This window comes from Gordionus sp. m RMFG-2023, chromosome 2 (assembly GCF_954871325.1).
Source record: "Gordionus sp. m RMFG-2023 chromosome 2, tfGorSpeb1-WG-v2, whole genome shotgun sequence".
In the NCBI taxonomy this organism is placed as follows: Eukaryota; Metazoa; Nematomorpha; class Gordioida; order Chordodea; family Parachordodidae; genus Gordionus; species Gordionus sp. m RMFG-2023.
In genome coordinates this window covers 59,574,505-59,646,593 of record NC_088776.1, presented here as the reverse complement: position 1 = coordinate 59,646,593, position 72,089 = coordinate 59,574,505, and the positions used below count along the sequence as shown (strand labels likewise).

General features: G+C 29.2%; 2 protein-coding genes across 5 annotated transcripts; one reads left to right on the top strand and one right to left on the bottom strand.

Annotated features, from left to right (window-relative positions):
- Positions 1-24,142: 24,142 nt before the first annotated feature.
- LOC135923247 (uncharacterized) lies at positions 24,143-71,308 on the top strand. 4 transcript variants are annotated; one of them, XM_065457897.1, is made up of 9 exons: positions 24,143-24,521; positions 47,583-47,756; positions 48,776-49,285; positions 49,920-50,021; positions 52,315-53,043; positions 54,281-54,745; positions 66,504-66,771; positions 68,950-69,070; positions 69,700-71,308. In XM_065457897.1, exons 1-8 carry the CDS (start codon positions 24,339-24,341, stop codon positions 68,988-68,990), a joined length of 2,472 nt encoding a protein of 823 aa, XP_065313969.1. In that variant the 5' UTR covers positions 24,143-24,338; the 3' UTR covers positions 68,991-69,070; positions 69,700-71,308. The 4 variants fall into 4 exon arrangements, with proteins under 4 accessions (XP_065313969.1, XP_065313970.1, XP_065313968.1 ...); XM_065457896.1 differs by having other exon boundaries at positions 24,147-24,521; positions 49,920-50,027; positions 69,700-71,306; XM_065457898.1 differs by lacking the exon at positions 49,920-50,021.
- Positions 28,768-45,748, bottom strand: LOC135925425 (cilia- and flagella-associated protein 251-like). Its single transcript, XM_065460731.1, has 2 exons — positions 45,690-45,748; positions 28,768-29,470 (listed from the first exon to the last, which is right to left on the bottom strand). The coding sequence occupies exons 1-2, from the start codon at positions 45,746-45,748 to the stop codon at positions 28,768-28,770; spliced, it is 762 nt and encodes a 253-aa protein (XP_065316803.1).
- Positions 71,309-72,089: the final 781 nt, after the last annotated feature.

Genomic DNA, 72,089 nt, shown 5'->3' with positions numbered 1-72,089 from the left:
ACAATAGAAGATCACGTGATTCATTGCCTCGTCATTTACGTTCGAATAAGATCATACGGCATATATTATGTTAGTTTTTTATATAAACAATGGCTCTCATAACAAAGAGGGGAAGAAGCGAGGAAGGGGGGGGGGGGGTTGGTGGAATTTTTTTTTCCCAAAAATTTTTATATTTTGAAGATCTTTATTCTAAAGAAATTATCAAAATACATTGATAGGATTGACGAAAATATATGTTAAATCGGAACTCATTTCTCTTGTAGGGTTAGGGTTATAGGAGTTAAGGGTTAGGGTTACCTAACAATCTCATCTTCCATTGATGTCTAAAGAGTTCCAAAAAGGTTATAACTTATTAGAACTCCAAATTCGTTCCAATTTAATAGCACATTTGATTCAGATAGGCGGACCTTGTTTTCGGAATACGAATCCCGTATTTTGAAAGTCGCTTTTAAAAAGCTCCTTGAAACCCAAGAACTTTCCACTCTTTTTCCTAAAGGATCTCGGAATCAAAACTGGTGTATTCCAATTTTTCTCCTTCGTGGCATTTAATTTATAAAGTATTTCTTTTGATAAAATTTTTAATTTATACAAAAAAATATTTTTGTATTAAAATTATATGATTTTTTGGGAAAATTTTTAAAAATGCTAACCTTCGACTATAGTTCACCATAATGAGCATCTATCCCATTTTTTGAAAAAATAAGCTTTTATTTGATACCCATATCGATATTATAATACCCCCCCCCCCTCCCCAAGACCTAGATTCACACTCTTAAAGTGATTATTATTATTACAATCAAAAGATATTTTAATTACCATTTGATTCCCATACCAATATCTTTTATTTTTTTACCTCCCACCCCCACCCCTAGACCAAGTCCTACCCATCATGACCAAGAATGAAGACTGTCAGTCAATAGATATTAAAATTAGTTATTATTTGATGCCCATATCAATATTTTGTGTTGATTAAAATATTACAGACCCCCCTGGGCCTAGATTTGTCCATTAAGGTGGAGAGGCTAACACCCCTTTTAGATAGATTTTTTAATTAGATTATTGATTGGACATATCTACTTTTATAAGACCAAAAAAAAAGACAACTTTTTAAAAAAAATAAAGAAATACGATTAAAATTTGAGAACCCGTGAAGGCGTAAGCTAAACTGCCGCGACAAATGTTCAGTTATCGTATTTAGTCACGGGTTTCGATTCCCAAATATGGATATTGTTACATCTTATCACAAAAAAAAATGTCACAAAATGTGACAAACTTTTTATTATATAAGAGATTTTGTTATACTTTGCCGCGAATTTGCGCGAACCTGTGAATGCTTTATGACAAAAATTTTTAAAAAAAAAAATTAAAATTTATTTTGACATTTTAAATTTTATAAAACTAAATATATGTTCATTATTAATATTTTATTTTGTTAATATTGATATTATTGGTATAATTTTTTTTAAAAAAAATATGATAAAACACTAAGATATTAAAACAACTATATAAAAATATGTAAAAATAAACAAAATTACTAAATAAAAAAAAATATATATTTGCTTTTTTAGGTACATTTTCATTATTAAATTAAACTCTTTTTTAGAAGCCTTCGATACTATTAATATATATTTTAATTTAGTAATTTTATATATTTTTACATATTTTTATAATAGTTGTTCATTATTTATCTTTGAACATTTTGTATTTGTATCAAACAAATTTATTTATTTTTTTCCTAGATGTTTGATAAATCAATGATTCTATTCATAAGTTAATAAGGAATGATGAATGGACTCTAATCACGTTTAAGAAATAATACTCATCAATTAACTTAACTTTGACGATGTTAGAAAAAATATATATAATGCCGTAGGAATTTAGAGATAAGAAAGTTACAAAATATTATGAAATAATACCAAGAAAATTTTAAAATTAATTCTTATCTTAATGGATTATAAAAAAAATTTTTAATTTATATTTGATTTTGTAAAATATTATTACTAATAGGTATATGATTATAAAAAAAAAATATCTTCCGATTCTGATGATAATACTTAATATTGATGAAGAAGAGAAGGATAATGTGAAGTGAATCCAAGCTGATTAAATTTGATCTTCAAGGTGAAAAGTCCTTTACTAAAATAATTTAACAATTTATTTTATGGAAAAATAACCTCATTTACAAACATAGATATTTATATTGAATAATGTTATAAATCCCTACACTTTCTGAGCGATGGAAGCAGAATAATCCCATGGAAAAAAAAATACTCAATTCCTTCAATTATTATTTTTATTGATTCCGAACCTTCAAATTATAAATTTGTAAAAATAATTTATATCGCTTCAGACTTTATTTAATTTTTTTTTTTTGAAAATTAATAATTTAGACAAATTTAGGGGAAAGGGAAAATGCCACAGAATTTAATGATTTTATCCGTATTTAATTGTTTAAAAAAAAAAATTTTTTTTTCTTCCATCGATAAAATGGTTAAAATTATTAAAGAAGAGTATCATGTTTTAATTTAGTTTAATTTTACTCATGGCCCCTTTTCGGCAAGATATGAGTCTTAGTTAGTGAAGGGTTAATAAAATATTAATATATAAAATTGATAAATTAAGGTAAAAATCAGAAAAATTTGAAAGTAAACGATAAGGTTAAAATTAAACGAATAGGTTTTCCAGTCAGAATCGTAAGTCTCAGAATCACAAGAAGAAGAAGCTCACTTTCAGAATCTGTCCCAAGTCTTTAGAAATTCTTTAACCCAAAGGCCGTTGTGTAATAATTGCATCCTTCTCCTATTTAGCCATCTCGAAAAACATGGAATATTTCTTCAAAAAAACTTGACTCGAATTCGAATTGTGAAATTGACAGATATCCTCGACATTATTTTTGCTTGATTTAAAAATTACGTCAATTCATCATTTATATTTTTCATTTTAAACTGCATTATTATTTTTACCGAATCAAGTGCAGCGTAAAAAACACAATGATTTTAAAAGTCTAAATATAAAATATTATATTTAGTTTACTTTCAGAAAATCGCAATGTTTACAAAGGCCACAATGGATAAGATTTTAGTTACCCAACACCTTGGTCATCTTAATTGGGGGGGGGGGGTAAAAATTGAAACAACGCGAAGGCTAGAGGGTCAGGGGGTTAAAAATGTAAGATGGTGGGTGGGCTTAACTACAACAAATAAAAATGCTTCTCATTCCTCTTGTAATACACAAGCAAAATATTTTTTTCCCCCTTAGAAATTGAAATTTTATGTTCTTTGCGCATTTGTATCATTGTATCATTTTACGTATTGTTTATCTTCTCTTACACTTGAGGTGTTTTAGCATAGACTCTTAATTAACAAACTTTAATATCAATCTAAATTTTTATGAGTTACAAATGATTTTAGAAGTAAAAAAAAAAGGATTTAGTATTTTTTTTAAAAAAAAACTACTTTTTCACCCTCTTGGAATAATAAAAATTTGCGCAAATTTAAAAACTATTCCCAAAAGGATTTGGAGTATACATATTCACTACTCAAAAACTTTTTATCTGGTTCAAAATAAATTTGTTTTACAAATTTTTCACTTTCCATAATAATAATATTTATAAATTTTAAACTTCTCCCAACAGTTTTATAATACTGCTGTACTTACTACCTAAGACCATCTTTACCAGTTCCAAAACTTAGTTCTTTAAAAAGTTTCACCCTTTTTCGCTGTGGAGTAAAATGAAGAATTAGGAATAACAATTTTTTTGTCCTATTTCTAAAAGGTTTTTTTTAAATGCTGCTCTACTGCCCCATAACTTTTTATCAGATCAGAAAAAACCAAATTCTTTTATAGATGTCCTACGTTTTTAAAAGCTCACTTTAGCGCCATCTTACGTTAAAATATTTATTACAAAATTAAAAATTTTTTTTAAAAAAGGGACAATTTATCATATTTTGGTTGTTTGAAATTATGATGATTCTATATAATAAAAAGTATAATTTTATATAAGGAAAATAATAAGTCAAATTTGAATGTCGTAAAAATTAAATAAGTAAGAAGTAGGAAAATAAATTAGAAAATTTGAATAAGTTATAAATGAATGAATTGTTAATTATTAAATTACCATATGGTATAAAATTATTTTTAAAATTGACTAAAATTTTTTTTAGTTTTAACCTTTTCTGGTGGTAAACTCCATCAATATCTCTCTTCACTTTATGTTATTTCATGCTATCTCTTTTATCTAATTTATACTTCTTCGTATTGGCTCTAAGTTTATGGCCCCATTGAAGTTTTGGCCTTCCTCTTCTACGTTTGCCCATCACTTGCAAACTCTCAACCTTATTTCCTATATAGTTCATAGGCCTTCTCAGTGCCCATACCCTAAGTCTGTTCACCATTCTCTTAGTCTTAATAGGTACTACCTTTAAACTCCCTAATATTCTTGTACTTCGCACCTTATCCTTTCTTGATACCCCAGCAATCATCCTCAGCATTCTCATCTCCATGGTTTGTAGACTTCTCTCGTCTGATTCTTTGGTATTTTATTTTTTTAGTTTTTATATATTGACTTTTGTTTTGTTTTTTTATTTATTTTAAAATAGGATATATACACTAAATAAATTTATATAATACGAATGACCAAAATTATGAAATAATTGTAAAATATCACCATAATAATAATTTTATTCACAATAAAATCCTTTTTGGCATCGCGTTTGATGAATAACGCCATGATATCTTCTTTTATCTCTCCTAAAGATAACCTTTTAAACTAAGCCTTGACAGCCCTGGGTATCTTTAGCTCCACCTGAAGCTGTTTTACCCACAATCTTAACACACCAATCTATTTTTGAACCTTTAATTAAAAATTTTTTTAAAATTATCTCATCAAACCCCCCTTTGGAGTATATTCAACTATTACAGAATGCAGACTGTACTAGTGGTTATGAATGGTTGGAAGCATTACCAAGTCGTAACCTAGGTAACCACTTATCAGATGAACAATTAAGAGTTCCCATAGGCCATCGACTTGGATGTAACCTTGTTCAACCACATACATGCATCAAATGTAAAATATTAGTTGACTCCAAAGGGAGAAATGGTCTAAATTGTATATATAGTCAAGGCAGGCATGCAGCAATTAATTTAGCTATTAGCCGTTCTCTTACCAGGGCCCGAATACCAAACATCCTGGAGCCTACAAATTTATCATAAGATGATGGCTTAAGACCAGATGGCTTAACTTCCGTGCCTTGGTCTTTAGTGAAATTCTTAATTTGGGACTTCACATGAGTATCTTCTTTCCCAAAAAATTTATCCTAATCCGGTTGATATAGCCGAGAAAAAACAACAACAATGAAATATTCCAAATTCAAAAATTATATTTTTACACCGATCGTTATCTCTTCCCTTGGACATATGCCAAGCGGAACTTTAAAGTTCTTAAAAAATATAGGCGATAAGACAAGAGCCCCTACATCATAACCAAAAGAATTCTGTTTTTTAAAACAAAACCTACAAATCTTTAAAATATAATTACTCGTGTTTTTTGGGAACTTGTAGTCCCACCTCCGTTTTTATATAATATTGTTTTATTTTATTTTATATTTGAATAGGTTAATTTTAATATTAATTTTATTTCTATATATATTTACAATTCTAATTTTTTTAAAAAAAGGAAAAAAAAACACAATAAAATTATTCGTTTTTTTAATATTTAATATATATATTTTTTTTAAATTATTTAGTGTATATATCCTATTTTAAAATAAATAAAATGATCCTCAATAGCTATTCTCTAGGCAAATTATGTCTGTTTTATTAATTCAATTGCTTCTGATGATTATACTATTCTATTACATCAAAAAGAAAAACAAATCTTTCCATAACATAAATAACTCATTTATTTTATTTAAATAAGATTTATTTGGTTTATCCTAATATAAGATCAAATTAAAATACTATAAAAATTTTAAAAAAACTATTATTTAAAAATATAATTTTATAATTGAGTTCCCAAAAAGGAACCATAATTATGGCTAAAAAAAATTTATATTTGGAATTTTTTGGCGCGCATAATAAAAAAAATTATATTAACAAACAATATTATTTTTATTTTTTTATAGAAATTTGGATTTAAATTTTGTAATTTTTTTTTACTAATACCTTAATACATTATATATCGCAAAAATAGGTTCAATAACATATAATAACACATAGACTGATGATGCATTCATTAAAAGTGTACATCAATGAAAAACAGCTGGGGACACCATTTTGATTACCCATATCATTATTAAACATTTTAAACGAGAGGCCAATTTATTCCTATGTCTGACGCAAACTTTATCAAAGAATTGCCTGATCATCGAAATGATAAGGAACCAAGTTATCAATTTAATAGTAGTTTTTTTTAACATGAGAATAATTACTATATAGGTTACCAAAATGGCGAGTCCAGCTGATTTGGCATTCAACGACCATCGTCAGTCTAGTCTAGGTATTATTATATGTCATCGAATAGGTTATAATAACAAATCCATAGTTTTTTTATGATATTTTATTAAAATGTATTTAATTTAAAGTGAATTTAAATCATTTAAAAAGCCGAAAGAATATGAATCCCATTAGATTCCATCAATCAACCAATTACATTATTTTACATAAACGACACCTTAATGGCTAATTTTATTTTCTTATTCCTTTCACCAAATTATAAAAAAAAAATCTCTGTTTTTTTTTTGAATTTTATAAATAGTTTTATATTTATTTTTTTTAAATTTAAAAATGGCGTGTAAAAAAAAATATTTTAAGAACACGTTTTAGACAAATGAGGGGGCGTGTATCATTGTCATGCGCAGATGAGAAGAAATTTTTTTTTTATAAAGTAGTGGGAGAGTTTGTGGGCACCTCAGAAATGTCTATTGTTAACCTCCTATCTTCTTTCAATTTCAATGGCGATTTGTGTCGTGCCCTGCCTAGTAAAAAATCACTGTCATAGGAATAGTCTTGTTAAAGGGCTCATTTTGAGCCGATTTTTAAAATAACGGTAACTCAATATTTTATTAGGAAAAGTATTATGCCAAGCCTATGGAGTTAGCCGTTACAGCACTATTTAAGAACAGTTACTTATAAGCTAAAAAAAAATTGGAAAAATTATCTCAATTTATTGTTCAGAAATGATTTTAATATTTTGATATTATTTTTTTTTATAATGATATTGGGGGGATATTTTTTTGGGGGAAATTTTTTTTTAACTCTTTTTTTTGTATTTTATACAATACATCGCATAATATATATTTTGTTTGAATTATATTTTATAAATTAACTATATCGAATATCAATATTTCATATGCGTTATCACGTAAAATAATAACGAAATGCTTATAATATTATACGACAATTATAAACATAATTTAATTGCTAAATAAAGTGATAATATTAATTGTTCTTCTCATATAAAAGATAAAACCATAAAAAAAAACACAAAAAAAAGGCCTTAAAAATATCATGATTTGGGGTAAAGTAAGAAAGAGTTAATTTAGAAAAAAACTTTTTTTTCTAACAAGCCTAAACTATATTGGAATGGTTTATATTATACAATAGTAATATCCGATATTTCTTGTTTAAAACGGCTAACTCAATATTTTTATTAGGAAAATTATTATCGCAAGCCCTTAAGATTTTGCTTACAGGTGGCACAACGGTTTTATTGAACGAAATCTCAAGGCTTTGGACGATATTTTTCTGGCTAAAATATCCGAGTTAGCGGTTTTTTGATAAATCGGCTCAAATCGAGCCGTTTAACAACACTAATTATTAAGTATTCGACGAAATATTTTATATATTATATATTCAAAAATCTATTGCCGCGTTACCCAAAATAATTATTATCAATTAAAATAAATTTTTAAAAAAATACATATTTATTTATTTTTTTCATGGTAATTAAGCACGTTTTTATCAAATTTTTATCTTTAAAAAAATTATCTTTTTATATAAATAATATAAAATTAGATATATTATATAATTATATAATTATATGATTATAATGATTCTATGATTATTAAAATTAAATAATTTACACAATATTATCTTTTAAAAATTAAAGTCCGAATTTCGATCTAGATTTTTAATTTATGGGACATAATATCCTCGTTTTTGAGAACACACATATTATATGATTCATACTTTTTTCTTCTTTACATTTAAAATAACGATAATAATTTAGGAGGTTATGTTGCTTTAGTAAAAACTTTTTCAAATAATTTTTCCTTAAATCGTCGGTTAGGCCTAGATTTGGAGTTGCTCCACTTGCGCAAATGTTTAAATTGAGAAAATCAACATTAAATGTCTAAAATCAAAATAATCAAGTATAGGAAGAATCTTATTGATCAATTTTGAACAGAGCCATAAACTTTGGCAAAAATTAATTATATTTTTATATATTGAGAATCAATAAGTTATTTATCCACTTCTAACTCAAAAATATTGAAAATGTCTAGTGGGTGGGAACACTCCAATTCTAGATCAACGAATCTCTTCTCTTCTCTTCTCTTCTCTTCTCTTCTCTTCTCTTCTCTTCTCTTCTCTTCTCTTCTCTTCTCTTCTCTTCTCTTCTCTTCTCTTCTCTTCTCTTCTCTTCTCTTCTCTTCTCTTCTCTTCTCTTCTCTTCTCTTCTCTTCTCTTGGCATAAGAGTTTAACATGTGAATACTAATAAAATAACATAAACTCGAGAATTTTAAGAAATTTGGTATTCTAGGTCAAAATTATTTTATTCTATTTTTTAAAATGTAAATTATATATTTTTTTAATACTTTGTCTTTTTTTGGATCGTTTAAAATTCCTCGAAATATTAAAATATTTATAATAACATTTTAAAAAAAATAATAATATCTATAAGATATAGAATGATTTATTTTCTAAAACTATAGAAATGAATTATAAGAAAAACTATACAATTGTTTAAAATATGTTCCCGAAAAGGAACCATAGTTAGAAAACAAATTCCCTGGCCTAGTTTTTAGGATTCAATTTTGTGGCTCTAGGTTTTTTTTGTTTCGGCCAAAATTAGATGATAAAGATTTCCCTGACTCCTCAGGGGATTGTAATAAGGTCATTCTTTGGAGAGAGATTGGATGGTTCTAAGTGATTGGGAATGCCCGCTGTTAGTAAAGCTAGATCAATTAAGTAGGTAACAACTAAATGTTTTAGTGTATTCGAGTTCACCTAAAAGCTACAATGACACAAGTATGTGGATAAACAATGTCACAATCTAACCACCATATAACAATCTAAATTGCTCGTCTGATCAGGAATACTAGGTAGTCCCTCTAGCAATTCATTACCTTCGATTTGTCATATGTCTTATATTGTATATATCCCATTGGTAGAGTTGATCAAAATTTGTATCTGTACAAGATAAAAAGATCCCTATATATATATCTTGTACTTTGATTATTTTTTGGAACTTTTGATATAAGTGATTTGTATATGTATTGAAGATACTTTATTTTTTTTAAAAAAGGATTTTGTATCTTTTTATTTTCTTTACAATAGGTGCAGATCATTTTTTTTTCACTTTAAAAAATTTTTTCTCGTTTAATTTTATTGTTTCTTTCTTTCACTCTTTCTTTCTTTCTCTTCTTTCATTCTTTCTTTCACTCTTTCTTTCTTTCTTTCTTTCTTTCTTTCTTTCTTACTCTTTCTTTCTTTCTTTCTTTCTTTCTTTCTTTCTTTCTTTCTTTCTTTCTTTCTTTCTTTCTTTCTTTCTTTCTTTCTTTCTTTCTTTCTTTCTTTCTTTCTTTCTTTCTTTCTTTCTTTCTTTCTTTCTTTCTTTCTTTCTTTCTTTCTTTCTTTCTTTCTTTCTTTCTTTCTTTCTTTCTTTCTTTCTTTCTTTCTTTCTTTCTTTCTTTCTTTCTTTCTTTCTTTCTTTCTTTCTTTCTTTCTTTCTTTCTTTCTTTCTTTCTTTCTTTCATTCTTTCTTTCTTTCTTTCTTTCTTTCTTTCTTCTTTCTTTCTTTCTTTCTTTCTTTCTTTCTTTCTTTCTTTCTTTCTTTCTTTCTTTCTTTCTTTCTTTCTTTCTTTCTTTCTTTCTTTCTTTCTTTCTTTCTTTCTTTCTTTCTTTCTTTCTTTCTTTCTTTCTTTCTTTCTTTCTTTCTTTCTTTCTTTCTTTCTTTCTTTCTTTCTTTCTTTCTTTCTTTCTTTCTTTCTTTCTTTCTTTCTTTCTTTCTTTCTTTCTTTCTTTCTTTCTTTCTTTCTTTCTTTCTTTCTTTCTTTCTTTTCTTTCTTGGATTGTCTCGGACACAGTATACAAAATCTAGTATTATTTAAATGATTTCGGTTTGTCGATTGCTTAAAAAAAAATCCCCCCCCCCCTTTTATAATTATGTTTTGGTTTATTATATATAGATAGATAGTTATTATAATTTGATATTAAAATATTTATTAGAATATTTTATTATACTCGTCGAAATGTCACGTGTTTGCTAGTGTTGTTTTAATGGCTCGATTTGAGTCGTTTTTTTAAAAAAAGGCTAACTCAAGATTTTAGCCAGAAGAATATTGCCAAAGTCTTGAGATTTCGCTAATATAGTCCTAACCTTTGTGCCATCTATGAGGAAAATCTTCAGGCTTAGGTGATTTTATTGTTTTTTGGTTAAATATTGAGTTAGCCGTTTAACAACACTAGTAGGGTGGTATAACGATGTTATTAATTCTTCATGAACCATAAGGGAGTTATGTCAACTTTAGTTTATTGTGAGGAGAGGAATAGATAAATTCTTCTTATAAAGAAAATCTTCTGGTATAACGGGTACTCTTGTTTAGAAAAAGATACAAGTACCTAATATCTTGTATCTTTTTAGACATTTTTAATAAGATACTTATATTATGATACAATTTTTATATATAAAGAATCTGTATTTTAAATACTCTTCTCTAAGGACCTGTTAAACACTGCTCACTAGTGGTTATCAATTTTACCAAAGATAAAATACATTAAGTTAAAGTAGTTAGGTTTAAAATAATAAGCTCTACACTAAAATCCGTCTAATTTAGAGTGGACCAAGATTGCCCAAATTAGACAGTTACCCAATTTATCTAGACTTATTGCATTCTAAAAAGAAAAGAAATATTGGTCAAATTAGGGAGTTGTCCGAAATTATCAAGAGCCAATTAGATAGATGTTACTGAAGTTATACATAATCTTAAAGGGCACATTAATCCTTCAAAGGTGGCGATATGGCAAGACGAAATCAGACCCCCCCCCCCTCCCAACTCAATTTTTTAAATTTTTATATCACTTTCAATCTTCAAATTAAAAAATAGTAAATAATAAAATAATCTACTTACCCCGTGTATGAATCAAGGACATATAATAATATCTAGGCTAACGAAAGCGTCGCTGAATGCAAATCAGCTGGACCCACCATATTGGTAACCCATATGGTAATTATCCTTTAGATTGCATTCAACTCCTTCAATTCTCTGACAGACTTGGTGGTCATGAATGGTTAGAATCACTCCCTAGTCGCAACCTTGGTAATCTCTTATCAGATGAACAACTGAGAGTAACCATTGGTCTACGTCTAGGTTGCGATATAGTACAGCCTCATGCCTGCGTCAAATGCAAATCACCCGTTGATTAAAAGGGTAGACATGGCCTAAATTGCATTTTTAGTCAAGGGCGACATCAACGCCACTCAGCTGTAAACCATATAATAAATAGAAGCTTAACAGCTGCACACATTCCTAACAATCTCGAACCATCAAATTTATCTCAAGTAGATGGTTTAAGACCTGATGGTATGACAACCATATCTTGGGCCCTCGGCAAATCACTCATATGGGACTACACGTGTGTTTCATCATTCCCTTCAAACATAAATTTCAATTTAATAACACAGGCTGAAATTAAAAAGATAAACAAATACAAAAATTTTAAAAACTTTTTATTCACTCCAGTTGTGACTTCTACTAACGGGCATTTTTCGCCTTCAACATTTTTGTTTTTAAAAAATCTTGCTAATAAAATACGACTTTTCACAAATAAACCAAGAGAATTCCTTTTTATTCGACAAAAAATTCAAATAGAAATTTTTAGACACAATTATTGTTCCTTTTTGGGGACTCAATTATAGAATTTTATTTTTAATTATATAATTATAATATTTTTAATTAGGTGTTATGTGAAATAAATAAATATAATAGTTAAAAATCTATTAAATTGATAACTTGCTTCGCGATTCTTTTAATAAAGTTTGCGTCAGGCATAGGAATTAAATTGGCCTCTATTTTAAGATTTTTAATAATGATATGGATAATCAAAATGGCGTCCCCAGCTGTTTTCATTGATGTACACTTATGATAAATGCATCGTCAGTCTAGGGAGGCATTATTATATGTCATTTTGGTATATATAAATTTTTATAAGAAATTATATATTTTTTTTAAAAAAAAAAGGTTTTATTATAACAACGTTATTAGATAGACAAAGATTTAACAAAAAAAATTATCCTCCCCCAAAGCTCAAAATTGAAATACTTGTTGCGCCTCACTTCCGGCCACCATATTTTTTTTTAAAGAATAAAATAAGATATTTCACCACACAAACGACAAGCACTTTTCTTTTGGAACATGTTGTTTTTTTCTTCTTCTTTTGACGTCTCAGGCAGTTAAATATCAATCAATCAATCGAAAGTTAACTCTACATATCCACGAGGTAACTACAAAAAAGAATAATTTTACAGCCTTTCCCAAAATTCAAACATTAATAAAAATTACTTTAACTCAGAGTTCAAAATGCTCCTTCAAAATAAATTAATCTTCAAAAAGTTTGTTCTTTTAAAGATTTTTTTAAATGAAGAATTTTTTTTTTTGAGAATCAAGTTTTTTTGATTAAATTTTACCTTAAATTTCCAATTTTCTTTCATCTTTTGTGAATTTTGTGATCCTCAAAAGATTTATTTTTGTTAAAAATATATTGGCCAAAAAAAAATCTTTGTTAAACTTATCTTTTTACAAGCTTCTATAACGTTTATTTAAGTTCTTCTAAAAAATATATAAAGTGAAAGGCTATTTAGTGAAAATTGGTAGATAGGACACTTTAATATACATATATATAAAGTTATAGATTCAAATAACTTATATTTCATATTAATTCGTCCACTAGTATACTAAGGTGGTAAAGCAAATTACTAATAAATAGTGTTGTTTGAGCCGATTTTTTTTAAAAAAAAATGGCTAACTCAATATATCAAGCCTCTAGATTCCGATAATCGATATTCAAGCAAAATCTTTTAAGTTGGCTTTTTAGAAAATAGAGGCTCAAAATTCGAAGTCGTTTAACAACACTACTAAAATAACACCAATGTCCTCCTAATCTCCGTACGATCAAAAAGACATTACCCCCCCCCCCCTCACATTTTTCCTTATTGTCCAAGTCTCGGAATGGTATTTATAGCCCTGAAATGGAATTGAGGAATTTTCTTTATCCATTTTTTTTTTGCTTTTATATCAAAAAAAATCAAATACATTTGTTTTAAAAAATTTTGAAAGAAAAGCACGTTTTATATAATATATAAATTAAAACTAGTTTTCAATAGACTGACCATGATGAAGATTTTATTCAAAAAAAATAATCCAAAAAATAAAAAAAAAATGATATAATTTTTTTTATTACAAGGTCCATCTTTAATAAAAAAAAAATAGTGTTTAATTATTAGTAGTGGTGATAACCGGCCCGTTTTGAGCCGATTTTTAAAAACGGATAGCTCAATATTTCGGCCGGATAAATATTGCCTAATCCTCGAGATTTCGATAATATATGTATATAGAACCTTTCTTCCTTCTATAAGCAAAAATCTTCAGGCTTGCCTGATATTTTTTTCTGGGGGGAAGTATACTGAGTTAGCCGTTTTAAAAAAATAGCCTCAATAACTAGTCTTTTAACAATACTATTTTCCAACTTTCCTTCATTTTTTATAAAAATAATCTTATAATATTTTTATGAAACACTTTTTTTTAAAAAAAAACTATATTTTTACTATAAGTGTTATATTCTTATAACAATTTAAAAACTATTTTAAAAATCATTTTTTTTATTTTTTTTTATTTGCACACATATTTAGTAACATACAATAATATATTGTAAAAACCTATTTATTTTTCTCTCTCTATCTCTCACTCACTCTTCCTTATTTAATTACACTTAATTAATGGTCTTGTGAAAAGTCTGAACTTTGCTAAAATTATATTATTCTTATATATATATTAAAATGAAAATCGATATATATATATCTATAAATATAATAAGAGTTCCATAATATTTCTGAACAAAATTAAAACCATATTTTTGTTTATATACTTTTGATATTTTTACGTTCAAAAAATTCATTATATTCAGGACTTGTTTTTTTAAACTATTATTCTTATTTGATCAACTAAAGGAAATCTTTTAACCTAAAGAATTTACAACTAGTTGCAATAAAATACTGAGAATATGATATTATTAGAGTCTATGGAAATTGGTTTCTGAAGCGAAGCCTGCTGTGTTGGAGTTAAACCTAAACCTATAATGTTCTGTTTCTACAAGACTCATTTTCGAAACTATAGAAAACGGATTAAAAACAAAGTCAGTCACAATTAATATTAAAAAAGGGTGGTGGGGGGGGGGGGGAGTGTGAATAGAAGCTGATGCTGTCAGAATTAATCTAAATAACGCGACTACATGAAATGAATTACTATGGAAGATTGACTTAAATTCTTTCCTTTCTTCAATCTTATTTTATTTTACCGAATAAATTTACAGGAATGTATTCAATTCAGCAAGGAGAACCCCGGTTCCCTTTCGTTTTAATGGTATTAATTGATATGTTAAAGAGAGTTCAAAACTCGAATTTAATCTTGATTATTAATATATATGGTAATATTAGACGATGCCATTTTTATGCGACGATAAATTGAACGTTAAGAGCGCATTTGAATGCATTAATTTTTTTTTATCTTTCGTTTTTAACAATGTTAAGTAGTTAAAATTATGATATCAAATACTTCCTTATTACCTTTTTCGATATCTATTAAATTTTGAATTGGAAAATAATAATTAATGAAAAATACAAAACGTGATATAAAAATTACTAAAAAAAATAGTGTGGATTTAAGCACTGCCATTCATGTGTAATGAGATTTCATAAATTTCGAACCTGAAATCCTCCCTAGGTTCCGATCATAGTTTGAGATTGAGGGTCAGGGACGATAAAAGATTAAGAGAAGGGTTTATTATCATTTATAGTGTCTTCATCTTTCTAAAATTATAAGAAAGATCATCGCATATCATATATGTTTAGAAGCAAGTTATAAATTAATCATAAAAATATCTTGTGTATTTAGTATATATATAAAATAAATAGCATGAGTTAATGCTGTGTCCAAAATGTCGAATACGTGTAATCGAAAAAGAAAAAGTGATTTATAATTTTTAAAAATAAACAGCTAATTTGAATATAAAATTTGTAGAGCCAAAGATAATGTTTAAATTGTAAAGGTAATTTGGAAGGTTTAAATTGTATAATCAAATTAAATCACAATTATGTGAAATTATCGATGGTATGTAAATTTTAGTAGTATATAGTGAGATCGAAAATTAAATAATTCAAGACAAAAAAAGGATAAAGAAAAGGGAAAGTTTTCTAAAATTTTATATTTTTATATTTTTTACGTTTTTAGTTTTATTTATGTTTATTATGATTTTGATTATAACTATATTATTTTTAATAAATTCATTTTGTCATCTTCAATTCTTGTTCATATTAATCATTTATGTTATAAACATATTCGCAAAACTTTTGGGAAGTTTTTGAAAAGAAGAAAATAAACATGTCCAAAATAATAATTATATAAAATATTTTAAAAATTTCATATTCGAATTTTATTAATCTAGAATTCGAATCCTTAAGTGATATTCGTCGAATTCAAATCCTTTTTGGGTTTGGTTTTGGAAACCGTGGCCAAAAAAAATATTTTCCTAAAAATGTATGATTGAAGATTCACATCTGACTAATTTTATCTATAAGGAGAAAAATTAAAATTTTATGGTTGAAAATATTCCTTTTTTTTAACGCAAACTTAGGTAACTGGCGAAATTAAAATGACTACTATTACTTAAATAAACAGTTAGGGTGTCATAAAGTTCGAACAGGTTCCTTAGACCATTTTAGAAGGTTTGGTTCAGATTTGGGTAACTCTTCCAGCTTGGTATGGGTTTCTCTATAAATCCCTACCTTCTACAGATGAAGTCTAAGGATAATTCTACCTTAAAAGACCATAGAAGGTTTCCGTGGACAAAGGCATATGGATCCAGATTATTCAAAGGTTTTTGGAATGTTCTTATATTTTTGCGGTTTTATATTAAGAAATACTAATAAAAAAATTTAAAATAAAATCAAAGAATACGCAATTGATATAAAATTTATATTACCATAGAAGCCGCGAATAGAGTAATGTTGTTAAAAAGGACTCGACTTTTTAAAAAATGATAATCTAATATTTTAGCTAAACCTATCAACGCAAGCCTAAAGATATTGCTTATAGAAAGAAGACAGGATTGGACATTTATTAACGAAATCTTGATGATTGTATAATATATTTTGACTAAAATATTAGGGTTAGCCATTCCTAAAAATCGAGCCTTTTAAAAAACATTATAACAGAGTTATACCATTCTCGGTGTGTTCATTTCTATATGTATTTTATCAGCTGTTTTGTCTTATTCTTACCATTTTTTCTATATATAGACGCCAATCTAAGATTCTTTTTCAAACTACTAATGGACATTTCCAACCCCGCTCTCCCTACAATTATTTAAATTTTTTTTTAAAACAAAATATTTATCTTTTAATATTTATTAAAAAATTTATATTTTTAATAAAATATAATAATATTTTTACTGTACTTTTACGGGTAAGGCCATTATTCATAACAAACACGATTTAACAGCTGAGCGATTAAATATTATTTTTTTCAAATACAGCACTTTTATAGGTAAGGCAGAATTCACAGCAAACACGATTTAACAGCTGAGCGATTACTTATTTTTTTTAAATTTTAAATGAGATCAAAACTTCTCTATAATTATTCTTAGATTAATATAATTTTGATAGGATTAAAAAATAATTGAAATTAATAATTAATAAAAAAGAAAAATTTATCTCATACACAGATTTTTAAGAAATCAATCAGCTGTTAAATGGTGTGGGTACTAATCCCATCATAAATCGGGTCTAAACCTCAGAATGAATGAATGGTCAAATAGTTGTAAGAGTAACTAAGTTTTTCTATAACCCTTAAGCCACCGGAGGTGAAAATCATTTTTTTATATAATCCCCCCCCCCTTTAAATCGAATTTAGAAACTGTTTTTCTCGTGGATAAAATTATATTTACTTACATATCAAATATAATAATTTCAAATTATGAAAACCAGTTAAATGGTTTATTAAAATTGAAGTTGCATTAAATTTCCCTAAATAAATGTTTAAAAAAACAAAATTTACAATTCTTTAATTCAGACTTCGAAATGCTCATCAAGATAAAAAGGAAAAATAAAATTGTGATCTCTGAAGATCCTTTTTTTGAGAACGCTTAAGCAGAATATTTGACCAAATTTTTACCTAAAATTCCAAATTTATCTTTTATAAATTTCTTCCTTCCTTCCTTCCTTCCTTCCTTCCTTCCTTCCTTCCTTCCTTCCTTCCTTCCTTCCTTCCTTCCTTCCTTCCTTCCTTCCTTCCTTCCTTCCTTCCTTCCTTCCTTCCTTCCTTCCTTCCTTCTTTCTCTTTCTGTATTTAATTTTTACTTCTTTTGGGCTAAAATAAATCTTCGAAAAATCTTTGATGACTATTTTTTTTTGCAAACTCTGACTTAATTTATAAAAAATATTTCAAAAGTTAACAGATTTTAAAATGCGACGAAACAATTTTTTTAAACTATTTTTATTAAAGAACAGTTCCTAGAATTACCATTTAATTTTTATATTGACATTCAATTTGACAGGCTAAACAATTTATACCAATATAGCTGTAACAAGTTAGCCAAAAAAAAATTATGCCTAAGACTCGAGATTTAGATAATATATGTCTAGACCTTTGTTTCTTCTGTGAGCATAATCTTCAGGCTTGCGTCATATTGTACTGGATTAAATATTGAGTTAGCCGTTTTTAAAAATCGACTCAAATCGAGCCGGTTAACAACACTAGGAAAAATTAACCTAATAATGCTCCCCCCCCCACTCCCCCTATCAAAATCAGGGCTACGCCTTGAAAAATTAACAATATTATTACGCTTTGTTGCCTTTAGATATAATTAGCATTTTATAAAATTTTTGATTTCATTAATTAAATTTATGCGTATTATCTTTTAGCGGTACCGTGAAATGGAGTGGTCAACAAATATTTTAATATATAAAAAAAAAATTTATATATGGGGGAAAACAAATATAAGAATAATTAAAAGGTAAAACGTAAAATAAGAGAATAAATAATCCAATTAGAAAGCAATCGCAATCATATGGTATTGGTAATAGGAAGAAAATGAATACGATAAAAAAAAGACTCAGTAACAAAAAATTTATTGGACCCCACCCCTAGAAGAAGAAAAAAATAAAAATAAGATAAAACCAGAAAAATCTCGCGGAAAGGTCTAAAGGAGAATAAGCCCGAGGGAAATAAAACCGGAAATTGAGAAAAAAATCCTTTGAAAATTATCGAAATTCTAATATTTTGTAACCCCGGGTTCCTGAGTTCGAATCTAAATAAGTGCAATAAAATAATTTTATTAATTATCATAGGTAGCTATATGGAGTTGAATATTTGAATATGGAGCAAGAGAAGAGAGGGGTTTGGCCGCATTCATAGTGGAATCCGATTCAGGCTGATTTAAAAAAAACATCTGTTTATGAGATTAACCTTTCTTTATTAACAAATATTTTTTAAAAAATTATTACCATGAATAGTAAATTAATATATGTATTGGAAATATTTATCTCATAAACGTATTTTAACAGTTGTGTTAAAGTAAGGATCCCCTTATAAATGCAGCTTTAATAATCTAGGGATAGATGTGGAAAAAGGTTTTGAATGATAGTAATTAAGACCATTGTTTAATTAAACGGAAACAAGGAACGGTATAAGACTTAACAGGTACTTTAATGTTAGGGGTAGGGTTAGTAAGATATGGATGAGGGGTTTAGTTTATAACATATAGGGTATACACTTTTATATCACTCAATTATTTAGTGTTTTGTGGATGATGTATGATGTATGAATATATTTTCACGAACTCTAGTGGATATCAAACAGGTAATCTAAGGAAATCTAGGTACGGGCTAAAGTCTGGTGTTTATGGGTAGTAGATTCAATAAAGCAGATATTTAGGACTAGACTATAAGCAAATTCAAACAGAGAATGGGATTGAGAAGTGGCTAAATCAAGTTTCATCTTTAGAAAATAAAAGCTTAAGACTTATTTGGGTTAGACCAGATTAATCAATAATTTTATATAATTCACCGAAATCAATAACACTGCAGAGAAATAAAGGTTATGGATATGTTTCTGGAATATCTATCATAAACTTAAGAGAACCTAGGTATAGATAAAGGTTTAGTTATTATCCATTAGAATTGTTATCATTAATTATGGCTAGCTGAGATTATATATGCTACAAAATATAAATATATACTAAGCAAAGTTTAGATTTAATAAATCATATAGTTTTTTATCGATATATAAAAAAGTGGAAAATAAACATTCTATATATCGAATTGTAAATTTGATATTATGTTAAAAATCAATTTATATTTTAAATAATTAACATAATTTAAAGAAAATTTACGGCTTTTTATATAATTTGAAATATTCAATACACAATTTTATCAACACGATAATTTTACATTTAAAGATAATTTAAGGAAGTAAATTTATATTTGTTCAAATAATCCCATTTTAAAATATTTATTTTATGGAGTGATACATTTTTATTTAATATAATTCTTTATGTATGAAAAGATAATTCAAATAAAATAATGGCACTTTAAAAAAATTACATTTCCATATTAGGGAGTGGGCAGAGAATTCAAAGGGAAAGATGAATTCTCGTTACTGCCTTTGGATACTACAGATGTGATATTAATCATATTGTTAAATTCTCGATAAGAGAAAAAGAACCCCATAAGAGTCATAATAGGTTTGCATGCCGTGGCATACAGACATGTTATAGTCATTTAAAAAGTATATTTTTTAAATAGATTGATGTAGATAGTTATGAAAGACATTTGCCATGCAAACCAGGAAATACTCATTCTTAAGCTCATAATGATTCCTACCAGAGGCGTATCCAGGATTTTCTTATAGGGGGGTGGGGGGTAATTTTTTGGTGACTTCGCCCCCAAATTCCGACTTACCTGGCCTTCGTACAGCTTTTCCCCGGCCTTCGGCAGGGTTTTATATTTTAGCTATTGTATTAAATTATTCATAATTTAATTTTACTAATTCGTGCTTATGGATATTACACGCCTATTTTTTATTATTTTAAGTTAGGTATATTATATTAATAATGTTGTTATTAAATGTAAAGTTGAAATAAAGTTTAATGTCATTTTTTTTATAAAATTTGCTTTAAAAACTAACCTCAGATTAGATTCTCATACAATATGAGTAGATAATAATTTTTTTATTGAAAATAAAATGCTAATAGTAGTGTGTATATAATATTGCCTAGAAAATAATTTAAAACACAAATTTTTTTTAACTTCTTATTACAATATTAAACAATTTTTTTTATTAAATACTATAATTATAATGTGATTTTTAATTTTCGTGGGAATGTTGCCAATTCATCAAGAATTTTGTTTGTCGCTGGAACCAAATCTCTGTGGATATTTAACAGAGTTAACCCATTTAGCCGAGATTCGGAAGCAGTACTTCGTAAATATGTTTTCAACTTTTCAAGTTGGAAAAAGTCCTTTCATTCGTACATATTGTAATAGGCAAACATGCAAGAATATAAAACAACTTCAAAATATTAGGAAATTGAGCCAAGGTTTCTTTACACCGATTGAGCGCATCAATAGCATGCTCAGGTAAAATAGCTAAACGTAGTAAATATTTATACCACAATTAGAATTCACTGATTAAATTTATTTCAATAACAATATCATAGGAATAAAATTTTGCTAAATATTTAATTTTACCAATAGTGGCATTAGAAAACGAAGAAGGAACTTTGGGTAATAAAACTTGAAGATTGCTAAAGACTTGTTTTTTATCTAAAAACCGTACTTATATTTGCGATAAAGAGGAATCTAAGAATGGGATGATAATGGATATTTTATAATATTCTTCAGTTGCACCAATATTTATTTTACATCTCAATAAGTGCTAGACGAGGTTTAATTAGTGTTATTTGATAAAATTTAGCCTTCAATACAACGTCTAAATAAATATTATGAAATATTGATCTATATTCATTCTTATTATATCTACCTGACCTGTTCTTATATATTTTCCGCCAAATAAATAACCTGAAGCAAATCTAAATTCGGTTTTTGTAATTTTTACAAAGTAGTGAGCTATAGGAAAATAATTTATTGATGCAACTAGCAGCAATGATAAACTCTGATTGAACAATTGAATTCAATAATAATATCGCTTCGGACGACACATTATATTTTTTCATGCTCAGCCTTATTTAACTTTTGTATTTCTATTTCTTCTGTTCTACAAAATGGAAGTAAAAATAAATATTTAAATAATTATAGAAATTTATTAATAATTAAAATATTATTAAAAATACTTATTAATTCTAACTCACTAATAATTTTTTAATAAAATAATTATATATAATAATAAAATAAATTACCGTTTGATTTCAATCTCTTTGACTAAAAATTTTTCCATTTTATTAATATTTTTGAATAATATGTTGAAAAATTGATATTCAAATATTTGTAAAATTTTAATTAAGGGGAGGAATGGGGGCTAAATTTTATTAGCTTAAAATGATATTTATGAAAACAGTCAAATTTGCAATAGGGGGGATTTCCACCCATCTCGCCATTGGTTACGCACCTGATTTCTACCTTTTTCTATTACTACCCCTCCCCCTCATATATATATCTAAGTTATAGCGAAATCTATAAGCAAAAACAAATTCAAATATGATTAAAATAAAAATAAATTAAAATCAAAATTAACTAAAGATAAAAAATTTTAAATTTGCATACTCTTCACCTCCTCTACATTCATTTGTTGTTATACCTTCCCCCCCCCCCTCCTATTCTAATGACGAAAGCTCATTTAACTTTCCTTATCCCACTTCAGAAACTATTTCATCATCTCCCATGTAATAGAAAAGTGCCAAATAATATGGTTAAGTCATGAATGCGAGTCAAAAATAATTATAGATAGAGATAAGATGGTTTTATGGGTTAATAAAAAACTTATTTCCAGCATACATACAGTTATTTTTGCGAGGACATGTTGATTAATTGGATGGTCCACGCGGCCCGACTCTAAATGGACTTGAATAATAAATAGAATATCCGAGTTATCAATGGCATAGTCAGGGTGGCAAGGGAACCCTTCTGAAACTTGCCTGATCTCCTAAATATCATTTTAGCCTAATGATTATCTTCCCCTCCCCCCAACCCTCCTCTTCACTAATTATATATAATATTATAATACTATAAACGATAATTTGAGAAAATATGCAAAATTTAGTAATTTTTTTAAAAAAAACTATAATTTTTTTTTTTTTAAATAGCTGTCATATAAAAAATATTATTTAAAAAAATGTAGAAAGCCAAGGACTTGCAATAGAGAATCTTAAAGATCTCTAGTAAAATATATGGAAAATACAGCCTGATTGTACTTTCTCCCCTTTCGCAAAATATTGGCTAGGCCTATCAGTCAAGTAGACAATTTTTAAAATTAAATTCTCTATGATTCTGGCCGCTTGTCTTGCATTTAACCACACAAGGACAATTTTCAGATATCATTTCCTAGTCTGGAGTGCAATTAGATCTCGGTCATGAGATATTCTTTACTGCCACAATGAGCCATCTAGAAACTGATTAGTAAAAGCCCCAGCCCCCTATTTGAGTTAACTTGTTTATAATTTGAAAAAATGTAACAACATAGAATTAAATATTGATTATTTCAATAACAACTTTATTCATAAAAAACTAAACATACTATTTTACTATATGATAGGTTAGGATCATATCATACTTTCATAGTCTTTATCAATAATTTAATAATATACGTAATATATATTTTTATTTTTATTTATATGTTATATTTTTTTATTATTATTATTATAAAACCTTGACTAATAATATACAAGTCATGTTTTATCGATAACCATCGTATATGCAAATAAAAATGACTCATATTTAAAACTAAAATTTTTTAACTTATTTATTGTAAATAATTTGCTTTCTGTTGCTTGGCGCTTCTTATATTTAGCAAATTGTAAATCGCTTATAAAATCCATTCGTTTATAGGATAAGCAAGTAAATTTAATTTTTAAGGCAATTAATTATAGTAATTTGTATAAATTTGATAAATTTTTTATCATATCATAATTATAGAAGATATAGCTTATTAGTGTTTTATGATGGTTTTTTTTTTACCTTATTAGGAATTCAGTATACATATATTTTTAATTGATAAAAAACTATATTGGTCTTTTTTTTTATAAGGCTAGACATCTAATTTAATATATTTATATACAATATTTTTTTACCATATAAATTATAGATCACAAAATTACTCCTGCTTACATTTCAAATCAGATCACATTTATAGTATCATCAAATTGGGGTTTCTGATTGAAAATATTTTAGTTACGCTAACTTAATTAACATTCAATATTGATTAAATCAGGACTTAATTATTAATTTATATCCCAGTGATCAATCTATATTTACAATCCCTGTGATTTAAATCTATTTAAAAATATACGTAAAAAAAAATTATATAGAATGAATGTTATTAAATAATTTTTATTGTGATTTAATTTTATAAAAATTAACCTTCATTAAATTATTGTTTTATCTTCCAACTTATATATAAAAAAAAGTATTTTTAAAACTTTATGGACTCATCATTCAATTCATGCGTTTAAAAAATATTTGATTCTTAACATAAAAATGAACAAATATAATTTGAAAAAACATGAAAAAGATTTTAGAAATTATTTCATAATTAAATAGTTAACAAATTACATCCTGATATCTATTCCTCAAGTATTTTGATAATAATTTGTCCTCATAAACTCAATTTAAACAATGTCTACTGTGATCAACAATTTGGTGACTTTTAAAGATTCAAGATGGCTCACTTTAGAGGTGTGCAGGGAATTTCAAAGGAATAAATGCACAAGACCAGATACAGAATGTAAATATGCTCATCCCTTACCCCATGTTGAAGTTCAAAATGGAAGGGTTACTGCTTGTTTTGATTCCATCAAAGTTTGCATTTATATGTATATATTTTTTTTTGCTCTTAAAATTTTTTAATTTAATGCCGAATAAGGTCAATTACAAACAAATTAAAATTTTCTAGTCAATTTTTCATATTATATGCAAATTCTTAAAATGAAGGAATTTAAAATTTGTTTGCTTTTTTTTTGTGAAAAGATAGAAGTTTTAATACAACTAATTACTTGCATTGTATAACAAGGAAAAAATTGTTAAAAAATTATTTCTATTTTTTTTTAGATAATACTCATAAAAAATCTAGAGAGCCAAATTTAATTATATTCATTTCATACAAATTATATAAAATATAGTAGATTATTATTTTTTTAATGCTTCAATAAATTTAAAATATATAGCTTAATTGCCTCTAATTATAAGTGTGGCCAATTTCTTAACTTTTATACTTAACAAATGGTATTGCTAGATTTCTTAAACTAGAAAAGCAAAGCCATATTTTTTATTCCAATTCTATGCCAGGTTTTGGAACTTTTCATGAGTTATTCCTTATACTAATTTAATATAATGGGTAAAAATCTATTTACAAACAAATAAAATTTATATATGGGTTGCCTATTTTTTTTTACTGGGTTCCCAAGAAGGAACCATAATATTTAAAAGTTTTTCTTAGGATTTGTTGTTGATGAAAAAAGAAATCCTTTTAGTTCATATATATGAAGGTTGAAGAAAAATGTTCATTGAAGATAATATATATCTTTTTTGATCCTGATGATATTATTGGATATTTTGAATTACATTATAGGAAGGGATTGTTCTATGATGATAAATTGATAGGTTCTGCATGTTGGATATGTGTATTTCTTTTAGGCATTAGAATGAAGTTTATGATGTTGGCGTTGGTTCTGTCAACAAATTGCATCCTAGCATTGTTAAAAAAAAGGCCCGATTTGGGTCTATTTAAAAAAATGGCTCGATTAAGGTTTTAGCCAAAAATTGTAATCCTGGAGATTGGCCAGAAAAGTCTGAATTTCTATTTGCCAAAATCCAAAGGCTTATATAATATTATTTTAGCTTAAATTTTAATCGGGCCGTGTTTAAAAATTGACCAGAAATAGGGCTTTTAAAGCATGCCCTTTAGAGAGAGAGATGACCAATATGTTGAAATCAATATATGTGTTGCTGGACTATATGTCACTTGGTAACCTTATAGTTAACTCAATTGTTAAGCTGATGAGTGACGGCTTATGTTGCTACTGGGAGCATATTTATTATAGATTTATAGAATTTAGATATAAAATTTACATTTCAGATTTTTTTTTCGGCCAGTGGATAATTAACCAAATTTTTATCACATGATATATATTCGATCTGTATATATATTCTTTTATTGACGCTTAACTGGGCCGTCTAGACCCCTCGGTCAATGATTCTGAAGCCCCTCACCCTTTCCGGTGACATATTAGATAAATGAATTATAAATTGGATACCTACTACTTATTTCAACAGCCCTGCATATGAACTTTTTTTTTCAGGTAGAGTGAAAATTTTTTGTTTGGTCTAACCAATCCAATCCTTTCGAAGGTCCGATTGGACTATTGAAAAAGTACGAACACTTTCAACGAAAATCGGAAATAATATAAACGCCGAAAGGATAACAAAACATAAATATGATTAGGAAGAGAAAATAAAAGTATTAAAAATTTTGGCCTGAATTCGACTAACCGGAGTTGGGTTGGATTGGGATCATCGGATCGGTTCTTGCAGGGCTCAATATTAAGTAAGTAGTTATCCCCCTTCTCCTCGAGATTATAATAAGGGATTTGAGATCGGTTCAGACCTAGGTCCAAAGAAAATAACCATTCGGGGTTCGGGTTCGGCTCATAAAAAAGTATAATATCTGTTCGGTTTTCGCTAGAGTTCTGCCGATCCACAATTTTTTTTACCGGATCCGCCCATTGCGGACCTATAGTATATACAATCTGGTTTTGTTATTACTTTTAAACGAACTATTAGACTAATTTATCAGTTATTGATAATTTTCACAAAACCATTAGATATTGGATTGTATATGTTGAAAACCAAGGAAATATTTGTTGCCCGGTGCTAACTGATACTAATGAAAGTTGAATAATATTATGGTTCAAACCGGTGGATACGCCTGCTCGGTTAAGGTTCTGGTGACTAAATTTTTATCGTTTTAGGATCGGGACGTGATTGATCCGTACCCTCTCCAAGTTAAAAGAGATCAAACTCTTGATGCAGAAGATCTAAATCTATCAAGATTTCAATGAAAGACGAGATGTAGCAAAAACCGGACCAATTTTTTCTTTGAATGACTGAAGACGGGGTTTAGCGTTTATTCATTACTAGCGTCAGTTAAATCACCTGTCCTTAGTCTTATTTAAAACGACTCGAGCCAAACTTTCAAACCAACCCACAACTTAGAGATTGAGCCAAAAATTTTGGGATATTTGAGTTTTTTACACGAACCTGGCTTTTTTACATATACATTTTAATTTTATTCCCAAAAATATATATTTTTTATTTTCTACAGAGGGAAATTTTAAGTTCGTATTTTTTTTGGACGATTGAATTTAAATCAAAGAACTTATTTTACGCTTCGCAATACATTTGAATGACACAAATCAAACTAAAAATTTTTTTCTTTATGTAAAAAAAAATAAATCCAATAATTTAAAAAATAGAAATATTTTTGTTTATATGAATGTTTAAAAATTTATGGCGAATTGAAATAAAATGAATAATAATATAGATTTTTTTTGATTAAATAAAAAAAAAAATGGGAGTTTGTTGATTTTGAGGCACCGGACAAAGAAGATCTTTCGAGATCAAAACGTTAGGTCTTGCCCTTTGAAATTTTATTTTTAGGACCAGGTCCGGCTGCCCAGCCCGGATTTTTCATTTTAGCGGTCCGGTTTTCCAAAATCCTATATTTTTTGGTGTATCCCGGACCCCGCCTTCAGGAGTCTCACTAGCCGCTCAAATTAAAGAGTGGGCGGGCGGGCGATATCGAGCGTTCAAGCGAATTTAATTTGCGCCATAATTATAATGTTACGTTTTTTTTCTGTTATACAAAAAATAAAAATTAAAACTTTTATAATTTTTTTTTATTAATAAATCGATAAAATCTTTACGGGAATAATAAAAAAAATTTTTTTTTTTAACACTTCGCACTGATGTCTTGTCTTTGGTTAATCTTATTTTATTTAAAAAAAATTTATATCTAATATTTTTTGTATTTTTTTTTTCATCCATCCACACGCCTTAAAATTACTATATAAAACCACGAATTAATTTTTTAAATATTTTTTTTTAATATCTATTAATCATTCTTCATAGCGTGCGGGAAACAGAGGAAGAATAAATCGAAAAATGGAATTTTTTTTTTAGATAAAATACGAGAGAAGAATTGAGAAAAAAAGGAAGAGAAAGGCAAGGAATGACTTGAGTTTAATTATATTTATTTAAAATAAACGTTAAAGGCCATCGTTTATTTATTTATTTTAATTAGAGGTTTTGTCGGTAATATTTCGTGAAAAAATCGGGCCCTTTGCCGGGTTCGGTCCATACTTTCCATCCAATAGAATGAGAGGTACACTATTTTTTTTGTAATAAATAGGAGCTAAGAAAAACAAGAGGAAGTTTTCAAATAACTGGTATATTTTTTTTTTGAAAAAACAAAACGGTACACAAGTTAGGAAAGTTTTGGACATAACCGAAAAAAAAAATTATTTATAAACCGCCGTATTTTTATCGGCTGAGTTTGCTGATTTCCTATTTTAGATAGGCCTGTTTGGCTATATATTTGTAAATGGTTTCTATTTTAAAATACGAGAGGCGAGGAAACATTTATTATGATATTTCCAACTGGTTATTATTGATATAATTCGAATTTATTCAAAAAAATTTGACTCGACCCGGCCCGAATTCGTGAATTTTTTTCGGAGTTGCAAAAAAATATCTTCTAAATTTTTTGGCCTGGCCCGGAATTTTAATACAGTTTTAAATGTGAAATTTAAAATATGAGCGGTAAATAAATATTAAACGCTTCGGGCAAAAATATAAATGGTAAAATGATGAATAAATAACAAATTAAAAATAATTATTACTATAATTTTTAATTGTTTATTTTTAAAATAAAGCCCCGAGAATATTATAATTATTTTTTTGGGTATATAAGTTGTAACATTTAGAAAACAAATATTATTACTATAAAAGATTTAGATTAAATTAAAAAAACAAATCATCTAAAATAAAATCATGAACTGCTTCTCTTCTCCTTCTCCTCTCCTTCTTCTCCTTCCCATTTTCCTTCTCCTTCTTCTCCTCTCCTTCTTCTACTTCCCATTCTCCTTCTTCTCCTCTCCTTCTTCTCCTTCTCCTTCTCCTTCTCCTTCTCCTTCTCCTTCTCCTTCTCCTTCTCCTTCTCCTTCTCCTTCTCCTTCTCCTTCTCCTTCTCCTTCTCCTTCTCCTTCTCCTTCTCCTTCTCCTTCTCCTTCTCCTTCTCCTTCTCCTTCTCCTTCTCCTTCTCCTTCTCCTTCTCCTTCTCCTTCTCCTTCTCCTTCTCCTTCTCCTTCTCCTTCTCCTTCTCCTTCTCCTTCTCCTTCTCCTTCTCCTTCTCCTTCTCCTTCTCCTTCTCCTTCTCCTTCTCCTTCTCCTTCTCCTTCTCCTTCTCCTTCTCCTTCTCCTTCTCCTTCTCCTTCTCCTTCTCCTTCTCCTTCTTCTCCTTCTCCTTCTCCATCTCCATCTCCTCCTTCTTCTCATTCTCCTCCTCCTCTTCCTCCTCCTCCTCCTCCTCCTCCTCCTCCTCCTCCTCCTCCTCCTCCTCCTCCTCCTCCTCCTCCTCCTCCTCCTCCTCCTCCTCCTCCTCCTCCTCTTCATCCTCCTCCTCCTCCTCCTCCTCCTCCTCCTCCTCCTCCTGACAGATGCCCCAAATTTTTCGGTTATTTTCTTGACCGAACCTGGCGTTGAGTAGATGAGCAAAAACGTATAAATTAACGCACTATTATGTCGTTATTCCAGTAATTCCATGTCAACATTTTTTGGTTCATCATTTCTATCCCTCACAAAATTTGAGTAATTTTATGTCAAATCGACGAGAAAATGGTGGATATTTTTGGCCCAAACCATTCCGGCTAAAAAAATTTGTACGAAATTGTTAAATAATTAAGAACGGAGGAAACGAAATTTGAACTCGCTAGCTTATAATAATATTGGTCAAAAAGGGTTAAAGGGTGAAAAAAAACGCCATTTTTTTAAAAAATGATTGGCTATTAAAAACGAAAATAAATTTGAATATCAAATTTGGTTGTATAATGAATGAATGTAAATGCTCCTCCTATTTACTAACTGATTGCCCTAATGTTTCCTTTCAATAACGTTCGCGCCAAAACTAATATTTACATAAAAATTAACGCAAAAATAATATAGCTCAGATGTAATAAGTAAAAGATGACGTTATATTTTAAAATTGTTGCGCCAGGTTTTTTTGTATTGTTTTCTACGTGACTATGTTCTTGCTCTTGCGAGTTTATTAAGATTAGTTTTTTTGGGGGGTTTCAGAAGTCTAGCACTCCATTTGCCTGGGTATTTCGCTTGCGCATTTTAATAGGATTTTTGTAAAATTGGACCCAACATCTTTCTAATTGGTTAATAGATGAAAAACGCGTAAATTCTGTAAATGTTATTTAGCATCTCCCTTAATCAGGGCTGTGACTTGTATTTGTATCCAAAATTCGTTTAGGGTTTTTGCTATCTTAGATACTTTCCCTCTATTGGCGAGCATAAATTGCTTTTGTTCCTCGATATAATTTCTTTTTACTTTTAAACCCGGTTGCCGGGTCGGTTTTCAAATTATTTGGTTTCGGTTAATATTTTTGTTCAAACCGGCTACGTAATAGACGGGTGAATCTCTTAACAAAAGATTTAGGCGTATAAAAAATTATCAGTTAACGCGAATTCACGGCTAAGTGTGAATTCAGGGTAATATACAGACAGAAATTTTTTTTTTTAGTATGCGAAATAATAAGTTGCATCCAATAAACAAAACCAGTTTTATTTTAAAACCTTAAAAAAAAATATAACTTTTAAGGTAACTTCAAAGTAACTTCAATGATAATAAAGTATCGAAAATGTCGCTAATGTATTTTTACCACCTTTTTATTTTATTTTTCTATTTAAAACGAAAAGAGGATTAACGTGCTTTTTAGATAACGTTTTGAAATTAAATTAAATTTTTTTTAATGTTTTGTTTTCGGACACAAGTATATAAAATAATAATATATATTATATTATTAATAAGATTAACTGAATTTTTAAGTAACTAAAACAAAGCAAATTGTATACGAATTTTATGGGCAAAAATTTTATAACGTTTTTTTAAAAAAATTAAAATATGAATATTTTAATCCCGATACAAGTGATTTGTGATTTAATAATTTTTTTTTTGGAGTAATCGATATTCCTATAAGAATCAAATGATATTATTTTATTCTAATACCCCGTCCCTTAGCTCATCGAAATTCGTTTACAAATTTTCTAGCTAAATTTTAGCAATTAAATGTAATTCATAAATTAGAGTTGTCCAACGATACAATTAAAAATTAGTAACTAATTGGTGTTTTAAATAACATTTAACAGTAACCCACAAATTCGGTCAGAATGAATCGTAGCTAATTTCATTGAGCCATAAGGACAGGGTAGAACCCCCCCCTACCCCCCCAGCTCCATTCTCCCAATCACATCAGGAATGGTCTTAAACACTGATCATCTTTGAAGAAGAAGAAGAAAAAATTGTTTTGTCCAAAAACGATGCCTTTTTTAAAAACAAATTTTTTTTACAAGTTTAAACGTTGCTACTCAAAGATTAGAGGATTATTAATCAAAAGGATAAAAATTGTAATTATTAAAATATTAATATTTTATAAAATAAAAATCACGTTTTTATGACGTATTTTTTTTTATTTGGACCAATCAAGTTTTTGCGAACCAAAATCAATGTTTCTAGCTTTTTTTGTAAATATTGTGATATATTTTTATGTACAACACATGGAACTGCTATTAGATCACCCTTTGGACCCTATTGATTTGATCAAAATATAGAAACGGCGCCATCTGGTGGATTTTTATAATATGTTAATATTATATTTAAGAAATAATTTTTATTTTTTTCCACCTATAGGATGATTCTTAAATTAAATATAACTATAAATATGAAAAAAAAAATTATCTATTAAATTTTAAAATAGAATTTGAAGAAACTCATAGCAACAATTAATGTTGTTAAACGGCTAACTCAATATTTTAGCCAGAGATTTCGCTGATTGATGAGAAGAGAAGAGAAGAGAAGGACCTTTGTGTGCCATCTATGAACATTATCTTCAACCTTGCATAATATAATTCTGGATAAAATATTGGGTTAGTCGTTTTTAAAAATCGGCTAACTTAAAAATGGCTAACTTAAAAACGGCTAACCCAATATTTTAGCCAAAAAATATTACGCAAAGTCGGGGCTCATATTTTGCAGAAAAGTTTGAAAAATCTACTAACCAAATCGCGAGGGTTGCATTATATTTGATTGGCTAAAATATTGGGTTAGCCATTTTTAAAAATGGCGCCATTTAACAGTACCAGTTTTCTTTAAAAATGTTGCGTTTCAAAATCTATTTTTTTATTAAAAAAAACAAAAAATTCGTAAAGTTTCAAAATTTCTTGAAAAAAATAATTTCATATTTCTGACACAAACTAAAAATAAATGTGGTGTGGAGTAATATCAGAGACCTGCAGAGGTACCATTTGCCAGGCCCGGCCCGGCCCGGATTTAAAAATTTAAAACCCGGCCCGGCCCGGATATTTTTTAAAAAAAATTTTTTACGGCCCGACCCGCCCGTATTTAAAAATTTAAGGCGCGGAATTTTTTAAAATTATATTCGACCTGGTATATACAAAAATTCACCTATGAGGTATTTTACCATAAAAGAAGATAATTGTATTATAATAATATTGTAAAAAAGAAAATGAAAAATGTTGGATTAAAAACTTTCATGACTAATGTTGGATTAAAAACTTTCATGACTCAAGGTAAATATAATAAATGCAATAAATATTTGACAGTTTGCAAAGTAAAAAACCAGCATGATTGACGAAACCCTATACTCAAGATATTAAAAATCACAAATTATCATGAAGAAAGAGAAGCATATCTACCTTTTCAGGTTGAAGATTACTTCTTCTTTCTTCAAGAATTCTCCCAGTAGTGGAAAAATTCCGCTCAGAGCTTGCACTTAAAGCAGGAATTGCCAATTTTGCTAAAATTGGAAATTCGCTTTGATGAGCCGCCCACCACTCTAACAAATTATCCACCTTAAATGTTTTATCTATTATTTATGTAATTATAATATTCATCATCGGGTATTGACATATTACCAGAATTACCATCACCCCATTTGTCATAAAACGATTCAGTTTGTTTAACAACAGTCGTAATTTGACTGGTCGATGGTATTTCATTTACTTCCTAAGCCTCTTGTAATTTAATATAATCTTTTATATAGTTTTCCGTCATTTTGCGATCTGTCCCTGACTACATACGTAATTGCTTGAATTTGGGACAGAGAAAAAGAGAAATAAAATGATACTTGTGTAAAACAAATTTTTCAATTAAGAAATGCTTTATATTAAGTAAAATCAATTTTATTTCTCCTTTTTCGCTTTGAAAGGTATTACAAACTTTAAGAAGTGATATTCCTTTATTTAATTGTTTTGGTAAAATATATTCTAAAAATTTAGATATGAATTATAAAAAAATATATTAATAATACTTGAATATTGGGGCTTATTTAAGATATTCCTTTTATTTGATTGTTTTGGTAAAATATGTTGTAAAAATTTAGATATGAATTATAAAAAAATATATTAATACTTTGAATAAATTTGCAGGAAATTAATAATTAGATCGATCTGTGGGTGTTAGGTAGTGTTAACCATCACCCAATATTATATTAATCATAACTATAATATAATATAATCTTATAACCATTAACTCATAATGTAAAAATTTTTATAAAAAATATTAAGGCCCGGCCCGGGTTTAACAATCTTAGGCCCGGCCGGGTATATTAAAAAAATTTTTTTAGGCCCGGCCCGGATATGTTTAAAAAAAATTTTTTAGGCCCGGCCCGGGTATATTTAAAAATTTTAAAATACGCGGGCCGGGCTTAGGGTCGGGCCTGCAGGTCTCTGAGTAATATAAAGAAAAGAATCTTTCTAATATGAAATAACGGTCGGCTACAAATTTTCTCATTTTGAGCCGAATTTTTAAAATGGCGAACTCGATATTTTAGCCAGAAAAATAGTGCCCAAGTCTAGAGATTTTTATAATATATGTCTAGACCTTTGTTCCTTCTATGAGCAAAATCTTAAGACCTGCGTAATATTTTTCCGGATGAAACGAGACACTTAAATTTTAAGTTTTTGTTTTTAATAAAAAACCTGTTTCTTATTATAATTTAGGATGAAGCCCTGTTTTTTTTTCGAGGTCTTATGATTACCAATTCCTTCTACCCTACCCTCCCCCACTCCCGTTAAATAAAATAATATATTTTTTCAAACAAATGATATTTAATATAGAAAAAACAATAATAATCAAAATAAATTGCACAACAAAAAAGAAAGAAAGAAAAGAAAAAAATTGAAATGGAATTATATTTTTTTTATCACGAATTTCCTTTTCCTTATAAAGCAAAGATATGATGAAGAGTCTGAAAATTTTTAAAATAAATATATTTATAATAAATAAAAATTGATTCCAATCATGAAAAAATGAAAAATGCGTTTTGTTTCATATTTTTATATTTTTTTCTTTGATAAAAAAAAATATTTAACCATTTTGCCGGAAATGAAAGATAAATTCCTTAGCAAATTTCGATATTTTTTTTCTTTCTGAAATCCATTATTCGATTTTTAATTAAATTTTACCAATCGATGATTTAATTTTATAAACGATTTACGAAACTATTGATTGGATAAAAATGTAATCATATTTTTTTTTAATGTTGAAAAAATTTTTAAAGGCTGCAGCAAGCGTGGTTATTTCTTCGAAATAAAGCACGCCAAGTATTATATTTTATTTTATTTGAAATAGAAAAAATTTCAATTTTTTTTTTATTTACATTTTATGAGTTTTTCCTTGAAAAAAAAAATTACAAAAATCATTATAAAATTTATAATAAATTTTTCTAAAAATTATAAAAATGGCTTTCATATTTTAAATTTTATTTAAATTTTTTACACGAATGAATGGATGAATACGTTTTAACATTTTGAGTGAAATACTTTTTATTAAAAGATTGATCGTCTCGAACGGAATCGCGAATTTTAACGATGCTTCCGTATGCGATGCGAAAATTTCATGCTTGTTTTACGGCTCGTTCCCGATTCGCACAATCGCGCCGTTTTTTTTTAATTGGTAAGGGAAACCAACAACTTTTAGGGAAAAATATTATATAGTGGAAAAAACCAAAGCCTTTGCTCAACCCGGGTGAAAAAGTTTGAAATGGTGGTTCTGCCCGTGAGTCCTAAAGAATGTCTTTCCGTTTCGACCTATCCAACTATGTATAATATAGTATCACTGATTTCATTCTCATTTAAACGTTTATCAATTCAAATCAACTGGTGGGCAGGCCATTTTTTTTCTTCAGAAATCTTCTCCCACAACTTTCTGTTCTAAATGGAAATACTTTAACTAAATTGATTGGCATTTTTTTTTTATAAAACCTTTCTTGACAGCTCTACTCTATTCGGTTATTGTGTGTGTGTGTGTGTGTTGTATTATGAAAAATATTAATATAATGAAATGAAAAATAACTTTAACATAACATCTTAATTAAAACTATTTCGAAAATGTTATATATTTATTATTATACTTTAATATTATATATATTTTTTTAGACAATACAGGGTTGAAATTATTATTTTGCTTATTTTTTTTTGTGCGTTTGTTTAGAATTGGAATATAAGTGGGAAGAAGAAAAAAAATTGATATTAGGTGAAGGACATTATGTCACATTTACACATATTAAACTTTTAATAGTATATAATATATATTTTTTATTAGCATTTTTTTAATATATTTTTTTTTTTTTAGAAATTTTTACTAATATTTTTGGTAAAATATATATCTTTATATATAATGATAATATAAATAATTACCTCCTTCTTTACTATCTTTTTAACAATTTACACCCTTTTTTTTTAAAAAAAAAATGAAAAAATACAAATATTATAAAACGATGAATATAATCTAAAGATATTTTATCGTACATTATTATTGAACGTGAACGAGATTATTGGAGAGAAGATATAAATTGCTTAAAATTTTTTTTTGTCGCTGGCAAAGAATCTGATTTAATTTCTTCACCGGTTTTGACCCGGTTTATAAAATATTTCTATAGATCCGGTGTACCCGGCCTATTTTAGTACCGGGCTTCTTTTATAAGCTATTTAGAAAAGATCTGGGCTCGATCCGATAGAGGATCATCGAGATACATTTCTAGCTAATTAGTGACAGGCTTCTCTGTCAGAGCACATTACGCCGGCCTCAATGTAAACTATCATATCTATCAATCTTTTTTGCAATTTATTAGGAGTATAGTTTGTGTAATCCGCTAATTGGGTTCATTCTACAGGAGCGCGCGGAGGGTAATCGGCTATGTATTAACGCGCGATTAAAAAGTATAAAAGGTTGACCTATCTTTTTTAAACCCCGAAGCTATTGTGATAGGCCTAAAAACTCTGTTTTTTTTCTTCGGCCTATTAAAAAATAGGAGAGATAGCCGTCAACTATAATTGACGCATGTCTATCCTATACTGAAGGCTCATACCTTAATAGGCGATAGAAAAGTGTTTCATGAATATTTTAATTATCATGGATGGCCGCGATCTTTTTATAACTAATGAATACGGCAAAAAAAGCAATTACAACAATTATACCCTTTTTTTTTGTCTCCTCCAAACAATTTCCAAAATGTTGGACATACCAGGTCTCCCAATGCCACTCAAAATCGTGCTTAGCAATCTCGAGTTGATTTTCATAAACCAATAAAGATCCGTATTATCTTCCCAAAGCCAACCCTATTTTGTATAAAACTAATGAGATACTTACAAGTGGTTGACGGACAGACATTAGGTGACGTGAGAATAGGCGAGGAATAAAAACGAAAACATTTCTATCGATAAAAGCAAAAGGATTGTAAAGCCTGGAAAGCCTATTTTCTAAAAAACAGCGAAATTAACATTTTCTACCAGAAATGTTATTACCCATGCCTTGAAATTTCGCCAGAAGGCCAACCCTTTTACCGTCATTTGGTAGAATCTCGCGAGTCGGGCAATTAACCCTTTTTTTAGAAAAATTATAACGGGCCTAACCGCGCGGCCCTCCCGCGAATTAAGATTTCAGCCAAAATAATTTTATGTAACCCTTGAGATTTTGTTTATAGATATCCAAACCTCTCTACCATCTCTGAAATCTAGGCTTGCGGCATAATGCTTAGTTTTGACTAAAATCTTGAGCCGACATTTTTTTTTAGAAAGGACCATTTAACAATACTATACTAGTTACTAGGGCTGTGCCGATATTTAATATCGGATTGGATCTGCACCGATATTTAGCAGTTTCGAAAAATATCGGATTGGGCTGATATTTTAAAAAAATCCGATATCCGAATCGGATCCAGTTTTAAAAATATCGGATTATTTTAAATGTATGTCTCGAAATTAATACAATTTTAAATTATGTTTTATTTTCATCGTTTTTATTCTCCTATAGGTCCACACTATATATAATATTTTTTTTTATAGTGGAAAATTAAAACTCTCGTTAAAGGTGGTTAGAAGTGATGTAGATATAATTTCTTTTAGTTGGAAAAAGGATTGCAAGAAAAAGATGATTTTTAACGCCTCAAAACAAATACAACTTACATTTTATTCTCTTCTCCTTCATATAAAAAAAAAATACTTTAAATATAAATAAATTAATAAATTTTTTTTTTATATAATAAAGAATCTTGGGAAATCTTGTTTTAAAATTCTTGTGTAGTGTTGTTAAAAAGCCCGTTTAAGATTATAACCAAAATAATATTATGTAAGCCTAAAAATTTCGCGCACCTGTTAGACTCCTTGGTCCGTGTTTCAAGACGGGGCGGAAAAGCGTCGAACTATAAACATCGCGGACCTAACCAATTAAAAGGAAATTATGTTAGGCTCTAAAGGAAGGGGATGCCAGAAAAATAATTTAATGGTAGAAATGCTTGGAAATATACTTGCCAAATCTCGATGCTCACGTGATATTATTTTCGCTATGATCTTAATCGGGCCGTTTTGAAGAATCGGCCCAAATCCGGCTTTTTAAACGGCAAAGCTCTGCTTTAAGATTCTTAAGGCAGAGTTGCCAATATTTTTTTGTCAATGTAAAGATGACCTGGTTATAAATGTGCATAACTCGGAATTGGCACAAGATGGGCAGTGAAATTTTTTGATACATATTAGCCCATCTTGGGAATATTAATAAAATTTTAAAATAAGTTAGCAAACAACAGTCATCATCTGCAAGAGCCTAGTTTTTCCTATCCTATCTTGGATTCTAGAGCTTGTTTTATAACAAGTTATAAATGAAATAATATCGATATTGGAAAATGATTGGGCGGGAGGGGGGGATCCGCAATGCTGGCATCCCCTCCCTTTGGGAGGTTTATTGTGGCAGATTTTATGCTCAAAATTTGAGATTTTGATAAACCTATTTTGGTCTTTAGATTTAGTTCGAGTTTGTGATGACCCACAAGAAGGTTAGTATATAGATACATAAATAATTAGCCGCAAATCTGACGCTTATTTTTGATATATATACGCGTTTATAATTAGGAGGCCATTTTAATATCGCCAAAAAATATTAGTACGGCATCAGAACCCCGGGTTTAAAATCCATATCTGAACTAAGGGTCTGTGCTCAAAGCAGGCCTGAGCACCCTATCGGGTCGTGAATTTTACGACCAAGCAAATTAACAACACTACTAGTACAGCCCTACTAAAAAGCATAAATATCACCTTTTTTTTGGTTATTATTTAATTTATGTCGCGAATCGCGATATATTTTTAAAAATTTTTTTCTACCAATTATAAAACAAAAAAATATATATATTGACAAAATTTATTCTAATTTTTATTATTTTTTTGGTTTAAAATAAATTGTAAAGCTGAAAAATAAATCTGCGTTATATTAGCATTATATATATATATATATATATATGTATATTTGTGCTACTCAAAGAAAGAAAGATTAATGGCTATCGTTATCCTCTTTTTTGTTTGTTTGTTTGATAAGTAATTTATAAATCGATTAGAATTAATTTTAATATTATTGCCAACGATTAGATCTAAATCTCTTTCATCCGGCCAAACTCCCGGCATCTCTGAATGGAGTGCCGCACACAATTATATTTTCAGCTTACATTTTTTTTGGAAGAGCTATTAACTTAAAATGATAGTGTAGATAAATTAAATATTAAACAGATAACGAGTTTGTTAACTAGTTGTAGAGAAAATGTATCTTTAAGCAGTTACATTCAAGTGTTTTATATGTAACTTTTTTTAAAAAAAGTGACTATTTATTTCGAAAATATGAATAACTCAAATTCACTTATTTTTTTGAAAAATATAGCAAGTAAACTAGAACCAGTTACTTTTTAACGATACAACTTGTAACTGTAACGATAAGTAAACACTATCAGCCAGTAATCGCTATCTCACCCTCTGCGTCATTGGCTTAGGTTCTTAGAGATCGGAGGGTCCAGGGACCAGAAATCTTGTGCCAGATATATATACTTTGGCAAAAATTTCCGTCGTCCAGTTCGAGACAGTCCGGACCTCCCTCCCCCCGGAGAAGTTAACCCCTGTCGGGTAGGGGAAGGATAGAGATGGGAATTTTTAAGATTGATACCACGCTTTTATAAAAAATGCACCACCGATCGTATTAAATGCCATTATTTGTAATATATATAAATGTTACACGATTATATTTGTCGAGGGCGATAAACTCGTTAAAATAAATTCTCTCCCTTTTCTGTTGTATCGGTCGGGATATAATGATATATATATTTATAATAAATGATATGATAGATATGTAATTTTTTTTTTCTCTTTCTAGTTATAAATTTTTTATGCTTCGCGAAAAAAAAAAATAATCAATAATAATATAATATACAAAAAAATTTCGTTTTCGGACGATGGGATGGATGGATGAAGTTAAAGCGAAAATATAAAAGAGAAGTATTTGGACAAATTTTTTTTTCTTTCTAATGCCAAAAAAAAGATGAAACCACATGCCCCCTCCTCCCCTCCCCCCTCTCTTATATGCCATTTGCCTGTCGCATAAATTAATTATTTATGAGACTTTCTTTTTTTTTTGATTATATAATTTATTTATTTAAATTAAAGGGGTTTTTTTCCTTATTTTATTAATGTTAATTATTATATGGGGGGGGGGGTCTCATTTTTTTAGCGCCCTCTATAAAAAAATCTGTTAATCCTTGAGACACCAATTAATCTTCTCCACTCCCTACGAGGTTAGGTTATTTTTTGCCGATAAAGCCCAATCAGCTGAAACAAAAAAAATCGGGTTTAGCTGTGTTTGGGATCCGCTAAAAATGCGGCTCAAAATACAACGATTGTTGGTTGCGGCAATTACTAGTCAAATATTATCTTCTACGCAATGACATATAATAATACCTAGACTGACGATGCATTCATTAAAAAAATGTGTACATCAATGAAAACAGCTGGGAACACCATTTTGATTACCCATATCATTATTAAAAATTTTTAAACGAGAGGCCAATTTATTCCTGTCTGACTTAAACTTTATTAACATCGAGATAATAAGGAAGCAAGTTATCAATTTTATAGTAGTTTTATACATAAGAATAATTACTATATGGGTTACCAAAATGGCGGGTCCTGCTGATTTGCTTTCAACGACGCTTAAAAATGCATTATTATGAATGCACCCCCCTTCTACAGCTGTTTTATTTTCAGCACCCGACCACCTATTCCTTCGGTGAAAAGTGAGGGAGGGAGAAAAAGTTATCTCGAAAACAAGATATTATTAAATTATATTCAAAATTTACATAAATACTATTATTTGCTATTTATAATCACGTTAAAAAAAAATTAGTACTATAAGACAGCCCCTTAAGTCATTCATTTTATATCTCATCAATGTAATCTATTTTTATTTGAATTCAATATTGAAATTTTAGATGTTTTTATGCAAAAAAAAAGGTGTGCGTATGGGTTAAATATTAAAATGTATGAATAATGGTACCGGGTATTTAAGTGAGTCATTTAAAATTTGTAATATTTACTACATCACTTATAAGAAGAAAAAAACTCGTTATTCTATGTACGGAATCCGGAAAAGATGGCTCGTCTAATTAATAATGTTCTTTTTTAAAGGTAAATCCCGCGAAAATTACTTTTAGAAAAGTGGCACTGTTTTTGTTTCCATGATTTTTTAAAATTACCAAACACGTCAGAAACTTCATGAAAAAAATTGATGTTTTCTTATATCGTTTGTGGCCCAGTCGGTGAGTGCGTTGATCACGAATCCTATGGAACTGGGTTCGAATCCATTTTCTGAAGCCAAAGGGGGGGGGGGGTGATATAGAGTAGATTGAACTAAACTCCATGATTCCGTTAATATTCATTAGAAAATTAGTGAGTGATATTACATTTCGACACGATTTGGTCGTTGTTTAGCGGATGATTAAACATGCAAATTTCACTAGCTAAGAGTTAAATCAAATTAAATATTATTTTTGAAGCTAAATTTTGTTGTCGTCTTCGATAAAAAAATGTATTGGTTCTCGCGGAAAGGAAATTACTGTATCCCGGATTTGGGACACATTCTTCGTGATCCTAGACCCAAAGATATTTGACTTATTACAACTTTTTAGGGTGAATTGTTTAGATGGTAAATCAACATGGCCACCGGCCGATTTGTATAAATGACCGAATCATCATAGGGTATTATTATAATGTCATTGATTAGAGAGTACGCTCAGCTGACGATGTATCGTTTATTCCAATTTTACGAAGCCTGCAAAAATCCCTTTAAAAAATTTTGCTGCCCAAGCCTCACTCGACCGAACCTCTAAAAGTGGCCGGCTCGAACTCTTGCTGATATTTAAAAAAAAATATATATAATTGATTAGTACACAATTTCTATTTTTTAAAAAAATATCCATTACTTATTTTTTTATATTGTTTTTGACGGTGCCATCTTACTCAATAATAAAGTTAATTCTTTTGCCACAAACATATGACTTGACAGAGGAGGGAATCTAATCTCGTTACTATTTTTTTAGACACCCGCGCAAGGGAATATTGTTAAAATTTTTATTTTTTTTTAAAAAAATGGGATTCTCTTTACATCATTCTACAAAGTTTATATGCCAAAATAATTCGAGCCAGTTTTTAACCGAACCGATTTGGTATTCGTTACGATACCGATCCCGGATTTTTCAAATAGTTTTCGAATAACATACGGGGTAAAACGCGTTCTTATTACGCAGTCGGGGACGATGGCGTGTGAACCTTTTTCATTTATTATATTATACCCCCTCTTTAAATTGATTTATTTTAGTACATCGATCTTTACAAAAAAATAATAAATAACCCATATAACTTATAAATAAATTCAATTGATAATCTTTCAATATATAATCATCGATGAAAATTAGTATGCCGTACATATACATATAACAATAAGGATATTTTTTAAATATTTTCCTATTTTCTGGGTGGGAATATATATATATAAACGTGGACTTAGCAATAAAAGACACTAAATCCAAAATTTCGTTTTAAAAATAACCCCCCCCCCGCACCTCCCCATTCATGTTTTCGTTTGGAATATAAATGAACGTATTAACTCGATAATCCTCTTAAATAATAAAATATAATTTTATATATATATTTTTGTGACACCAGATAATGGTTACAAAATTTTTAATTTTTTAAAATAAAATTAATATAATATTACAAAAATGGTTATTTTTAATGGGGAAGGGAAGGCAGAATTATTATTATTTTTTTAATTAAAAAATTTATCTTCCCTTGTTTTCTGTTGCTTTTTAGCTTTAATCCTCGCAAAAATTATTATTGGTCAAATATTCTTTATTCGTTTTTATTTATGGCAATTTTTTTTTCGTGTAATTTATTACCCGAGGCTGAGGTTCGCGCGAAATCTCCCAACGACTCGCAAAATGAATAACGTAACCCGCTCAACGCTTATGATAACGGCCTTGTTTTTTATTTGTTGTTTTTTATTTTTAATAAAAATACGGATGTTTTGTAATTTAAAGATATTTTGCGAAAATTTTTTTTTACGCGTTTCAAAAAAAAACCTCTAGCTTTTCTCAAAACCTATTTTTTTTTAAAAAATAAAATATTTTACTGTCTCTTATGTTAATAAAATTACGATTTTTTTGTGTAATTTATTACCCGAGGCTAAAGTCTGCGTGAAATCTCCCAACGACTCGCAAAATGAAAACCGTACCCCGCCCAACGCTTATGATAACAGCCTTGTTTTTTTAGTGTTTTTTTAAGTTATTTAATTGTTTTTTATTTTTTAAAAATAATCTTTTACGTATGTTTTAAAATGAAAACCGTACCCCGCCCAACGCTTATGATAACAGCCTTGTTTTTTTAGTGTTTTTTTTAAGTTATTTAATTGTTTTTTATTTTTTAAAAATAATCTTTTACGTATGTTTTGTAATTTATAGACATTTTGCGTTAATTTTTTTTACGCGTTTCACAAAACCTCTAAGCTTTTCAAAATCGAATTTTTTTTTAAAAAAAAATAATATATTGCTGTCCTTTTTTTTTACGTTATATTATTATTATTTTTAACTTAGAAATGCAAATTTGTGACATATCTATTTTTCGCGCGATAATTTTTATAAAAAATCTTAATTGGGCTGTTTGGACTGGGTCAATTCGGATCAGGCCCTGATGATCTCTAGTAAGATCTATATATGATTATTTAATTTTAAAAAAAATGCTTCGGAAGTTAAATGTATTGGATAAATTAACATGGATTTGATTATATAATCATTTTTTTGATCGGGGTCAATATTTACCTTTTTTTGGACGGGCTTAGAAATTTGAAAAATTTATATCCGATTTAAATAAAAAAAAATTTTTGTTTAATAAGAAGAAAATTTAAGCATACTTGCATAAAAAATATTTTCTTAAAATTTTTCGATTTTTTTTAAACATAGTAGCTCAATGTCTTTAAAAAAAACCGAATTATGTTAAAAAGTATCTAATAATATAATTTATTCGTTACATTTTTGTAGAAGGGGAGGGGGGATGGCTAGATTTCAAGAGTATTCCTAAAAAATATATTACTGGGGTGCAAATGTTTAAACAAAAATGAATAGAATCAAAAATGCACATAAAAAATATATTACTTGGGTGAAAATGTTTAAACAAAAATGATTAGAACCAAAAATACACATAAAAATAAATATTATAAAAAAAATACAATAAAACAAATATTTAATGATTTTTTTTGTGTTTTTTTTCCACTCCCATCATCCCTAAATTCGCGACGAGAATTTGAAGAGTCATACCAGTGGTACGACCAGTGAGAAACGGAAATTAATCAAAGTGTTTCATGTTTTATCCACCCATGCCTTATAAGAGTTCGAGATTTTTAGCAGTTTAAGCCAATTTTTAACCGGCTAAAAAAAATGGGCTAAACCGAGTTTATTTTAGCCCGAAAATTATCGCTTTGGTCTTGGGTTTTTCTCTCTCTCAAAAATATAGCCCCCAAATATGAAAGAAATCGATATTTAATTAAAACACCTCACTGTCTAACGGATTTTCTCCGAAACACGCCATGTAGATTGAGCCGAATTTAACTGACATTTAACCGTTACCCAACTATAACATACTAGCAATTTAGATCGAAATATCAGATCGGTTATCGGATCGGTAAAAAATTTGTGGATCGGCACAAAAACATCAAAGTCAAAAATAAATACAAAACACCCCCCCCCCCCCATAATAATGCCATCTATAAAATAAATTATAATTCATCGAATTTAATTTTACGTTTTGTCTCTGCTATTTTTTTAACCCGATTCGGACCGGCTTAAATATTTATATCCGGCCCGAAATTTCTTTTTTTATTAATAATAATTGTAATCTTTCTCTCTTTTTTTCTATTCCTTTTATTTTAGTGAAAAAGGTATAGTATATTTTTTTTTCAAAAAGGTCTGAACTCGCTCCTCCGCCCGGTTCTTTCGGGTGCGAGGTCGGGTTTTCGCGTATTCGCCCCTTTAGATTTGTGTTTTTTTTAAAAAAATATATATATACATTTATAACGTTTCCTTTCGAAGCGAATTATAATAATTACGCATGCGCGTTACGCTCATTTAATCTTCTCTTGAAATAGTTTTAAAAACCAAAAAGTTAATGGCCAAAACACTCTTTATTATGCCTTTCCTCGTCGTCATTTAAAGCGGGGGGGGGGGGAAACTTTATCCGAAATACATTAAATATTTAATACACTCACTCAGCCAAATTACATTAGACGAAAAAGGAAAGAAAATTGTTTTTTTTTCTCTTTATTTTACATTTCGTAACTTTCTTCGATATTATTACATAATTATTCTCGAGGGAGTTCATTTTTAAATAACTTTTTATTAGTTTTAATTTGTATTTTGGCTTTAAAAAAAAAGATTAAATTTGTAAACTTATGCCTTTATTATAAGAATAGAGTTTTATTTTATTTGTCTTGAGGTTTATCATTATGTTTAGGTCGCATTTTTTATTTTTATTCGATAAAGTTTCGAAAGTTTGTGAATCGAAATTTTTGATATTTTGGACGCGGCCTTATAGAAAGAAATGCTTTTCTTGGTAAGAGAAAAAGGTTTGTGTTATTTGCTATTTTTATAGAAAGCCTCCGTAGGGTTATTCGCGATTTAACGATCCCCCCATATAAAATAATCGGAACCTCTCGGGACGGGTCTATTTTTCAATTATATTTTCAGTGCGATCTTTTTGAACTCGGTCCCGTCGTGTTCTCAGCATAGTAGGGAAAATCAACGGTTTGGACTTAACCGATTTTCGTAAAATGGTATTCTTTCCGAGCCATATTCGTATGTTCTTCTGTCTGCCATATTTGTTTCTTCCCGGTCCAGATCCGGGCTTTGTAATTGGTTATCATGATTCTGGAATCTAAGTTTCCTAGCGTTATAGGTGAGTTATCTAAATTCAATCGTAGGGTGAAGGTATTTTTATACCGAATATTTTTCCTCTAAATTTTGAAATTTTATTTTAAAAAATTTGTAACTTGCGAAAAGCTCGTAAAATTTAGCAAAATATACTTAATACGAATATTAAGTGTAAACCTAGAGATTTGACCTCTGACTCCAAACTATATTTTTTTTAGAAATTAATTAGGTGGTCCGACAAGGTTTTAAGTCATCCTTCAAAAAATAATAATAATTGGACTCGGTGGCAGGTGTCTATGCACCGATCTTTCCGTGTCAAATGAGCAAGCGAGATATCGACTACTCTTTTCAATTCCGATAAAAATTTGTACATACACGTTCTGGTGTTGCTAAATGGTTCGATATAGCCCATTTAAAAAAAACGGCTCCAAAATTTACATTGCCTAATCTTCAAGATTTCGCTAATAGATGTCTAAACCTTTCTGACAGACATCTATGAGTAAAATTTTCAGGCTTGCGCATGTATTAATTTTTTTTGATTAAAATCTGTTAGTCAACTTTTTAAAAAAACCGGTTAGATTAAGCTGTTTAACAACATTTTTCTAGTTAGATTCATAATTTTAGCTCAATATTTGAGTTTTTTTTTTAAAAAAAATTAACATTTTTTTGTCATTTTTCACTGGCAAATAAATAGCTTGCTTGAAAATTAATTCAATTTGATTATAGTAAAATTTTTATATTTTGCTATACGTGGTCATCTTATCTCTAGTTGAAAGTTTTTTTAAAAAAATTTTTTTTTATCTTACATCTTATTTTTCTTAAAATTTCTTCAATAATTTAGCGTGTGGCTGCTTGATTTAATCGTAATGTATTATTTAAAAGTGACGTTTGAAAAAATCTTATAGATGGCGCTGTACATTAGTGTTTCGATGAATTTAAATACTAAAATATGCATACTGATGAAAATAAATCTTGTACAGCGCCATCTATATGTTTTTAATATTTGTGATTTGAGAAAAATTAAACGGACGCGATAATTTTTTTTTTTAAAAAAAAAATTCAAATTTTAATTTTCAGCTGGACATAAGATGACCACGAATAACAAGAATATTCATTTTCCATTATAAAATCACATCATTGCTAAACGAGCTAAAAACATCCCTTTTTACTTTAATTTTGGAACATACAAGACATGCCTATTTTTTATCGAAATTGAGCATTGATTTTGACATGAAATTGACTTCTACATTTCAAAATCGAACCCTATATATATATATAGAATTTAACCACATTTTAAAACGATTTATTGGCCCGTAATATTGGGAATCTTTATCTCACATCCTAAAATTCGCGTTATTTGTAAAGATTTATTTATTGCGAAAACGAAACCCCAAAAAAAATTAATTTATTATATTTAAAAAATAAAAATATTTCCATAATTATTATGATTTTATTTTATTTTTTTTTAAAAAAAAAACTTTAATAAATTACCAGAATTATTAAGATCAAAAAGACATATGTTTACCCCAATTAACCAATAGATAAAATTAAATAAATATTTTTAAAATTTGTAGAGAAGTTAAAAAAAAATATGCGCCTAACAAACATAGATAAGTTTTTTTGAGGGGGAAAAAAAATATAGAAATAAAAGTAATGAAAAATGAGAGAAAAACAATGAAATAAAAGGAAAAGAAAGAAAAAAAAAATTAATGACTTGACTTGATTGAAAACTAAATCAAATAAATATTTTTAATAAATAAATAAAAAACGCGCCCAAAAGGGAAGATGTAACAGAGAGAAGCCACCTTGCAAATACCTGCATCCGCCCCAGCATTTAAAAGAACAATTGCTCGTGAATGGGAGGAACAATTTAGCCCTCAAAAACGCGGCTTTAATGGGCCAATTAGCTACTTTCTCGCCTTTCCTTCCCGGCCATCCCCTGGCATCTCAAATGGTAATTCTAATGCGACCTATAATAAATTATTTTTATTCGCTCGCTTTGAGCTTAAATTACTCGTATCGTAAAACAGGGGATATGCGTTCGAGGTCCGTAATGAACGGGGTTTTGTTAGCCTGGACGGGCGGGTTAAAAATCGGACTGGTTATTTAAAATATTTTTCGGGCCAAAGCCCTCTATCCCCCCCCCCCCCCCACAAGCTCTTGAAGCTGAGACTCCATAAGGGTTGCTCTATGACCTACCCTTTTTATAAAAAGATTTTGAGTAAAATGACGTTAAAGTCGTAATGAGTATTACCGCGTGGTTCTGATTGGTTCTCTGAAATTGTGACCATTTTACTAATATTTTCTTTAGGCAATACTTTAGCACTGCCTGTCTTTTAACCCCCATTCATTTTAAAAGATTGCAACATGACTTCGGGATGGAGGTAGATTCCATTTGTCCCCAGATGTTTTTCAGTAGGACCCTGATAAATATTTTTTGGGCAAGGCGCCAATCTGGGCGTGTTCCTGCAATTTTTTTAAGGCGCTTACAGTTATACTTTTTTTTACAGCTATAGCTAGCTTCATATTTGTATTTAATATCTTAAAGATCTGGGCCTGAACGTTTTTTCTTAATGTGTTTAATTTTTATTTTCAATTATGTATAATTTTGTATAAAAAAATGCAATTATTTATATAATTAATTTATAGATTTGGACTAAATATTTATTAAGTAATTTGAAGAGACCTTGAGAGCCCATAACTCTGGATCCAGATAAACTAGAGTCTTATAAAATTTTACAATTACTTAAGTTAAACCCGATATAACCATCATACGAAGTTTTCAAATATGATGGAAAAATCATGGAAAGATTCTTATCCTTTATTCGATTCTATCATTTTTAATATTATTTACGAGACTAGATTAGGTCACGATAGTATGTCTGTACTATAAGTATATATATAAATATACATTCATAAATCTCAACCATGTTATTAATTATTATTTCAATATTTAAAAAAAAATTAATCCAGACGTCCAACGTAGCCTCCCCTCTCCCTCCTCCCTTGGGCCCGCCCCTCATTTGCGGGTCCCCACCACCGGGCTCAGGTCCAACCCACCATTTAAACACCCTGAATCAATTTTTGACGCCATTACCTGGCCCCGGTGATTATATCCTAACACCCGACGGCACTCCCATAGCATACATCAACTACGCTCACTTACAACCGCCCCCACATTACAATCACATTGCCAGGCGGATATCACTGGGCGGCGCTACCCACCAACATCCACCTCAGCCAATTTTGATTCAGCACCACCACCCCCAAGCCCAACTTCAATCGCCAGCCCTCACCGCTCATCACACCACCTGCTTTACCACTGGTAACGGGCTAGTAGCATATCAAAATTGCCTTTCAATCAATGACACCAATGGAAACGTTAATAATGGCATGAGTTTGAGTAATAACCCACTTAATGGTATGATTATAGCCCACCATGCCCCGTTACAACAACAGCTCAACAGGTTGGACCGTGTGGAGGTAATATATTTTTTTATACTAGTATTCACTAAATTATTATACAATAAATATATTGAAAGCAGAGACCTTAAAATTTTAATTTGTTTTAACCCCGAACTTTACCCGACATTTAAAAAGTCTGAGCCTGACTTCGCCCAAATTATTTTAAGAATTTGCGGTCTACTCGGGCTTCGATCCGACTTGTAGGACTATTTCAGAAATCAAAATGTTAGGTCCAGCCCGAATTTCATTAGGCCAGGTGCTTTTTGAAATGTTGATATGACAGCCCGATCCGAATTTTAATATTTTGAATATTGTTAAACGAAAGGCCAATTTTTTCCTATGTCTGACGCAAACTTATTTCCTGACCATCAAGATAATAAGGAAGCAAGTTTTCGATTTAATAGTAGTTTTTATCATGAGAATAATTACTTGTCCAGCTTATTTGCATTCAACGACGCAGAATGCATCGTCAGTTTAGGTATTATTATATGTCATTGAACCGGGTGGACAATTCAATTTTATTTAGGGTCGGACTTTTCGGCACAAATATTTTTTTTTAAATCGAGCCAGGCCTGGTTTAAAAAATTATGCCCCGTTGCAGATATCTAATATAAATGAAATATTTAACTGGCCTATTTAATTGTATTCTCAGATATGTAGAGAATATATGCGAGGCAATTGCAAAAGAGCTCAAACCGATTGCAAATTCGCTCATCCTTCCGAACACCTGCCCTTGGAGAACGCGACCAATACCGTAACCGTAATAACTATTCTTAATATAACGCGATTCTTTTAGCGGAGATGGAATTATTATTTTTTTCGTAACAGGATCTGGAACTACGATCATCCACCAATTACCTACCCCCCCCCCCCTCCATAATTTAAAATTTAACTTGTAAAATAATGTAATAAATTATATCGTTTAAAAACTTTTTCTTTATTAAACTTGAATCATAAAGAAAAATAATTTAAATATATATACCTTTCAGGATAAAGGCGGGGTAGGTGTTATCCCACCATTATTAAAACCGTTAAAACAGATATCTGATACTATCTACATATACAATTGGTTTTTATTTCTATAATTAAATTTTTTTATAATATTAATGTGTTATGTTTGCCGAATTTTTTTAAGATATTCGCAATTTGTTGAGCCTTTGTAGGGCCCAACATTTTTGGGGAATTTTTTTTTGACTGACATATTTTAAAGGGTTGAGGATTTCGAAATTTATTTTATTTAATGGAGTTAAAAATTCGTAATAAAGCAAATTAAGTGCACCATCTTCAGAAGGTATATTTCTAACAGTAACATGTTACGAATGTATATTCGATTATTATTATATAACATTTTATTTCATTTAGATGAATTCAATTTTGAATCGAGTGATTGAAGCCCTTTTATATGATCAGTTTAATTGATCCATATTTCTAATAAACGATTGTAAGTAGCGGAGTTTATAGTGGACAAACAAGCGATGGTCTCGCCCTATTTCTTACCACTTTTACTATGTTTCATCATTAATAAGGCTAAATACCCTGTAGACTACAATGCCATTACACGGATCATTGAGGGGCGACATTTTGTGAATATTTTCGATATAAAGGAATGTAAAAACTCATTGCAGGTGGAATATATAATTCTTTCCCAAGTACGTAGGGGATAGGGAAATCTCAATTTTGCTACTCAAAATTGTCCAACTTTTTTTTGTTATGTGCTGATCATATGGTAAATGTTTTGCCGCCAATGCTTCCCCCTAAAATATGGACGATATTTTTAATGTTTTTTCCATTCTTCGTATTATTTCTATTTTCTTATAACAGAATCCGGTTTATAAAATAGTGATTTCAATTAGAGATCTGCGGGCTTCAGGCCGGGTCTATGTTTTAAAAAGAAATGGTGTTCAGGCTGGGTCGGGCCTTATATTTTAAAAAAAAATTCGGGCCGGGTCGGATCTTGGAATTTTTTTCTAAATATATTTTAAATTTATCAATTTTTTATGTTGAAATGTTTATATAAAATTATTTGATTTTATTTATAGAAACTAGACGCCATATAACATATATCTTTTATTTTGAGTAATTATAATAAATTATCGGACCAGGCCGGTAATAAAATAAAAATCGGGCCGGACCGGCAAAACTTTTTTAAAAAAATTTCGGACCGGGCCGGGTTTGAAAAATTAAGCCCGATGCAGATCACTAATTTCCAGAGTTGTTAAAAGATACTTTTTTAAATGGATCTAGCTAGATACAGATACAACGTCTAAAATAATATCTAGATACAGATTATTTAATCAAAAATCTATCTAAATACAGATACCACATTTTTATATCTAAAGTATCTAGATCCTTTAACAACTCTGCTAATTTCAATATTGAGTTAATAAAATAGAATATAATCTGACCATTATGAAATAATAAAATAATTATGGTTAAAATAATGATTAAGGTGTACGAAAGGTACCAAATTTTTTCTTGGACAACCCTATAATAAGCATCTAAAATAGAATGAATATCGCATAGGAATAATATTGCGCACATATTGAACGTTTCAACGCAGCGTTTCAAAACGCAAATAATGCATTTTAAATGCATCCGTTCAAATTGGACAATATTTTTTTTTTGATTTTAAATTTAGACGTTTCATATTTAAAAAAAAATAGAATTAACGGTTCAATTGCGTTTACGTTTTATTTTATTTGCTTTTTGAAACGCTGCGTTTGAAGCGTTCAATTTGTGCGCACTATAAGCGTGTCGTAAAATTTTGGACCGCGCTTTAAAAAGTATTTATTTTCTTTTTATATAACAGTTTTAAAAAATTGCCAAAAAAATGACCCAAACTTTTACCTTATCGAGAACTTATTTCTAAACTTTACTCTGATGGGCTAAAAAAATAATAACTCTATTCGCAAAATTTTTAACTTTCAGAAGTGAAACAATTGAAGGATTACAGATTAAACCGAAGGAAAGAAAGAAATTTGAAAACCTTAAGGAGAGAAGATTAATGTTTAATATATATTTTTTTAATATTAAATCACGCATTCAAGGTATGTATGGACGCCCTGAAAGGTAAATGCTCTAGAGGCGACACCTGCAAATATTTTCACCCCGGTCCTCCTTTCCACTCTTCCACGAATTCCATGCATAGCGCCATTCCTTCCTTCCCTTCTTCCGTTAGATCTTCCCTTCACTCATCTTCCTGCAATTCCAATTCACCTTCCCCCCTCTTGAACAACAACAACAATAATAGAGATTGTTTGGAGGGTAATGTCGAGGGGAAGGAGAGTGAAATTCCGGAAGACGCGGACAGACCCGCAGCCGAAAAAAATAACCCAACGCAGGGTGACGCGGGGCAAGCTAATTCGGCAAACGTTAACCATCTCGATAACGTTGACGATGAAGTTTATAGGGTTGATGAGGCTAAGTTAGGCAGCGGAAGTAATGAAAATAAAGAACCTGACCAGGCGAAGAAGAGTGAAGGAATCGCGAAAGAGGCCATCAACGGCTGCGATACAACGCTCGACAAAAGTAGCTTCGACCTTACTAATCCCACTTCTATCTCCAAAATAGTCGATACCCGCTCTTCCACCGAAAAGACTATTTTTACGGACCCGAATACTGAGGATGGTTGTAATAATTACGTCGAATGCGACAAAAACTTATTTTTAAATGGTATACTACCCCACGAATCGCAAAATGGCGAAATTTGTCCAATATCTTCCACCGTTCTCGTCGACGCTACTAGTACGTTACATCACAACAATGCCACTGGAAAAGTATATTTAAAAAAATATATTATTTTGAAATCTTAAAAATATAATTGAAGTAAGATCAAATGATAAAATTGAACATTTCTCCAATAATAGCTATGCATAAATTTTTGTCGTATTATCGCATTAATTGAATTCGTTGGTTTAGTTATTATAGACTGTTTTCTATATCCGATTTTATTTTAAAATTTTATCGGGAGAGCATTTAAAAAAATTATATGTATTTCTTATTAGAAAACAGAATTAAAGTTTGTACAATGATATATATAGATTACCATATTGGGGATTCACCAATCAAAAGTGTCCATACACAGGAGTCATCTGTGACGCCATTTTGTGGTTTGCATGTCGACTAATTGTCTTTATGTATCATTATATGAATGCACATTAATGGCATCTAACCGACGCGCAGAACATTAAATGGCGCTACAGTTGCTTCCTATATATGAACATTTTTAAATACGTTTGAGTTTGTAGTAGATTCAAAATTATGAAATAATTTTTTTTTTATACCTCCATTTTTTTTTGCTTAACGACTACCCGATTGAAAATCAAATCTTGATAACTATTTGGAAAACTAAATAAATCAAACATCCTTTTATCATTTCTACCTTTTGCCAACATGCATCGTGGTCGGTAAATAGTCCTCGATTTTAAGGTTATTTAATTAAACGCTAATTTTAAACAATAATTAAATCAAATCCAACACCATATTCTTGTTGGCCTTTTTTTAAAAAATTTAACAGATAGATGAATAATTTTTTCTTTTCCGAATTTTAAAAATGGTGATCTTTGGTATTATACTTTTGCAGCAAATGACTCACTCTTCTCGATATATCACTCAAAACAGCTGATTTGGTTGGGTTTATAAAATATTATTCTTTTTTTCTGTGAGGCTATTTACCTACCACCTCTCTGGAGTTTGGTTATGAGTATCGTTGGGTTTCGGCCCAATCCACAACCGCGCGTCGGATTTTTTTTTACTAAGCATTAGCCCGCGATTTAATTTATTTATGCTTTCTTTTAAAAGTTAAGCTATATTTTCAAAAAAAAACAGCCAACCTGAGATGATAAATTATTGGCTAAAAACTAAATTTCGCCGTTTTTCCCGGAGTTATAAATCAAAAATAAAATATAGAGCAATTATCCAACTATAAACTGAATTAAACTAAATAAAACGTTTATTTGTTTTTGTTTTTTTTTATATAAAAATATTAGATTATTTTAACATTTTTTTTTATAGTCTAGGCTTTCACTTAACTCCGCTACTACCTTCGTCCCCCCATGTGCTTCACTCGCTAAATCTTCCGCCATTCTGCCTCGCGTTGTTAAAAAGCGTGGCCGTCAGGAAGCTAACATTCTTTACGAGACTCGCGAACCTTTTATTTCCCTCCAACCATTCCAACCCCCTTCCCCTAATAAACGGATGAACAGCAATAAGCTCTTGCATGCGCCCGCCACCAGCTTTGCCGATTTAAATCCCGCTTCTTATTATATTTGTCCCTTAAATCAACGACCGTCTCATATTCCGCCTAGCTTGATGATAAATAATAGTATGTCTAGCATGAGTGGGGAGAATGGTAATGGCTTCCCCTGCTACTATTACTGTGATGCTAGCGGTGTTTTGACGCCCGTTAACGCTAAGCCAGAAATTTATTTGGGAAGGCCTGCCGCCGCTAATTTAATCGCATCCGCTTCCAATTATTTGGTACTACGTTTTGTTATGTCGTTTATTTATTTTTATCTTTTTACATTTTTTTTAACCACTTAAAACAAAAAAATTTCTTCAAGCTTACATTAAAGTACTTAGTATTCTAATAATGCAAGTGTCTTTTTTTTTGTTCAAATATTTGTTTTAAATTTAAGCACATATATTTCCTTTCTCAATTTATTTACTTCTCTTTTTTTGTTTGCTTTATATAAAAAAAAATTGCCTGCTTCTGGATAGGTTTTTATATTTCTCGAGGAACTATATTGAGCCTTGTTCTAAATTTAAATGATTTATCGAGAGGCTAACGCTCTATTTATAGTAAGCGCCATTTGCTTAAGCCATGCGAAATCACAGCTGATTCCCCACTGTTGTGATCCTTTTTTTTGAAATATTACGTAAAACAGCTGTCGCGATCTTCATCATTTCGCTACGTATTTATAAATTATGCCGATTATAGCGATTAATTTCGCATCGCTTTGTGCAAATCGCGGTTGCTATGGAGGCTTTAAATCCGGCTTTTATATTTTATTTTTTTGAATGCGCTTTTAAAAATTTTGTTGTTTTATTATATACATTATTTTATATTATATTTTTACACCTTTAAGGGGTGCGTCCAAAGTCAAAATAAACATTTCATAAAAAGAAATATAAATGATTTCTCGCTATTTATACACTACCCATCCAAACTACAAATAAATAAAAATAAAAGACTTTGGCCTCAACCCTTGAAAAGGTCTTTATTAGCTTTTCTTTATAGCATTATAAATTTGAATCTCCTCATTTCAAGAATAGCTTTGGGCAAAAAAAAAATATATATAATATAATTAATTCTACTTTGTTTTCAAAAAAAAAAGAATTGTCTTATTTATTTATAATGCTTTTTTGTTAAAGAAAAAAATACGAAATTGGCTAATTATTATATATATTTCTCTTCTTTAACTTAAAGTGTTATGCTTATTTAATTTTTTTACCTGTTACCTCATAATTTACATTATGTATGAATCAATGACATGACATGTAATAATACCTAGACTGACGATGCATTCATCAATGATGCATTTGAAAACGTCGTTGAATGCAAATCAGCTGTTAAAAAGTACTATTTTAACTATCTCGTCAGACATGGGAATAAGTTGGCCGTTATATGGGAAATCAAAATGGCGTTTTCAGCTGTTCTCATTGATGAGCACTTTGAATGAATGCATCGTCAATCTAGGTTATTCTTGTATATCATTGGTATAAACAAAATATAATTACTTTTTTTTATTAAGCACTTTTTTTTAAGATTACGACAAAATATTGGGGGGGGGGGGTGGCAGAATTTTGGCCTGCATGCGACCCTTAGGCCTATATTATGGTAAGCGCGATATCGCTAAACGATAGCATAGCCGTATAATTTAACATGTATTTTGTAAATTACGCATCGCGAAAGTGACATCGAAATATTTCGCGTTTACCATAAACCAGTCCTTATTAAAAATATTTTTAAAATTTCGATTAAATATGAATCACTTTTTCTGGCGCGAATACGTGTTGTTTAATCATTTATTTAAAGATGGCGTCCTTCGCATTCCAATTCCCCATGTCCATTATTACCCTTCCCAAGGTTTGCATCTCTATAGGATTCGTTTAGGTCCGAACTTGAATTCCCGTTTGTTAGTTTATCAACTATTATAAATTTAATAAACATGAACTTAATCTCGACCAGGTTTGTGACTAGATTATCTCAGCGTTTTTAAGTGTCTCATTTTTTATCTCCCATATTTTCCACTTACCCATGCCTATTACATCTCTTGCCCGAGAACTTTCCCGATAATCCCTCCCGCTAAGTTTTTTTCCTCCTTGAAGAAATAAATTGTGGTTCTAACTATATATTTAATTAAAATTATTTAAAATACAATATTTATGCCCTTGAGGAGTTATTGATTACAATATTACATATTACGCAATCTGGCCTTTTTTTTTCTTCCAAATAAACCTTGTTTTTTTTTAAAAAATATTTTATTATTTAAACAGCTGTGATTTATTCTTTTTTTTTTTAATGCTTACTGGACGTGTTGTTTTAACAATAAGGTAGTTTTATAGTTAAAAAAAGAAATAAAATTTCGAAATATTATTATAAAGGGCCTCTAAAACTTCAAATAAGCTAATTTATATTTGCTATAACATATTTTTTGAACTCTAATGAAATGAACGAACATATGATTTTAGAAATGGGGTGGGCCCCACCACCTACCCCTTCTTACCCCCCAATTTTTTTTTGAATGTACACAAAGCAGTGATTTTTAATTTTTACTCTCGTTTTAAATCGAATATTCCAGGTCGGGCTTGGGTTTAAAATAAAAGTTCCCTGCCGGGCTTAAAAATTAATAAATATTTCGGGCTTGGTTCAGGCTAAAAAAAAGGATAGGAGTTTGCGCAGGACTAAACTAAAACCGATAAATTATAATAATTAAAATTTTACACGAAACGGCTTGCATTAAGGATAAAATATTAAATTTTTTTTATTACGATAACTGAACCGTTGCCCATTAGCGTGACTTAGCAAAATGTTGAGGAGACCATCACGATATTACAGCTTCTGGAGGCCAATTGAAATAAGCAATTTTTTAAATAAATTTTTCCCGCTCAAATAAAGATTAGCGAAATCAAAATGGCAACTTTTTTTTAATGTAGGGAATAGACTTGGACAGATAGTTTAAGATTCGTTTATTCGAAGAAAATGCGCATGGGCTATTATTATTAAAAAAAATTTTAGAGTTGTTTAGTAGGTTGCTAAGGAATACACGGACTCTTATTGAACATTTATATTATCGCGCTCTCTTTCAAACAAGGAATATTGATATTCTTGTGAACAGGAGTTGCCAGGTAAAAAGTTTTGAACTGAGAGAGAAAGGCTATTTTTATATAGGGGGCTGCGCCCACCCTTACCTCTTTGCGGGCCATCGGCCCGTTTTGGCCTGATTTAACCCCGTTGGTAACCTTGATTTTTACTCGCATACTTATTTGATCCAAAATTAAAATCCATATGACATATAAAGCTAGATATTTCATAAAAAATCGCTAACCCTTGATTTTGTTGAAACGGATCGTTTTTATTATTCGTCGCGAATTCGCGCTTACCGCCAATGAGGGGTAATCCCTTTAACAAAATTTAAAAGCTAGTAAAACCGAATTTACTGATAAATGTGTTAAACCGAAAATGAAGGAAATACAACACAAAGTAGACACTTTTTTTTTGTTTTTTAATATTTTTTTTAGTTATATTTAAAAATGAAAAAGATTTTGCTGAGATTTTATTACTGTTTTTGGAAGTTATTTCAAATGTGGTATATTAATTTTTTAAATTCTAGTAATCCCTTATGGATTTCAGGTATTTCGACCCTATTATTGCCAAAATCACGTTTTAATCAGATATTTTCTTCAAAAAAAATAAAGGCCTCATAAGTGATCTAGAATATTTTCGTCCAAATAAATTTTGGCATTAGTAATCACTAGGGAACGAAGGAATCGCTAGACTTAATAGCAAAATTAGTAAATATCTTATCCTAGCGCGTTGTTTTTAGGACATGCCCATTAATGCGCGAGCGCGACTCATGCAGAAGTCCATCTCTGTATAATTCAAGGATGTCAAAAAACCTTGTAACTTAAATATAATAAGTAGGAAGGGGCCTAACTAAAACCGGTCATGTTATATATTATATGCAAGCTTAAAGGGAATGGAAAAAAAGAGGAATAGAAAAAGGGGAAAGAAGGAAGAATAAAACCATCCCCCAAAAAAACTCTTATTTGATTAAAAATTATCTTTAATTCGACCCATGAAGATACACGAAAGAATACAATTCACTCTCCTTTATTTTTGTCTTATGTATATAAAACTAAAGATCTTTCTTTTATAGGATATAGTTCAAAAAACTGTCAGATGTAATTGTAATGTAAGAGATAATAGAAAAATATGTATATTAATGAACAATATGATAACTATTTGCTAAGCCTATAAAAAAATTCTCAAAATTGTCTAATTTATGTATATGATCTGTAGCATACGCTATCATTGGCGCGCAAGGTAAGGTCTGAGTGGAGCTTTAGCCGATTAAGGCCAATATAAAATAGATGGCACTCTAATATTTGGTCGGGAAAAGTTGTAAACTTTTGTGTCGGTGCAGCGTAGACGAGGTCTGCGTTGGGCGGGCTTTTTCGCCCGCCCGCCCATCTAAGTGGGTATGCGGGTTAAAATTTTTTAAAGAATGGTCGCCAGGGCGGCCTGGTTAAAGATTGCTCCATTAAATTTCAACATTTTTATACCAAATTTCCGATAATTGAGGTTGAATTTGACTTGCATGGAAGAATATAACATCAACGTGGTTAAACATCTGACTTTCCCAAAAGCAAAGAGAATTCGAATAAAGGTATTTAATTATAAATGCAATGTTTGAAATATATAACTTCCTCGTCAAATTTGAACTAACAACAGATGGGAAGATGTGATTGTTACAGAGGAGAGCACCTTACCTGATGACAAAACAAAATATTTAATTTTTAAAGTAACGAGTTTCGATATAAATTAGCAAAATTTTAGGCTAATTTTAGTTTAGTTTAAGTTTACAATTTATAAAAAAATTAATTCAAATTACTTTTCTAAAATTTATTTAATAGTTTCACTTTTTATTTAAATATCTCACTTGAGGAAGGGGATATACTTCAATCGGATAGCCTACTTTGGTGGAAACGAAAGGAAAAAGATATATCAAAGCTATCAAGATTAGCTAGAAAAATATTGGGAATTCCAGCAACCAGTGTTTCTTCTGAACGAGGAATTAGCATTGCTGGAAGTTTTTTAGGATAAAGAAGAACGTGCTTGGCCAGAAAATCTGGATTCATTATTATTTTTGCATTTATAATTAGAAATAATAAATATTAATTTTTTTATTCATATTATTTTTTACCTAAATATTTTATTAGATTAAATAAATTCCTTATCCGTAATTTAAATTAAATGTTATTTTTTTAAGCATTTAATTTAGAAATTTCCTAAATTATAAAGCTTTTTTTTATAGGGGTGTAAGCGCCGATACTGAACATTTTTTTAAAAATTAGATTTTTATAAAAAATGGATGGCGTGGGTTAAATTTTTTTTATAAATGATGGGCAGGCAGGCTTGTGGGTTAAAAACCCGCCCATTGCAGACCTCTAACGTAGACTATTGGACCAAATATAATTTGAGGATATCCTTGTTTTATTTTGCAAAGCATTCGTTTTCTTATTATAATAAAGTTTACATGCACAATTTATAATAAATAAAAAATATTGAATCATCATCATATCCTTTCGTTGCAAACTTTTATACTTTCCACGAGCATTGAATTATGCAATTTATCATGGTCATACTCATATTTTTCTTCCCTTTATCATGATTTTTTGTCAAAAATATGAGAAATAATAAGAGAAAAATTAGTCCACATAGTCAAAAATTGATATTATTTTTTTGATTGGGCCATCTTAATGTATTCCTAAATGAACACGAGAGTATTTTGATCTCATTAAATCTCTAAAGCAAGCTAGGCGCAGATAGAACAATAAATTTCTATAAAAATTTGCATTTTAACGTATAACGAAATCGGAAACTTTGATATTATATTAAAATTTCAAATATTATCCTCAAATATTTTTTTTTCCCACAGAACTTTTAATTTATGCGTGAATTTAAATATCCTATTTTTTTTTATTGGATTAAAATTTATGTAATATGCAATATTTAAGTAAGTAGTTAAAATAATAATAATATATACTATGTTATTTATATTTTAACTCATTGGTATCGTTGCGCGGAATTCGTGTTCTCTATCCGATCCCATTTTTAAAAACGGGGCGAAATCAATATTTTATCCAGAAAAATATTAAGGCAAGTCTGGCGATTTTGCTCATAGATGGTAGAGAAGTTTGGACATCTGTAAACGAAATCTCGATAACATTTTTCTGGCTAGAATATTGAGTTAGTCGTTTTTAAACAGCTGCTCAACTCGACCCTTTTAACAACACTAAACGGAATTGTTACAAAAAAAGGGCTAAATTTAGATGCGAATCTTATGAAATTCTTATAGGTTTATACAAATCTTACTACCATGCTGCTATCCGAATCGTTAAGGGATGTAAGATCATAAATTGTAAGTCAAATTGTTTAGATCGATCCTGTTGCCACTTGTAGGGATGCGGAAAAAGGGGGTGAGGATTTGTCATGTTTCTTATTTTTTGCGTGCATTATGTCATCGTACAAGGGTAAGAATTTTTTTTATGATAAACAAGGTTCTCCACCATTGACCGATCCTTTTTTTTAAAATACATTTATTAATTAATAAACCCATACGAAACTTTAAATGATGTATTTTTCGCAAAGCCCGGATATTTTTTTTTCTCTCATTAGAATGACAGAAAGGTTTAGACATCTATCAATTAAATCTCGAGGCTCCCGTAACTATTATTTTGACCGAAATCTTAATTTGAAGTTTGGCAAAATCCCATTTCGTTTTTACCACACTACTTAAATAAGCAAATTTTTAAGGGTAATTGAGTCGATTCTGCCCATTCTAAATTATGATTCGATCCAAGATATATTACGCGGGCTTCGAGATTTTGTTAACAGATGTTCCACATCTTCCTGCCCATCTGTGATCAAACATTTTTAAGGCTTGCGTCATATTTTTTGGTTAAGATATTTGGGATAACCTTTTTAACAACATTTAGTTCTGACTAGTGTTACTAAACGACTCGTTTTGAGCCGATCTTTAAATACGGCTAACTCGATATTTTAGCTAGAAAAATATCGCCTAAGCTTAGAGATTTTGCTAATAGGATGTCTAGACATTAGTGCCCATCTATAAGCAAAATCTTCAGGCTCGCGTTATATTGTATGGTTAAGATATTGGTTTAGCCGTTTAACAACATTTAGTTACGACCTTTGACTCGCAGATTCAGGTTGCTCTGCCAATCATGTCAAATTTTTGATTTAGGCGAAAGAAGGGGAACCTTACGTCTCTTAATATCAAATTAGTTTGTTTTTTTTTGCAATTTTTTAAAAATCGCATCTTGAGTAAATTTATTTGTCGATTGGTAAAAAAAATAATCGATTATGGCCCACCTCGAGGAAATCGCCGTTACAACAGCTGATTTATTTAAATTTCTATTCGTCTATTTACAATCACGCGACCTGCCAGATTTGACGCGCTATTATTTTATTAAAAACCATTTAAAAATATATCTCAACTCCCTGATGTCTAATTATCGCGTCAAATTTCCTCCCAAGAAAATGTGGTTTAAAGATTAATTATAATAAGTTTTAACATTTTTTTCTCTTTGCGAGATAACTAAAATTCCCCCTCTTCAACAATATTCAATGACGTTAAACCAACGATTCTTTTATTATGATGCATTAAAAAGTGTGCCTAAATTGAAGTCCGCTATTGAAAGACATCTACTAACAGCCAATGAGATCGAATACAGCTGATTTCAAAAGTGTGCCCAAATTGAGGTCCGCTATTGAAAGACATTTACTAACAGCCAATGAGATCGAGTACATCTGACTTCGATGTATTAATAACTGAATTGTTAGCCTAGTTTCTAAAAGGAATGAAAAAACATTTTATTAAAAATAAATTAATATTCCAAAAAATAATAAAATAGGTATCAGGTTTTTTTTAAAAAAATATCTTGCATATCCGACATTTTCCAAAAACGCGAATATCGACATCGATATATCGTTGCAACCCGCAATAATATGAATTAATATATGATAGATAGTAACTTTTCTTATTAAAAAAGATTGCGAAAATATATTTCATATTATTATGATTATAATTTAACCAAGGTATGCACAGATTTATCTATTTGTATCGCCCGATACTTTTTATCAGAGTTTCGAAAATATATTTGTTGTATTCCATATCAAATCAACTGAAGATTCAACCCCACCCCCTTCGATTTTTTTTAAAAATTTGTATGATGGTAGTATATACATTAATTAGTAAAAATATAAAATTATAATTCTCAACTCAGCCTACTTCGTGAGATATGGCCATCTTTAGAAACGCGGAAATTCCAAAATACACTATATTTAATTTTAAATATCTCAAAAAGTAATTAAGCTAAAGACACGATTTAAATTTTATTAAATAGCTCTAGAATAGTTCTTTATTATGATATAAAATTTATTTTATTGAAAAAAGTCTATTACCAAAAACCGGAAATGGCTATAAAATAAAAATTGCTCTTTTTTTCCTTTTAATTTTTTTTTACAGATAGACATTATACTTCTTAATATTTGTACAAAATCCTAGATTGGAGCGAGTACTGGGTCAATGGTTATTACACTTTGAATATAAGTAGTATGGCTTAAATCCTACCAAATATGGAATAATTTTTTTTTTTAAAGTGGACAATATAAGTGAATAATAGCAATAAAACTAAAATCCTAAAAGATCTTATTATTTTGCATTTTTTAGATGTTAAAAAACTCAAAACAACATTTACCAAATTGTATTGTATTTTAAATATAACGCAAAACACCTTAAAATAAGCAATAAAGTAACAACTATGATTATAAAAAGTGAGCTCATTAATCTCTTCAACCCAACCTAAAGATTATATTCGTCCCAAATTTCTTCTTAAATTCGAGATTTTTTGACATAGCAACTCTGTGAGTTAATGATGTGGTAAAAGCATAACTTTCCATTTCCTCCCTTAAAAGATTATAAACATTACATTGCACAAAGTCTATGCAATCCACCCCAGCCTTGCTGTTACTTAAGGAAATGCTAAATGTGTACCGGCACTTTGGAACTTAAAGAATGACCACACTTATTGTTTGATAATAATACCATTTATTATATAACATTTAAACAATGGTTGGCAGTTGACCGTACTACACTCGAAACTTTAACAAAGTCCGCCAACAAATTTGTGGAGTATTTATTTCTTCGGAACAATATTCATTTTTTAAGTCATTAAAATCGAATTTGAAGGATGGGGAATAACTAATAATATCCCATTTTGCAGAGAACTACGCTTTTGTAGTTCAAGATTACGCTCAAGGTTACATTGGACTAATAATCAGGCAACACTTCATCCATTTATGATTTATTACCGCGAAGGCGATATCATCAAACATTTAAGATACGTGATTATATCTGATTGTCTCAAACACAATACTTGTTGTTCCTTTCACTTATTTCAAATAAAATTAATTCTATTCTTGAAAGAAAGATTTTATAAGATTTCAATAATATTTTACTTTTCTGATGGAGCTGTTACCCAGTATAAAAACAAAAACACTTTGTAAACCTCTATAATGATTTTGGGATCAAGGCAGAATGGCATTTTTTGCAACTGCACATGGCAAAACTCCTTGCGATAGTTTAGGGGGAATTACTAAGAGGTTGGCGTCTAGAGCAAGCCTGCAACGTCCTCATGAAAATCATATAATAACTCCTATTGACTTATATAATTATGCGAGAATTAATTATATATTTGTTAGCAAAAGGGAAGGAAAAATGAAAGTCAAATTTTATTCTAATTCATTAGATTATTTAATTAATATGTTTATTAGAATATTAATTGGAAAGTTATAAATATTTTTACAATTATTTTCCTTCTAAAATAAAATATCTAAACTTATGTGCCAAATATGACACAATGTCTACTAGTGATCTGCCTAGGGCCTAATTTTTCTAGCACGGCCAGAAAGATTTATAAAAAAATATATCCGGCCCGATCTCAAACGAATTTTCTTTTTATTTGTTTCGTAAATTACTATACAATTAGTATAATATAGGATTTAAGCCATACTACTTATATTTAAAGCGTAATAATTTTTGGCCCAGTATTCTTCCCAATCTAGGATTTTGTACAAATATTAAGAAGTATATTATGTCAATCTGTAAAAATAAATTTAAATGAAAACAAAAGAGCAATTTTTATTTTATACCTATTTCCGGTTTTTGGTAATATACTTTTTTTTCAATAAAATAAATTTTATATCATAATAAAGAGCTATTTAATAAAATTAAAATCATGTCTTTAGCTTAATTACTTTTTGAGATATTTAAAATTAAACATAGTGTATTTTGGAATTTCCGCCTTTCTAAAGATGGCCATATCCCATGAAGTAAGGCGATTTGAAAAGTAAAATTTTACATTTTTATTAGTTAGTGTATATATATAATACCAACATGCAAATTTTTAAAAAAATCGAAGGGGGTTGGGTTGAGAATCGACTTTTTTTGGTTGAATTAATATGGAATAAATACAACATTTACAAAAATTCAAAATGGGAATTACAAATTTTATGCCAATAGTATTCGAACCCCTCTCAAAGATTAGTCGAATAACTTTTCGGTAAATGTTTTTCGCTAAACGAAAAAATAATAATCATTATCTTTGCAAAAAATATTTTTATTTTTTTAAAAAAAATGATTTTTAGCCGATATTTTTTTAAAATGACATAAATATTCCAGTGGGTAGTGTTGTTAAACGGCTCATTTTGAGCCGATTTTTAAGAACGGCTAACTCGATATTTTAGCTTGAAAAATATAGCCTAAGCCTTGAGATTTCTCTAATAGATGTCCTAACCTTGGTTCCTTCTACAAGCAAAATCCTCAGGCTTAAGTTATATTTTTCTGGGTGAAATAGTGAGTTAGCCGTTTTTAAAAATCGGCTCAAAACGAGCCGTTTAACAACACTACCAGTGGGGGAATCGTATAAAATAGTGCTTTTCATATTTCATTTTTGCTGCTCATATTTTTGAATTTATCATTGAAACAATTTTGCGAGATGTAGCCAAGATTATTCAAAAATTTGAAAAATCCGGGCCAATAGAATCCCGCGCTGAATTTTAACCCCTCATTCATGGTTAGAGCTAATTCGCTTCGCCCAATTGGCGCTAATTGTGAAAGCGGCTTTTAAGATTACTGATTCTTTTTCCCAAATTAGGGTTAGACCCCAAAACCATTTCGGGATAGGTTCTAAATCGCTAAAAATTGGGAACATTTGGATGATATTTCTTCCATTTTAGCGATTTTTTTAAAATTTTCAATTTAAATACAAGTATTTAATCCCCTGGCATCTATTAATATTAATTTCAAATTTACTTTAAAAATTTTCTAGGAGATATAAGCCATGTTCCCAATTTTTAGCTATTTTTGTTTTAGCCATTTAGAACGGGAACCGAAATCTACAGGTCTTTTCTATATATTAACCATCTAACCGAGTGAGTTTTGCTGGCAATTATCCGATAAATTTTATAAGAATGTTTGGGAAAGCCATATTAGAAGATTGGTTGTATTCATGGTGGTACCCGATTCGGCAGATTTAACAGCTGATCGATTATTAAATTGGCATTTTTAGTAAAAATGCCAATTTACATTTTTCATATACGACTCCCTAAGGCTCGTGTATAGAAGGCGTCGACGTCAGGATCCATACTATTTGCGGGGATCCCGATTAAATTGATCTCATAAGCAGATTTTAAAAAATCTATCAGCTGTTAAATTGTGCCGCGTCGCATTCTACTATGAATGCAGCCTTAGGAGTGAATGAATGAAAAATTGTTTTAGTTATATTTTGTATTTATAAATTTCAAAGAATTCTCTTTTTTGCATATTTTTTTTAAAACTTTTTCTTAATCAAAAATGGATACATTTTTTTCCATCCATCATCGAATTGACATTATCGAAACAATTTTCTTTCCCCCCTCCCACCTTGCAAGGCTTTTCAACCGGCTCAACCCAAAAGGCCGACGCTCCCTACCTTACAGCACTACCAATCGCCTATCCCAGTTAGCCCACCCGCCCAAATATTTTACGCCAGTCCGGCCCAGCTCTCTACAAACTCACAACACGGGCAAATTGACCCCTGTCATAATCACATTCAAGCCCATACGAATCAAAGTCATCATTTGCATCACCAATTCGCCACCCAGTACATTCACCACCCTGGTGCCATTCAATTTCAGCCCCATTTTATTCCGGTGGCATGTGAGTTTTCATTATCGATTCCCATTATTGGATGAAAAATTATTTATAATAAAAGAGAATTAGTTGGCTCAATTTAAAAGTTTCGCGGGTTTTTTTGAAACTTCTAATCGCCGTTCGCGGCACATTTGGTCGGTAAATAGTGCCAAAATAAAATTCTAGCCAACATGAGGCTTTCTTTCATCATCCCACATATCTAAAATTTATTATATGGAACTATTTACCCGACCCCGCTTAAGCACATTTTCCGATCAAGTCTGCTGACGGGTGCCAACTCATTCGATTTACCGTTATGATTGAAATTATAGAAATTCAAACTGAACTTGACGGATGATTACAGAGCCTTAATGATTAATTTGGAGTAAAGATGTTTTACAAAACATCAGAGTTGTTAAAGTATCTAGATACAAGTATCTAGATACTGTATCTAGATATAAAAATGTAGTATCTGTATCTGTATCAAGATAGATTTTTTAGAAAGGTATCTGTATCTGTATCTAGATATTTTTTTAGAGGTATCTGTATCTGTTTTTAGATACTTTTTAAGATACATTTTATATACCCCTTTTTTTATTATAAATAAAAATATTTGACTGTAAAATTTATTTTATTTCATATGAGCTTATGAAATAAATAAATATATTATATATTAATATTTATTAATACTATAATAAAGAATTATATATACATAAAATATTAAAACTTATATATAAAAAATATATATAAATATTCATTAATTTAAATATTATGTCCTAGTTTATCAATAAACCATACAAATTTTAATATTACAATATGGAAATGGTAAATTTTATTTTATAACTAAATTTTTAAGTTTATATATTTATTTAGATCTATATCGATGAAGAAGAGGAAGCAACAAGTTCTATTGCTTTACCATGGCCAAATTGAGCATATTTTAAAATAATATCTCAAAACAAAGAAAACAATTAATTCTCTGATGGTAAAAGGTTTCCCGTGTCTACCTAAAAATACAAAAATATCGTCAGTATGACTTCAACGTGCAATATCGTGAAGCACATAAGGGTATAGATATTATATATTTAAAATTCTAATTAAAATTTTAAGAGAAAATATCCAACCTTGTTAACAAAAATAAAAAAGGGGAAGGAAAATAAATTACTAAAGAAAATATTGGCAAGGCTCATCCTCCAATAATATTTTTGCTAAAAGACCTTTGACTTAAACTCAAGGCACTTTAGATGATTTAATTATTGCTTTTATTATAGATGGCATGCAGCCATTATAAAAGAAAACAATTGATACAAAGATTAGCTGGTGAATTATCAAAGTCATCAACTGACTGCAAGCAAATAACCTGCCAAAAAAAAAAATAATTTAATTTCAGATTTTTTTCAGTACCCTACAGCAGATATAATTTCTAAATCAACAAATTTTAAATAACTTTTTCAAAAATAAATGTAGAGATTTTAGCATTTTTAAAGAACTGATATAAAATTGTTATTTATTAAATATAACACTACAATTCCTTCAAGCGCCCCTGTGGAAAGACTATTTAGTGTTGCTAAAAATGTCTTCACAGATAAACGAGGATGCCTAAATGATCAAAATTTTGAAAATATTTTATTACTGAAATCTAATAATTATTTAATCATATATTTTCATATATTATATTAAAATTATAATTTTAGTTATATTCTGATAAATGTTATATCGCGTCAATAAATTTTTAGCTCATTTCATGAATTTTTACAATATAATATTAATTTAGGTTTATGCAAACCTATAAGAGCATAAAAAAATGTATCTATATACAGATACATTTAAAAATTGTATCTGTATCTTGATAACTTTTTAGACGCTGTATCTGTATCTGTATCTAGATAACTTTTGAGACTATGTATCTGTATCTGTATCTAGATCCAGTTAAAAAGTATCTTTTAACAACTCTGCAAAACATTGACAAAAATCATAAGAAACTGGAAAAAAACAACAAGTTTTTTTTTTTTTAAATAATCGATTATAATAATTATTGATTGATAGATTATATCTATAAAAAAAAAGTTTAAAAAAAAACAATATAAATAAATGTTGGTTTTTTTCCCACCAAAAAAACTCTCTAAATTGAGGACCTAACCTTCCACACTTTTTTAAACATAATTTTATATTTAATGATGTTTATACTTATTTACGATTACATAGTTGCTGGGCCAGGGGGCGTTAACGGTCTTCCGCCTTTCTGAGCACAAACAAATGCACGTTGATATCCAAGATCTTACTACCAAAATTTATCTAGCGTGTGTGTGTGGATTTTTTAAAAAAAGTAAAATTCCAAGTTTATATCTCATTATTTTGAATTTATGGCGCGCTTTTTTGTCATTCTGTTATTTTATTTCGAGTTAGATTCCTACACCGAATGAATAATAGAATGACAAAGTGAAGGATCTTATATAAGCATCCATCTTTATACGATATTCGTGTTAACCTACTTTTCTTTTCTTTTCCGCGAAAAAATTTTGAAGTCAGCGTGGTCCGAACTCCGAACCGACCCCTCAGTCTCGTGCGTAAATTTTTTGCCTTTGCACACTTTCGGCCCGTAAGAATATGTGGCACCAATTTCTAGCCCAGCCCGAATATCTTTATTTTAACGCGGGGTGGTCCGCGCCGACCTCTATTAGCACGCGATTTTAATGCGGGTGCTTTACCGCTATGCGAACCTTTTTTAAATGAATGATTAACAGCCACATGTCTCAAGATTTCATCTCATCCTATAATTAAAGCTCTGCTATTTAAATGTATCGCTTTATTATATTAACTATACAAAAAAAATTGAGATTCAAATATAAGTGGCTTTAATTTTGAGTTTTTCGATACTTTTAAAAAATTAAGAATGGGATTAGTTTAATATCAGTCCACGTCAAGTTATATTATCAAATATTTTTTATTGTTTAGATTTAAAAACCTATAATCAAAATGCGCACACATGACCTAATCAACCAACCTCCAATCAAAATAAATTATATTTATAACGTATTCTAATTGGATGAACGTCATTTACTATTTTATTTTTTAAAAAAAATGGTAATGATTTTCCTTGAAAAAAATATCAAAATTATCCGCTATCAAAAAAACGCTTTCTTCGCGAAGCGACATTTCGGAGAAAAAAAAATCACTAGTCATTTCTTCGCCTCTCCCTTTTTTTTTCCTCCTAAATTCGTATTTTAAAAATCAAACGTATTTTTTGTATACCCCCATATTTGTTATTTATTTTTTCAACCGGTTTTGATTTTAGAAAGATTATATCTATTTCGCGGCTACTAATCTCTGATATTTTCTTAGTGGTTCCTTTTTAGAATATTTGAAAAATAGAATCTTTTTTTGTAATAAATATTTTTATTTTTTTTTAACACCTTATTTTCATTTTTTTTTTGAAATATATGATTCGATAATTTATCAAGTCCTTTAAAGATTTTTCTCTAAATTTATCACTCCCCCAAAAAAAAAATTTTTTTTAAAAAATGATTTAAATGAAAAGGCAAAAAGATTTGAAAAATTTGTCTAAAAAGAAAAAAAAATAAAATCAAATAATTCATATAATGCATTATCACCCGGCGAATCTTATAATATTATATATATATTTAATTTTAATAAAATAATCATTTTTAAACAAAAATAACATAAAGCAATTTTTATTTTATTTTTTTATAAATGGTGTGTCAAAATAGTTATTTTTTTGTATTTGAAGTGAAATATTTATTTAATTATGATTGAATTTTTTATAAAATCGATAAATAATTTTAATTTTACCTTTAATCACTTCCTTCCACTTTCCCCCCTTTTCCCTCTTTCTTTCTCTCGATTAAATTCCCTAGTGGATATTTTTGTACAAACTTATTTTTGCAATCAGATCCATTTTATTAAATTAAAACAAAGAAAAAAATTTTTTATGTAGGTTTTTTTGGTTCAAAATTAGGTTTAAAAAAATGTTTAAATTCTTCCAACAAAAAAATAACACATATTTTTTTAAAAAAAGTCAATACAATAATTTATATTTAAAATGAAGAGAAGCATTTCATAATTTATTTATTAAAAACAATATTTAAGTTGTATTCCTTAGATAAAAAAATTCTATCCGGTGTTATTATAGTATATTTGTTTTATCAACATTATTATATTAATATTTTCTTTATAACAACAACAACACTATTAAAAGGCCATATACCATCCCCTTCCCCCATTTTGGTTTTAACCTGTATATATATATATTAATTATTTTATTTATTCTTCCTAATCAATTACTTTTTTTTTGAATCGTGGCATTACAAAAAAATTATATATATATAAAATTTACATTATAACTATTATAAATGTTAACTATTTTATATATACATATTTTAAGAAAATATTTATTGAATTATATTTGTAAAATTTACGATTATTATAAAATATATATATATATACATACTATATTTAAAAAAAAAATGATAATAATTTTGTCAACGTATTTTAGGAATTTTATTCATAAACCGACCCCCCTGTTGCCCATTTGATATTATTATTATTATATAAAAAAAATTTTTTTTAATTATTATTATTATTAATAATCTTTATGTATTGTATTTAATTTTAAATATCTTGATCATTTTTATAATAAAATATTCTGAAAATGGTGTTAGTAAGTACTTTTGCTCTTTCTCTTTTGCACTTAAATATCAGAGTTTGGAAGAAAAAAAGTAACTGAACAAATTGCTTAAAATTACTTCCTTTTTTTTTAAAAAAAAACAGATAAATATCCAAATTCGGGTCGATTTTAATCAAAATTATATTATGCAACACTGTACATTTTACTCGTATATTGTTTGCCATATCTCAAGACACATTAGAGGTCTGCATTGGGCGGGAGTGTGTCGGGTTTTCTAAAATGTTTCCAACATTGGGCGGGTTAAAAAAAATTTTAAGTAATGGCCTTGGACGGGTGAAATTATAATATTTTTTTTTTTCAGGCGTAATGAGCAGAACAGACTTGAATTTATTAAATATAAAAGTTTTATAATATAATATTGCATATTATATTATGTTTAATCTAAAAAAATAAATGAATAAATAGACAAACCTGCCTTAAAATAATTTTTAAACATTAGTCAGGGGAGGGGGGGGGGGGGGGTTATAAGATTTATAGATAAATAGGCGGGCTGGATAGTTTTATATGTATAATAATTAATTGAATGATAAAATAACATTTTAGATAGGTTGTGTCCTAAATATCAAAAATATATTTCGTAAACTTTCGAAAATTTAAACGAAAGAAGAAATAAGCTATTTTTAATATGATAATAAAAACA

Excerpts from the sequence above, each read along its gene's own strand:
- LOC135923247 (XM_065457896.1), top strand. The coding sequence starts at position 24,339 with ATGTCTACTGTGATCAACAATTTGGTGACTTTTAAAGATTCAAGATGG. Across the intron at positions 24,522-47,582 it reads CTTGTTTTGATTCCATCAAA|GGAAGATGTAACAGAGAGAA; the intron begins GTTTGCATTTAT and ends CGCGCCCAAAAG. Across the intron at positions 53,044-54,280 it reads ACAACAATGCCACTGGAAAA|TCTAGGCTTTCACTTAACTC; the intron begins GTATATTTAAAA and ends TTTTTTTTATAG.
- LOC135925425 (XM_065460731.1), bottom strand. The coding sequence starts at position 45,748 with ATGGCAGACAGAAGAACATACGAATATGGCTCGGAAAGAATACCATTT. Across the intron at positions 29,471-45,689 it reads ATACCATTTTACGAAAATCG|GTTCGGTCAAGAAAATAACC; the intron begins GTTAAGTCCAAA and ends ACTCAACGCCAG.